This window comes from Ruditapes philippinarum, unplaced genomic scaffold, assembly GCF_026571515.1.
Source record: "Ruditapes philippinarum isolate M1 unplaced genomic scaffold, ASM2657151v2 ctg1588_1_1_1_1, whole genome shotgun sequence".
NCBI classification, from domain to species: Eukaryota; Metazoa; Mollusca; class Bivalvia; order Venerida; family Veneridae; genus Ruditapes; species Ruditapes philippinarum.
This window is the reverse complement of record NW_026857741.1, coordinates 168,080-240,168: the sequence shown is the minus strand read 5'-3', so window position 1 is coordinate 240,168 and position 72,089 is coordinate 168,080. Positions and strand designations below refer to the sequence as shown.

Below are 72,089 nucleotides of genomic sequence, written 5' to 3'. Positions count from 1 at the left end.
ATTAATTTTTTATAAATGTGAATTGTATAACTGATAAAACAGCTTTTCTTTCTCTTAAATTTGACTTTGGTATGATAGTGTTTTCTATCTCTATTTCTATAGCAATATAGTGTGTCTGTTAAGTATGTCGTTTCGAATTAAACACACTGAGCCTGCAACTTTTTTAATTTTGCCGTTTTGCCTCTTCCTCATGAATTTCATTTTACCTTTTTGTCTATGAAATATTCTGAGTTAAGGAAAATGCTTTTTTACGCAGATATCGCATACAATTTAATTAGGTTTATGTCTGACCTATGCACATCGGGTAATATAGATGTTTTCCTAAAAATACCGAGACAAAAAACCCTGTTAATGTAACACGATCAACTTACTGTCTGGCAAATTCGTGTTTAGTGGTTAGCCAAAGCAATTTGAAGCCAGATGATATTATTACTGCAGTTTTGTGAGTGCCAATCATGTCATTTCTTTATGTTTCAGGTATTGTATTAGCTGTTATAATGTAATTTCCACTTACAATTCCATAAATCAAATAGAAATGTGATGAATGCCTTTAGCAAAATTTGCTAGAGACATTCATTTAACTAATACAGTAAGTAAAGTAAGCACTGTTTAAAAATACAATTAAATACTGGTTATTTTTCAGTACCATTGCCTTTTTGAGAATAAGATACAGATTACCACTGTGGGTTCGAATCCCGCCAGGAGGAAGCTATTCATCAGCTAACGGAACATCGGTGGTTTTATTCAGGTGCCCGTTCGTGCGTAAAACAATGCTATTGCTGATGAAATATTTTGATTAAATAATCTCAAATTTTAGGGGTTTCTTAAGTTATGCTTTAATTGACAGTATTGTAAATATTATTATTGCTTTATTTTTTATACACGAGAAAGAAATATTGTGTCATAAAGCAATTAATAAGGTTTCAACTAAGTTTTTTTTTGCATTAAGGTTCAGTTATCCTTTCATTTAACTTAATTACAGTTTGCTTCATTTATTCAATCAATTATTTAAACATTAATAACATCTTTCATATCTTAATTTAAGTTGTGGTGTTAGTGCATTTTGTCCAGTTCACACTAGTATTTTTTTCAATTAGAGACTAGCAGGTTTATGGGCCAACTGTTTCCGTTCTCTAATTCCCTAAAACGACTGTTTAATGCTAAGCACAAAGGTATGGTTATGAGTAATTGAATCACATATTCGTCATTTAAAGTAAATAAAAACAATATTATGTCCTTTATAGCAAAGTCACAGTTTAACGCCTCAGATAATTCTAATTTTTTATTACTATGTAACCATGACTGTGCTGAAAGAACAAACAACAAGGTCATGCATTGTTATTATGAAGATGCTGCTAAGTTTTATTTCACTTTATAATTGGCATCTCCACCAAATTAGCGTGATATCAAATTGTCCAAAGGAAAATATTTTACGCATATCGAATTTCATGTTTTTAGATATGAAACATGAAAACTTCTTCTGTAATCATTATCCCTCAATGTTTGATCAGTGCATATATAAAGACGAACTTTCATATTTGTCACGAAATATGAAAAACAAGATCAACAAGGAAGGGCGGGCGGCGTTCAATGAACGCAAATTACGCAATGCATTATTCCTTTAATAATCATTTACTTTCTTGAATTTATTGTAGAGTTATCATTCTTTTCATACATTTACATGTGTATATCACACTATTTATTTATCGGTAATATTGGCATGTTCAGACAGATATGACTGTCATATACATGTAATGTAATCCTTCATATAAACTATCCTAAAATAAAGATTCCTTATCCGATATAAAACATATGGTAGTAGAAAATGCCAAGAGCAATAGAAATTGTTATCTGAGCAAATCTACATCTAGTTTGTTACTTGTATTACTTTCAATTTGTAACAAACATAACATGTCTTCCAAAGCTTTTACGGTTTTAAGTACCAAAAGTTAAAAATGATTATCATTTGTTTTCATCTGATATCTAAATGCATGTTGGCGGTTCGATTTTAAGCAATTCAATGTGCAATTTATATTGCTAAAATACAGAAAACAAGCATGTAGTTTCTTGGAATGGTTGCCAGCAAAATTCACTCACCTTCATTCTTTAAACGAAAACGTGCACACCGTCATCTATGGAAAGCCATGGCTGTCTGATATTGTTCTTTTTCAATTTATTTAACCATTTGGATAATATATAAGTTCACTTCGACTATATATGACTTGAAAACACCTTCTTATTTAACCGGAATCCATTATATTAATCCACAGTTACAATATATTAAAACCATACCGTCAGTGTATAACACCGAGTTAGCAATATATGTTGATTTTCTCTGTTTTAAAAGCCCACTCGATGAAATAAAATTTCATCTTACACACAAACAAACAAATATCCTCTATATAATGTAATAACCAACTTATATATATATCTACTTTGGTTTCATTAATTGATACATTGGTTTCATATATTGAAAAATGAATTAATATATTGATAATTCGGTTTCATATAAGGACATCTGGTTCCATACTTGGCTACTTTGGTACCATATATTGAAGAATTGGAATCATATATTGAGAAAATCAACTTATATATTGCTAACTCGGTTTCATACACTGACGGTATGGTTTCATATATTGTAACTGTGGATTAATATAATGGATTCCGGTTAAATAAGAAGGTGTTTTCAAGTCATATATAGTCGAAGTGAACTTATATATTATCCAAATGGTTACATAAATTGAAAAAGACAATATCAGACAGCCATGGCTTTTCATAGTCATCCATTAAACGTGCAATTCACTATGTTTGAATAAAGCTTTGAGAAAACCATTTACCTTTTAAGAAGAAAAAATTTGAAGTCGCGCAAGTAATGGATGTGAAACAAATTTGAGATTTCTTTGATACACCTTTTTGTAAACACATCCCGATGATTGATTCAAATTGAACGAGCTTTATCATGATTAACATTTACTCCATTTATAAAATAAACTGTCGTGTGTTGCTTTCGAGACTTCAGTTTAGAAAACATATTAACAAACTCGGCTATGTCTAATGGCCAATTATAAATTTCTCTAAGAAATTTATTTCGAAATTTATAAAGAACTCTTTGTATACAGAACATTTGCACATAAATTTAACAGATATAATTTCTAATTAATGTATAAAAATACTATTGTCCATTATTTTAGTGTATGAAAGTATGCTAGTGATGCATATCACAAATATATAATTCATTGATGAATACTTACATGACGATACAAAACGCATATATGAAATTGTATTTCATTAATCATGATAAGAAACTACAGTTTTAGTAAGAAGTTATATGAAATCGTTGGTGTTTGGCATGGTCAAGTAAAGTTACCCTTCTATTTTATGATAAAACCTTGAACATATTTAAAATGGAATTGTTGTGAATTTAATATGGCAACCATATGTTTTCTGTTAAGCTGTGAAATCGTTTTTCAATTTTATAAAAGCTGTTTTTCATACTTTTGTATTTTACAATCTTTTAATCTCTTTCTTATTCCTTTTTAAAATGTAATTTCATAACTTCATCTTATCAGTAACGTACGTACTAAAATGCTCTTGACAATATTTGTGATATTCAAATACAAATACTGAAACTGGAAGCCAGCATTCATTAAATATTTTTAATTATTGTTATTTTACTAGGTTTATTATTTAGTACATGCACTTTTCGCTCTACAGAGAATATACAATATTTCGATCAAAAAGGTGATTTGGGAATATTCTGGCTTTTAAAATCAAACAATTATAATTTTGTAACTACAGACCTCGGCCAAATTGCTTTATGCACTTTTTGGCATTTTAGGTATTTTATTATAGTCAACTGATTTTCCATGATCGTGTCTGTGTCTATTAGTTGTCTGAGTTTAAGTGAAATCAAAACTATAAAGGTCATTTGGCGAATTGCAAGCTCTACTGGTGGAGAAGACCTCAAGTGCTCCTCAGATATAATTTTCGATACGAGCGAGCACCCGGTAGAAGTAATCTAGCTGGACAGCTTCTTCACATGATGAAAGCCAAGGTCAATGACGAGATTCAAATTTAAAGCGCTGAAGTTTGTATAATGTAAAACATACTGCTTAACCTATACTAAAATATATTCCAAATATGCTCAAATGTGATATTTTAATATAACCTTTTTTTAACACACATAGAAAATATGTTATGTTTTTAACTCCACACACAGTATGTATACAAAATGACATTAAAAATACTAACAGTTTTTTTTTTTTAAGAACCAGACTTGACCAGCTATCAACATTTCTTATTCAAATGAGACATATTCAGTTAGAATTTCTTAGACTTCAATAATTCGTTTGTAGTTTATGTAAAGATAGGCATAATATTACTTTGATTAATAAAATGTACTGATATATAAGGATATTTATCCTTTGGTCTAACAGAATATTGCAATATTATGTTTAATTTATATATCGAAATTTTGTACAAAACATTGTAGTTCCAGTCGTTTACAAATCAAATTATATCCGAACACATACATTCAATCATGTTACATGCTGCAGTGTTCCCTAAGGTACAAGTTTGCATGTTTAAACATAACTAGCTCATCTTCCAGCAAAGCTAGACAGAAACGAGTTTTTATGTTCACAGATGTTCCTTATCATTATTCAATGAATAAAGATTGGAACGCTCGCATTAATCTACTCACGTTTTTGTTTGGAGTCCTGTCGTGTTCCTGCCGGTGGTCCTACATTGCTTGGTTTTGTTTTGGGTTACGTTCAGTGAAAGTCTCCTTTTATTTTAGATTTTTTTATCTCATATTGTAACTAAATGTAACATGCTGAATAATCCATGTGTATTTATATAGTACCTTCTATGTAACCTAATTTACCACTTGTAACAGATTCAGGCAAATTTATTATAGTTTGAGAAAATGAATCGAAGTTTTTATTGACTTTATTTGTCATTTATACCAAGATAATATAATGTTGGCGTGAATTAATTTTGATATCGTCAAATACCTTTACATAAAGTTTGACCTGATCTGATACATAAAGTCAAAATTTTATATTTGGCATAATATAATCAAGTGATAAATATATTTCTTAGTATATTTATTGTAGACTCATCAAACTTGATATCATGCATAACGCACTCGTAATTACTCTGTTATTGACATGTACAGCACATAGGAATGTCAAACAATGCCAAACAAGTTGTAATGAATGTAAATAACATTTTGTAAAGTGCTTGGATGATTCTTGATGTAAATAATACAATTGCAGAAAAAATTATATGACAAGAGGAATAATCATCAGCTTATATTTTCTGGGAACATGCTTTGTTAATAATAATCATGTCATATGTCTTAGCCGGAAGGAAATGTTTACTGAGTTTAGAATTGACTAGTATGGCTTCTGTATAATTTTGCTACCCTCGTGATCAAAGATTTCTAGGTGTGTTTGTCTTGAAGCATCTGTATTTATTTTCAATGCTATTTATATGTACCAACCTTTGCTTTTTAAACGGTTTAAAACAGATATCATTTTTTACATGATTTAAGTACCACTTTATGCGTATGATATTATTTTAACATACTGTCTCTTTGAATGCAAATATCTTATGCTTGATCGCATTATGTAAATAAAAATATCGTGTTACACCACAAACACCACTAACCGTAGAGAAATTTTAAGTTCCATTTTAATTCAAATATCCCAATATATTTAATCTACAACGGACACTATGTTAAGTAAAATAGCGAATATAATATACGATTATCATGTTAATCTTGAAACAATTATTTTAAATGATTAATACGTTCATTTCAATTGTATTCTTTGTGAATATTTGTGTTTTTTGATCAGAAATAATTTCATGCGCATTTTTCTTCAGTCGTGACATAATATGTTAATGTCAACGGACATTTGAACAATCTGGTTTTCAGTTAGATGGATTATCGGGAAAAGCAAACGCCCACATTCATTACAAAACAATTTAGACATGAATTTACAATGGTTGTATTTAGACATTTTAGAAAGAACATTTAAAAGCTATATTGTTGATGTAGCACAGTTGATAGATGTGAAACGAGTATAAAGTTGCTTGAATATCTTGCTTTCATATTGATACCATTTCGTATAGTATAACGATGATTAATTCAAACTAAACCATCTATCTCTGCGTAAATAAAAAGACTTGTTTTGAAAGGTTTTTGACATACAATTTAGAAAAAGGAACAAAGCTTTGATTTTTTGATGGCACAATAATTAATTAATAAAAAAATGTTTTCCTTGTCTTAAACACTAGCTGTTAAGTAATGTGGGATTCAATACATTCTGTCACAAATAGATTTATAAAAATGTTTTCTTATTATAGTCAAATGCTGTTGTACATGTGCTAGTTCTGTTAGGATAAACTCGTGTATTAGGTGCACCGAATATTACTGTCATGCCATATGTTTTCTTTATTTGACATGTAAAGAATCGGATATTCACAAATACTGTGATCATGTTAATTATGACTTGAATTTACATAAAAAATACATTGTATTTTGTTGATTGTTATACATGTATTAGAATCAATTAAACCTGTATTGTAAAATGTCATAATATCTTATACGTTACATGCAATTTTTTCACAATTAGAATAATTATTCTGGTAAAAAGGAATGAGCGAATGATCTGAAATTATGCACACATGTTATTGGTCTAGACCTATATCAAATGGAAATTTCATTTCGAAAACATATTTCCTAGCCCGTCATGTTGATAAATCTCAGTGGAGTTCCTTTAAAGTGCAGTCGTAATCAGTATATGTAGGTAACTTTTAGTGGACTTTTTAAATTGTTCATTTAACTTTAAATTTTGTCTCTCCATGTTATCTGATGTAATCTCCTTTAAAGTGTTCTCATCAATTCTGAGAATAAGATATTGCAAAACTATTGCCGTAAGAGAAAAACCAAATCGAGACAATTAACGCAAACCGAAATGACCAAGCAGCACTAATAACTAAAAATGGTGTTCTTAATAACTTTAAGTGTCAAAGCTATATTACTTATAAAAATTAATAATATTTTTAATTCTTGTAATCGCTTTATTTATTCTGTCTTCTTCTTTCATAAGTTTAAGAATCTAAAGAAGTAAGACGAGCTATAATATTATTACATTTATCTAAAGCGGAGCAAAAACAACAATGAATCAGAGATTGTAGCAAAAGTAGGATACCAACAATAAAAGGTATTTGTATATTGTATTTATATCTGGAAACGGAGGCAGACAAATAACTGGGTGTCTTGTTAATGTCAAATGTTACAATAAATGGGAGGACAGCTATAAAACTCTAGACTATTATTATGCTAAAATAAAAATGTACAATTATATGAGAATTTGATTATAAAATGACGTTTGACAGAATAATATTACACGATGATCGTTAACAGTAACTTCTTACAAAATCCTTCATTGGCGGAATGAATAATACAAGATATCATCGGATACATGTGTCATAAATATAATTAGATTATGTTGCATACGCAAGTATGTGGGTGGTGTTATCAGAGTCAGGGAGTATAATAAGTGCTTGCACACTCACATATTTTCTGAATAATCAGTTTACTACAACAAAATAAATTTCAAACGTTTGTTGAATCAAAAAACACATATATCGAATTTCCTATTGTCATTAATACCAACATTATACTTTTTTCTTAGTACAATGTATCAGATTTGTATTGTAATTTAGATAAACATGTCTTAGAATAACAGGTAGTAAGGTCAACAACTTAATATATCTGTTTATAACTTTCAAATATTATTTATTCTAGACTGTCTCCAAACATTGTCCCTATTATTTATAGTCAACGTTGTAGAATAAAAAGAAACGTGACCACATCTTATCAGGAACACGCTTGTATCATTGAATCTGTGTTGTTTTATCTAAAATTGATTCTGAATCTTGTATAGAAAAGCTTATTTCCTGATAATGTAAGTAACAATAAATCATTGCATGGGAACTGCCTCTGTAGGTTAAGATCAGGCTAATATGATTCACTTGTATGTTTGTTAATTCATCTCCTTCTTAAATTGATTCCGCATATCTAGATTATTAAAAATACTGAAATCGTAAACAGAGACACGTATCTGTATCCGAAAAGAAATAAAAATGTTTGAATAAACATTGTAATTATTATCGGTCTTTCTCATTTTGCATTAAACACAACAAGTACGTGATCAATGCTTAACATTTGTAAAACAACAACAACATTTGGTCGCGTATCAAACGTGCTTAATAAATTGTCTAGTTTTGTATGATGTTTTTTTACATAACAAATTTCTGTCATGTGCAGTACCTCACGTAGACTGCCTTATTTGTCACGTACAGGACAACTAAATAATATCACGATTTCTTATGAACTTCATATCCTTAACATTTGATTTAAAATGTAGTTTAAATGTTAAAAATGTAAAACCATCCAAACATAACGAAAATTCCACAAAGAATTTTTATGGCAAAGAAAGTTTATTAAAAAAATATATCACATTTTGTTTTTCGGATCTAATTGCAAAATATGTCCTCAAATGATAGTTTTTAATTTAAAGACAAATTATATCAGTTTCAATAAAATGCTATATGTCATAACATATCGACTATCGTTTAATATAGTTGTATCTCAGAAAATAGTATTATTTTAAAAATAAAAGAAATAACGTATAGTTAATATATACTGATAACTTTTTACTTCTGCAACTTACAAGTAGAAATAGAGCGTCCCAATTGTTATACAAGAGATTCAAAGAAGACAAGTTTTCATACTAAAAAATGACACTTAATTATTTGGGGCTAAACATCAATTCAAACGACGGTGTTTGGTTAAAATATTCTATTATTTTATATCTATTTATGTTTTTTTGTTTTTAGATAATAAAATGAGTAAATTAATTTGATTATTTACGGTCTCTACAGATTATGTTATCTAATTTAAAATACAAACTTTCTGTTTGATCTTGTGGAATTTATAAATCATTTGAAAAATCATATCGATTTTCCATTTGCAACTTGTATCATCAACAACACAAGCAATTAGGAAGGTAATGTGCACGATTGAATTTAAAATTGATTTTTGATAACTTACTAAAAAATGTTTGATAGGAATATATCCCTGCTTGTATCGCTTGCAATGAATTTGAAAGTATGAAGCTAAATTAATAATAATTGTCACACTTTTATAAAATGTATATACATTTTGTTGTTTCAATATAATTATCATCTTACAGTTTATTCTCGATAGTGTTGTAACATAAAATTTCTCTGTCATTTAACACACATGAATATTGTACCTAACTTTAATGAAATAGTCAGAATAAAATATCTTTCTGCTATTTTAAGTAGGGTTTTGACCGTTAAGCAATATATTCATGCAAATGTTTTACAAAGGTATACAGATTTCCTTATTTTGGTATTTTAGAAAAATTATATTTCAACATTAAAACAATATTTTTGTTAAATTACTGTCAGCAGAATTGTAGCTTTACACACTTAAAATTTGCATTCAAGTAATTTTCAGTATCAATTATGTACTCATATTTACTCTAGCAGAAACATATTGTATGATAAGTTCCATTACGGCAAGTATGCTGGTTTTGGATACCATTTAATTTGAACAAATATTTTAAAAGTTGCACGCCTCAAGATGATCCAAAATATTTCAAGAAAATTCAATCTTTAACAAAAAATGTATTCAGGTCTTACGAAAAGTAAAAAGATTCAATATTTTAATTAATTATTTACATGGTATGTGCGATTAATGACTGGTTTTGCAGTATCAATCACCTTATAATAATCTACTGCGTTACTAACGCAGTAAGAGGTATCTATGTATATTTTGTTTTGGTATAATTTACGTGGATTTTGTAAGTGCCGTTTGCAATGTGTAAATTACTTTTTTAGTTCACTTCACAATATTTTACTTTTAAATACATTTCAAAATTTTCATGAGAATAAAGTATATATCTGGAGGCGAGCATGCCTCCAGAAACAGGAAAGCAATTCACAAAATTGTACACGGCAATACAATCTTGCGTAAAGGACTGCAAAAATGTCAAAATATGCAAAAAACTAGCCTTTATTTCGTTAAGTCACGCGGTACAAAACATGAAGAGGTGATTTATCACAAACCATCAATAAAAGGCATGATGTTATAGTTTTCACAAAAGATATATATTATGCCAGAATGGGAAAATTATACAGAAAGTAAATTTATTTAAAAGATATATATCACTGTAATTTCAAATTGAAATTTTTCAATATATTGATAATCAATTGCAGAAATTGAAAAATAAAACATGTTTCAAGGGCACAAATATTGCGTATATATGCGTTCAAACTATACAAACTATTGAATTTCAAAATTTCACCATTTTTGTGTTTGAATATTGAATTCTGCTTTAGCCGGGTGCAACGGCGCGTAGGACGGAACATGTACTTTCCAGTACCGTCCATGAACAGGTTTCATTCTAATCGAGCCTGCAAACATATTCAATACTGTCCTTTCAAAGCGTCCTTGAGGGATTCTGTTTTCTCTTTTTCTAAAACATTTAGACTGCTAGCGGTTATCACATTTTATACATACGACAAGTGCATACCAATCACAGCTGAGAACATCCGTGCCACCCGGTCATGGCTTGCACATTTGGCTATTCAGTTAGTACATATTTTTTGAATTTTTCCTTTTCAAAGATACTAATGGTTTGTTTGAGGCAAAAGAAAAACAAGTTTATATATTTAGCATGGAAAGGGTCAATATCGCTTAAATTATTACCTCACTACAAATTTTGTTAACTGATTAATAAATGTTATGAATGTCCGATCAGGCTTCCTGAACAGGCCCAATCAAACCGAGCATTGCAGCATTTTCAATTGTGTCGTTTTTTTGGCGTTCTTAGGGATTTCGCTTTTCTCTATTTACATCGATATCGCCATACATATCTTATATTTCCGAAGACGTTTCAATTTTGAATTGAGAAAAACATGTTGTCTAACCTTAATTTATTTTGATGAATAGATGTGTCACTAATTTTTCTAAGTTGCCTACGCAAATCTTCAAATGTTTATCATTATCAGGGGAAAGACATCAGTGCTTGTGAACTAACGTATTTTCTTGTAACATTCAGAAATCTGTAGCAAACTAAATGAATTTCAACCGTTTTACTAAGAAGAATAAGAATGCATTGATCAAATATCAATATTGCTTATTTGGTTTCGAGTCTGTGTGTTTTGTTGTGTGCCAATTAAATAGAACTTTGTTCGTTTAAAGTAGTGAATAAAGGAATCCCAAAAGAAATTCAAAAAATGACAAAATTGGGGAAAAAATGCAGGCTTGGTTTAAAAATTGAGCTTGTCTATTGAAGTTTCTGCAAAGTGCAAGCTACCATTCACACACCTTGCACTAGCAAAACGTTTTTTTATAATTTCATCATTTATTAATTAGCAATCAGCAATACATTTTGCCTTTGGTCAATTAAACAAACAAACAAAAAAAAACTTATGGCAAAGACTATTATACAATAAATAACATAGACAAATAATGAAGTACAATATAATGATCAGAAGACAGGTAAACTTTCAAGGGTATTTTGACGTAAACACAATGCTTCATTATATACTCTGCTACTTTAATTATAACCTTCCTCAATATATCAGAATCTCATCAAAGCTAAACATAGTATCGTTTGTTTAACTTGATTTTCCATAAACAAATGATTTCAAAAATTTCACATGTGAGTGCATGCGGGAAATACAATCAAATGAATAATAAATTATGTATCTCCTGGTATAATTGCAGATGATTGTGTACTGCCGTTGATTTATAAAATTTAATATAAAAACAGACACGTACATGATAAATGGTTAACAAGTAAACAAGAAAAGAAAGCAACGTTTGGTATCTGGTCACGTATCAGGCAAGTATTTTATGTCTTGCCTGAAGTAACATCTAGACACGTCACAAAAAATTCCGGTTAGGAATACTACCTCACGTACATTACCTGACCAAGTTCACGTACAAAGCGATTTCTTTTTTTAAAAATGAAGAAAAAGCAATTATAATTGAATAGAAGTGTCATTTCGCGTGTTCCTGTCGTTAAACTTTTAATACAAGAGAGAACCTTTTTAATGTTTTTCTATATGTTTGCCGCTAAGTTAATTACAAAGTATTCTAACGTATGTTCTTGATTGTTTATAAGAAATTTGCTGCGATATGCAGCTATCTAAAAAGTGTCGAAAACATATTCAATTTTGGGAAATAGTGTTTCAATTTATTGACAGTTAAAATGGCTGCCTTTAATTTATATGTTACTGTTTTTATCATATCTATTTATTCAGATATCTTTAACAATAATGGAATCAATAAGCCTGATATTGTTTGGTATTAGCAGATGAACCTAATGTATACGTATTTTCCCTTTCATATTAAATATAGAAATTAGAAAACAAATGGTTAAAAGGCTACAGAAGCAAAAGAAGGTTCAGGTTATTTGCTAATTAATAATCCTTCAGAAATTATACAGGATATCAAAAATAAAAAAGCTTTTCAAAAACAAAACAAAAGCAATTCGGTGGTGTATTGAACCTTTAAAAAACACTCATTATTATTGAACAACCATGACATACTAAACGTCGAATTTTTAAAACAACCCCACTTGGGTCTTTACAAGAAGTATATGATATTTTTTAAGATTCTCATGATTTGAGAAATAGATGCCTGTGTTTATCTCATGCAAATTTCTAGTTGTTTGGTATGAAAATGTATGTGAATATTCACTAATACATACGTAATAGCAAGTGTGCGTGCGTGCGTGTGTGTGTGGCAATAATATGTTTTTCTGTTCAGCTGTGAAAATCGTTTTGTAATTTTATAAAAGCTGTTTTTTTTCTTCATACTTTAGTTTTTTAAAATCTTTTAATCTGTTTCTAGTCTCCTTTAATTTGTAATTGTCATTACTTTATCTTATCAGTAACGTACCAATCAAAATACTCTTGACAATATTTGTGATATTGAAATACAAATACTGAAACGAAACTGGAAACCAGCATTAAATAAACCTTTTGATTATTGTTATTTTACATTACAAGGTTTTATTATTTAGTGGCATGTACTTTTCGCTCTACAGATAATATACAATATTCCGGTCAATAAAGGTAATTTGGGAATATTCTGTCTTTACAATTTTTCAAAACAGTTATAATTTTGTAACTACAGACCTCGGCCAAATTGCTTAATGCACTTTTTGCCATTTCAAGTACTTTATTATAGTCAACTGATTTTCCATGATCGTGTCTGTGTTTATTGGTTGTCTGAGTTTAAGTCAAATCATCACTATAAAGGTCATATGGCGACTTCTAAGCTCTACTGGTGGGGAAGACCTCAAGTGCCCCTCAGATATAATTTTTGGTACGAGCGAGCACCAAGGTGGAAGTTATCTAGCTTGAACAGCTTCTTCACATGTCATGATGAAAGCCAAAGTCCATGGCGAGGTTCAAATCCAAAGTGCTGAAGTTTGTATAATGTAAAATATACTGCTTAACCTTTACTAAAATATATTTCAAATATGCCCAAATGAGATATTTGAATATACTGCTTCTTGCTATGTAAATTTTTTAACACACATAGAAAATACCGTTATGTTTTGAACTCCACAGACAGTATGTATACAAAGTGACATTACAAAATACTAGTAGTTGTTGTTTAAAGAAAGAACCAGACCTGACCAGCTATCCAAATTTCTTATTCAAATAAGACATATTCAGTTAGAATTCCCTAGACTTCAATAATTCGTTTGTAGTTTATGTAAAGATAGGCATAATATTACTTTGATTAATAAAAAGTACTGATATTTAAGGATATTTATCATTTGATCTAACATAATATTGCAATATTATGTTTAACTTCACAACAAATATCAGAATTTTGTACAATACATTGTAGTTCCAGTCGTTTACATATCGAACTATATCCGAACACATACATTCAATCATGTTACATGTTACAGTGTTCCCTAAGGTACAAGTTTGCATGTTTAAACATAGCTAGCTCTTGTTCCAGCAAAGCTAGACAGAAAAGAGTTTTTATTTTCACAGATGTTCCTAATCATTATTCAATGAATAAAGATTGGAACGCTCGCATTAATCTACTCACGTTTTTGTTTGAAGTCCTGTCGTGTTCCTTACCGGTGGTCCTACATTGCTTGGTTTTGATTTGGGTTACGTTCAGTGAAAGTGTCCTTTTATTATAGATTTCTTAATCTCATATTGTAACTAAATGTAACATACTGAATAATCCATGTGTATTTATATAGTACCTTCTATGTAACCTAATTCACCATTTGTAACAGATTCAGGCAAATTTATTTTAGTTTTTTGAGAAAATGAATCAAGGTTTTTAATGACTTTATTTGTCATTTATACCAATATAATATAATGTTGGCGTGAATTAATTTTGATATCGTCCAATACCTTTACATAAAGTTTGACCTGATCTGATACATAAAGTCAAAATTTTATATTTGGTATAATATAATCAAGTGATAAATATTATTTCTTTGTATATTAATTGTAGACTCATCAAACTTGATATCATACATAACGCACTCGTAATTACTCTGTTATTTACATGTACAGCACATAGGAATGTCAAACAATGCCAAACAAGTTGTAATGAATGTAAATAACATTTTGTAAAGTGCTTGGTTGATTCTTGATGTAAATGATATGATTGCAGAAAAAGTAACTGACAAGAGGAATAATCATCAGCTTATATTTTCTGGGAACATGCTTTGTTGATAATAATTCATGTCATATGTCTTAGCCGGAAGGAAATGTTTACTGAGTTTAGAATTGACTAGTATGGCTTCTGTATAATTTTTGCTACCCTCGTGATCAAAGATTTCTAGGTGTGTTTGTCTTGAAGCATATGTATTTATTTTCAATGCTATTTATATGTACCAACCTTTGATTGTTTAGACGGTTTATAACAGATATCATTTTTAACATAATTAAAGTACCACTTTATGCGTATAATATTGTTTTAACATACTGTGTCTTTGCATGCAAATATCTTATGCTTGATCACATTATGTAAATAAAAAATCCTTCTAATTACTTCATAATACAATCACCATTAGCCGTAGAAAGTTGAAAGTAGTTTTAAATTTCAAGTTTAATACAAATTTCCCCGGGTATTTCATCTACAACGGACAATATGTTAGATAAAATAGCGGATATAATATTTAATGATCAACATTATTTTTTGTCCAATCACATTGTAGTATTTTTTAAATTTCTGCTTAGTCTAACTTTGGTTAATGTGTACTAACTAAATAAAATTCACTTAATCTGTCGTCTAACCGCAGTCTAACCAATTTCAATAATGCATTATATTAGGGAGGACTTAGAGGTGTGGTTTACACTCTGATTTGTAAAATGTCAAGGTTAGCAAAACAATGCCAACATAAAAAAAATTAGGCGAGGTCAGGTGTTTCTAAATGTGAGGATATCATCAATTGATTTATTACATAGATAATACATGTGAGGCACGCAGAGACAAATGATTACATAGTAACTTTTTTATATCCTTTTAACTCTATGAAAAATAAAATGTCTGTTATAAATTGCTGAGTGTTTTAAACTTTATATTTTCCAAAACATTTTTTTCACTTGATAGGAATGAACTGCATTAACAATCATTAATATTAAGAATACATTTTTTTTATGATTACATTTTTTGGCTGGAAAACTCATTGTTAATGGACCCCCTCCACCTGTAAACCTAAATTGATACAAAGAAAAATAAAAAAAAAGTTAACTGTTTTTCAAATAAGCAAATCAATAGTTATTTTAAATGTTAGTGAATAACTTGAAGCTAATAACGAATTTGTATCAATTAATAATCTTTAATGTATTTTTCTCACATTTTCCATTTATTTTAAAAGGATATACACATTTTCATTAACTCCATTGTTTTTACCTAATTGCATCGTTTTCCTCCCTTTCAGATATTTTAATAGAAACATTGATAGTCTTACTGTAGATAAAGGTATAAATTCTGTGACATTTCAATAAAAATGTGCCTGATTATATGTTGAAAGGGCAGTTTGTTTAGCTTATCTAAATGTGACATTGTTAGAAACTTGACAAGGTGTAGACATCTTGAAGAGCGAAAAGGGCGGAGCTATCAGTGGATTTTTAGAGAAATGCCTTGTTTTTGGTTGAAAAAAAATAATGTTGATCATTAAATAGGTTATGTTTAATAATACGCATTAACAAAAATAATTGGTCGCCCTGCCTGCGGCAGGCTTGACCAATTATTTTTGTTAATACATATTATTAAATACTAACCTATACACGATTATCATGTTAATCTTGAAACAATTATTTTAAATGATTAATACGTTCATTTCAATTGTATTCTTTGTGAATATTTGTGTGTTTTGATCAGAATTGATTTCATGCGCATTTTTCTTCAGTCGTGACATAATATGTTAATGTCAACGGACATTTGAACAATCTGGTTTTCAGTAAGATGGATTATCGGGAAAAGCAAACGCCCACATTCATTACAAAACAATTTAGACATGATTTGTTGCAATGGTTGTATTTAGACATTTTAGAAAGAACATTTAAAAGCTATATTGTTAATGTAGCACAGTTGATAGATGTGAAACGAGTATAAAGTTGCTTGAAGATCTTGCTTTCATATTGATACCATTTCGTATAGTATAACGATGATTTATTCAAACTAAACTATCTATCTCTGCGTAAATAAAAATACTTCTTTTGAATGGTTTTTGACATACAATTTAGAAAAAGGGACAAAGTTTTGATTTTTTGATGGCACAATAATGAATTAATAAAAAAATAGTTTTCTTTGTCTTAAACACTAGCTGTTAAGTAATGTGGGATTCAATACATTCTGTCACAAATAGATTTATAAAAATGTTTTTTGATTATAGTCAAATGCTGTTGTACATGTGCTAGTTCTGTTAGGATAAACTCGTGTATAAGGTGCACCGAATATTACTGTCATGCCATATGTTTTCTTTATTGGAAATGTTAAGAATCGGATATTCACAAATAGAGTGTTCATATTAATCATGCCTTGAATTTACATAAAAAATAATTGTAGCTAATTCTGTTGATTGTTATACATGTATTTAGAATCAATTAAACCTGTATTGTAAAATGTCTTAATATCTTATACTTTACATGCAATTTTTTCACAATTAGAATAATCATTCTGGTAAAAAGGAATGAGCGAATGATCTGAAATTATGCATACATGTTATTGGTCTAGACCTATATCAAATGGAAATTTCATTTCGAAAAAAAATCTTGTCCCGTCATGTTTATAAATCTCAGTGAAGTTCCTTTAAAGTGCAGTCGTAGGTACCTTTCAGTGGACTTTTTAAATTGTTCATTTAATTTAAAATGTTGTCTCTCCATTTTATCTTATGTAATCTCCTTTAAAGTGTTCTCATCAATTCTCAGAATAAGATATTGCGAAACTATTGCCATAAGAGAAAACCCAAATCGAGAAAATTAAAGCCAACCGAAATGACCAAGTAGCACTAATAATTAATAATGGTGTTCTAAATAACTTTAAGTGTCAAAGCTATATTACTTATAAAAATTAATAATAATATTTTTAATTCTTGTAATCGACTTATTTATTCTGTCTTCTTCTTTTATAAGTTTAAGAATCTAAAGAAGTAAGACGAGTTTTAATATTATTACATTGATCTAAAGCAGGGCAAAAAAGCAATAAATCAGAGATTGTAGCAAAAGTAGAATACCAACAATAAAAGGTATTTGTATATGTATTTATATCTGGAAACGGAGGCAGACAAATAACTGGCTGTCTTGTTAATGTCAAATGTTACAATAAATGGGAGGACAGCTATAAAACTCTAGATTATTATTATGCTGAAATAAAAATATACAATTATATGAGAATTTGATTATAAAATGAGGTTTGACAGAATAATATTGCATGATGATCGTTAACAGTGACTTCTTACAAAATAATTCATCGACGGAAAGAATAATACAAAATATTATCGGATGCATGTGTCATAAATATAATTTAATTTAGATAATTTTGCATACGCAAGTATGTTGGTGGTCTTATTGGTGTCAGGGAGTATGATAAGTGCTTGCACACTCACATATTTTCTGAATAATCAGTTTACTACAACAAAATAAATTTCAAACCTTTGTTGAATAAAAAAACACATAAATCGATATCCAATTGTCATTAATACAAACATTATACTTTTTTCTTAGTACAATGTATCAGATTTGTATTGTAATTTAGATAAACATGTCTTATAATAACAGGTAGTAAGGTTAACAACTTAATATATCTGTTTATAACTTTCAAATATTAACCATTCTAGACACATAAATAAGCGTCTCTAAACATTTACCCGTTATTTATAGTCAACGTTGTAGAATAAAAAGAAACGTGACCACATCTTATCAGAAACACGTCTGTATCATTTTTCTTGCATATCAACCACGTTTATCTACAGTTCACACCGGTGCTACAAAAACCTGTTTCACACCCCATGTAAGACAAGTCGCGTGCTTTTAATGACGTCATTGCCGCGCGCCTTTAATGAATGAATTGCGTTTTTAGGATGACGTCATTTAACCGTTATGAAGTTGTAAGTTCATACGCTACTATAAAAAGAGTGCGTAATAAGAATATCAGTTTTCGTTATTTCTCTTCTGAAATAATTGACATCTAATATGCAAGAAAAAGAATCAAACACCGGCTGTTACCACCCTAAACAGTTACCCTCGAGCTAGATATTCCGGTCTGTACCGACAGCAAGTGTAAGATTCCTATATAATCTGTGTTATTTTATCCATAATTGATTTTGAATCTTGTAACGATCTTTTCATAGAAAAGCTTATTTCCTAATAAAGTAAGAAACAATAAATTCATTGGACGGAAACTGCTTATGTAGGCTAAGGTCATGCCAAAATGATTCACTTGAATGTTTCTTGCATATCAGACAGGATTATCTACCGTTTACATCGGTGCTGGAAAACTCTGTCTTACGCCCCCCCCCCCCCTAACATCATATAAGACAAGTCGCGTGCCTTTAATGACGTCAATTCCGCGCGCGTTTTATGAACGAATTGCGTTCTCAGAATGACGTCATTTTTACCGTTATGAATGAAGTTGTAATTTCATACGCTACTATAAGAAAAAAGTGCGTAATGAGAATATCAGTTTTCATAATTTCTGTTCTGGAAATAATTGATATGGAATATGCAAGAAAAAGAATCAAACACTGGCTGTCGGTACAGACGGGAATATCTAGCTCTCGGGAAACTTGGCAGAGCCTCGTTACCGCCGTAAACAGTTATCCTCGAGCTACATATTCCGGTCTGTACCGGCAGCCAGTGTAAGATTCTTATTTTATTCATCTCCTTCTTAATTTGATTCCGCATGTCTAGATTATCAAATATACAAAAAAACTTAAAAAGCGACACGTATCTGTATCCGAAAAGGAAAAAAATGTTTAAAAAAAAATTGTAATTATTATCGGTCTATATGATCAATGCTTAACATTTGTATAACAACAATCACATTTGGTCGCGTATGGAACGTGCTTAATAAATTGTCTAGTTTGTATGATGTTACATAACAAAATTCTGTCACGTGCAGTACCTCGCGTTTACTGCCTTACTTGTCACGTACATAGCAAACTAAATAATATCACGATTTCTTATGAACTTCGTGTCCTTAACATATGATTTAAAATGTACTTTAAATGTTAATAAATGTAAAACCATCCAAAAATAGCGTTAGATGCCATAAAGAAATTTTAGACAAATAATATTCATTAAAAAATACATCACATTTTGTTTTTCGGGTCTAATTGCAAAATATGGCCGCAAAGTTTTTAATTAAAAGGCAAATAATATCTGTTACAATAATATGCTATAATTCATAACATATCGAATATCGTTTAATATAGTTGTCTCACAGAAAATAGTATTATTCTAAATAATAAAAGAAGTAACGTATAATTACTATGTACTCTGCAACTTAGAAGTAGGAATAAAGTGTTCCATGGCCAATAGTTATACAAGAGATTCAAAGAAGACAAAATTCCATAATCAAATTATATTTATTTACTTGGAGCTATACATCAATTCAAACGACGGTGTTTGGTTAAAAATATTCTATTATTTTATATATATTTATGGTTTTGTTTAGATAATAAAATGAGTAAATTAATTTGATTATTTACGGTCTCTACAGATCATGTTATCTAATTTAAAATACAAAACTTTCTGTTTGATCTTGTGGAATTTATAAATCATTTGAAAAATCATATCGATTTTCCATTTGCAACTTGTATCTTCACCAATATTTTTTTTAATTACTGTCAGCAGAATTATAGCTTTACACACATAAAATTTGTATTCAGGTTGTTTTCAGTTTAAATCATTTACTCATATTTACTCTAGCAGAAACATATTTTCTGATAATTTCCATTCTGGTTTTGTTACTATTTAATTTGAACTAATATTTAAAGCAGCATGCCTCCAGGAACAAGGAAAGTAATTCAAACATTGCAAACGGCATTTACAATACGCGTAAACTACTGCAATGAGGTCAAAATATGCAAAAATAGCCTTTATATCTCTAGTCATGCAGTAACAGTATGAGAAGTCATCAAATTAAGGCAAATGCTATAGTTTCATATAGACATATATGCAGGGTGAAAATTGCACAATGTATTCATTTAAAGATATATAAGACTCAAATCTGATATTTCAAAATACTTATAATTGTCACCCAGTCTCTATGATATTGTAAAATAAACATTTTTAAGCGCACACTAAGAGGACATGTAATTGTTAAAACTTAACGCTTTAAAGGTTCACAGTTGAATATAATCGTGGACGGTAACTTGTACTTTACAGTACCGTCCATGAACAGGTTCATTCAAACCGAGCCTCCAACATTTTCAATATTGTCGCTCGAGGAATTCCGTTTTTCTCTATTCCACAACTTAGCCTGCTAGCGGACTCTATGCATACGACAAGTGCAGACCAGTAACAGCTGGCACATTTGTGTCGTCTGCTCATGGCTTGCACAGTTGGCTATTCAGTCAGCACATATTTTTTAATTTTCCTTCTCCATAATTAATGGTTTGTCTGAGGCATAGGATAAACAAGTCATATCAATAAATCTAGCATGGAAAGGGTCGATACAGTTTGAATTATTACCTAACTACCAATTTTGTACTGATAATAAATGCTATAAATGACCAATCTGGTTTTCATGAACAGGCTCAATCATACCAAGCATACAAAATTTTCAATTTTGTCGTTTTTGGCGTTCTTTAGGGATTCCGTTTTCCTCAATTTTACAAAAAGTGATATCGATATCGCCTTACAAGCTATTGATAAAATATCTTCTATTTCCGTAGATGTTTTAATTTGAATTGAGAAAAACATGTTGTCTAACCTTACTTTGTTTTGATGAATAGATGTGTCACTAATTTTTCTAAGTTGCCTACGCAAATCTTCAGATAATGTTCATCATTATCAGGGAAAGACATCAGTGCTTGTGCACTTTCGTATTTTCTCGTAACATTTAGTAATCTGTAGCAAAATAAATGAATTTCAACCGTTTATAAGAAGAATAAGAATGCAGTTATCAAATATCAATATTGCTTATTGTGTCTCAACTATGTGTGTTATTTTGTTGCGTTTCAATTAAAAAAGAACTTTGTTTGTATAAAGAAGCGAATAAAGGAAGTGCAAAAGGACTAAACTGAAAAAATATTTAAGACTTTGTTTAATAATTGAGCTTGTCTATTGACGATTCTGCAAAGTACAAGCTACGGTTCATACATATGGCACCGGCAAAACGTTTCACAACATTAACCATCATAAATACGATTCGTGTGTATTCATTTGTTATTAATTCTGTGGCCGAACAAAAGCTCATATACGGAAAATAAAATCTATGGATAATGAATGATGTATCTCTTGGAATAATTGCAGATGACTTTGTACGACCGTTTATAAAATGTAATAAAAATAACAAACACAATAATTAATGATAAATGGCAAACATACAAAACAACGACCGGCATCTGGTCACGTATCAAAGAAGTATTTCCATGTCTTTTACATCAAGACACGCCACAACAAATTCCGGTCACGTATACTACCTAACATACGAGTACATTACCCGACCAAGTCACGTACAAAGCAATTTCTTTTAAAAATGAAGAAAAAGCAGTGATAATTAAATAAATGTGTCGTTTGCGTGTTCCTGACAAAGTTTCTATCTTAACCGGAATATTTAATACAAGGAGATTCCTTTTAAATCTTTACTATATGTTTGCCAGTAAGTGAATAACAAATTCCTTTGCAGATAATAGATCGAGAAAAAAATATGATAAACAAGATCAACAAGGAAATGCGGCGTTCAATGAACGCAGCCCCCATACGATCCAGCAACAAGAGCCAGTGGTAAGGAGTCCAGGAGGACCCCAAACAAAAACAGGACAGGGCACAAGGATGAGCATGGGCAGGTAAATCACTAAAAGATCTAATTGAAGATTCATTCGCCTTACATAACAATTTTCTAAAATGAAGTCATATTCTCACTTTCAGTCCTTTTGTGTTTCACAAAAAAATACGGTAAGAAATTTAATGCGATATGCAGCTATCTAAAAAGTGTTTAAAATATCCAATTAAGGAAATGGTTTTCAATTTGTACGACAGTTTAAATGCGCAGTGACAGTATATAAAAAAACACATGGGTTTGTGGGTAACTGTAAAAATATCATCCCGAAGAAAATACTGTTGATGATCTGAATTTGTAACTGTAACAAAAATAAACCAAGAGTGACAATGACTAAACTGTCCTTACCTTGCAAGTTCTAAGTGAGTGTACCGTAGGCCTTTTTCTTTTATTCTTTAAGCAAATGATGATATCTACCAATCATAAACATACAATAAGCTGTGTTTTATTTAGAAAACAAAACACTAACCCATTTATAAGGTTATGATTTGTGAAATCTGATCCTTCTGTATTCAGAATATTCTTCGCATGTTTTTTGACAAAGTGCATTTACAAAATAACGATGATATCTCCACCAACTCTATCTGTAACGTTTTTCTGGTTAAATTTGGTTTAAATTGTTTAATAATCCTTTGTTACATGCTTTAATTGTCTGCATGTTCCAGTTTGACAGAAAATTATTCACATTACAATTACTTCCGTTTACTTTTTGAATATTCAACAAAAAGATATTTTTTACGCGAAAAGAACTCTAGGGTGCAAAGAACTAAATTTTATAAGAGTCATAGTTACTTTGGTGATGCCCTAGACCCTATCGTCGAAAATAAGAATGAATCGAGAGAAAAATTGCGGCCATTTTATTTCATTTTATTTAGAAAATAAACCACAGACACTTGGGGTTTGGAGCTCAAAACGCCTTTAAAATCCAAATAAAATGCATATTTGTCAATCCCAGCACATGTACTGATCATATATATAAAAAGACTTAATATAAGCCGTTTTGAAAAAATTTCATATTTCAACATCTATAATAATACAGATAAGATATAAGATAAAAATGTTCGCCGGAAAAAAATCCGCACCCCTACCGTCATAATCACCATGTATTTTATTCCATTTCCAATATTTTCACATAATCCTTTGGTCCATCGACACAGAAGATATAATTCTTCACGATGATGGTCAATTTTAAACTTCAACGGTAATATAAATAATGCAACAGCCGAAATAAACATCAAGATTATCGCCGGTTTTCTCCATTAACAAAATCTTTCGATAAATTCAAACGTGACAGTCGGCTATGAACGAAGCCATCCGATTATTTGGTTCCCAAACTTAATAGCGCTGCGCATTTTGCACACGGCAAAGCTGGGGCCACGTTTGAATTTATCGAAAGATTTTGTCAATGGAGAAAACCGGCGATAATCTTGATGTTTATTTCGGCTGTTGCATTGTTTATATTACCGTATTTTATTTGGATTTTAAAGGCGTTTTGAGCTCCAAACACCAAGTGTCTGTGAAATAGACCACATGACCAGATTTTATACTGTTAAAAATACTGTTACCTATGTAACAGTACAACATTCTTAGTCACGTGGTACACTTGTATTAACAGTAAGAATAACTACCAGAGGCCTATGGGAAATTAACATTACGAAAAAAGTGAGGGGTAATAAAATAAAATATGTTTAATTACAAGACGTCTGAATGACCTGTCATGCTAACGTAATTGTACTATAAAGCAAAACAAATGTTATATCATACTTCAATTCTAACATGCTATATGAAACGGTTTTGATAAAGATGCGCTGAACTGCATTTTGTGGAAAAGCAATTTTTCGTTTTAAGTTTATTAACGTAACATATGACGTCATATGTCGTGTATTCATAAATTTTCTTATTCCTTGCATATACATGTATCGGCTTCTAAGTCTTTGTACTAGATAAATAATGTTAAGTCTGTTTGAATGTTATATTCGCCATCCTTAAATACTGCAATCAAACGGATGGTAGATTAATATTTCCTGCAAAAAGTGAAATTTTAATAAAAAAATGTAATAGAACATTTCTAAGATAAATTAATATATCATGAAAATATATTATAATATACTTTCAAACGTTCATTTACACTTCTTGATGATATCAAAGAAAGTACTTATTTGGTATGCACAAGGAATTGTCACATTTTCATAAAGTATCGCATATTTTAATTTTATAAACAGACTGCGGATGTTTTAAACTTCAAGAATAAACATTGTTTCAATTTGAATGCTTTATTTTGTACTGAAGAATAATTATGTTAATAACACCACTTACATCTAGAAACAAGTTTAATCTGTGTTATTCTGAGTGATATCTAAGGTCAAATATGACACTTATTTTTAATCTATGGTCTTTAATGTAACTGACAATATTGCAAATTAAAATTGTAAAAGTATTAAATCTTACAGTATAGTAGATGATATGATATGATAGGCCATAATTGTTTTATATCGATCGAATATCTGTTAGAATAATTTTCTGTCAGTTTTAACTGTTTTATGCTATAATAAATAAACATTTTAGTATAATTTTATATGTATATCTTCTCATTTCTCCAGAGCGTATCCAGAGTATCAAATAACGTAATCCAAATTACAAATTGAAATAATCATATACTGATACACAATATATTAAAATGAAATATATATCTATACATGATATTTGAATACCAAATGCAATTATTTTATAATACTAATTATTTTAGACTGACAATCAATAAGAATGGCTGCCTTCAATTTATATGTTACTGTTTTTATCATATTCATTTATTTCAGATATCTTTAACAATAATGGAATCAATAAGTGTGATATTGTTGGTATCAGCAGATGAACCTAATGTATACGTATTTTCCCTTTGATATTACCGTAGAAATTAGAAAACATGTGCATAACGATCCGCACTGATACAATTAATTGTAATGCGTTTCGACGTTCCCTGAGGTTAGAGTGTGCACGATCAAACAATCAGTTTGTAATTACTGGTAGATGTACCAGGAACGTTTTGACAGGATCATAATTATCAACGTATGCAAAATCTGCTTTTATATTATTTCTGATTTATATCTGCCAGTTGTGAAGTAAACCAGCATTTTCAAATCGCATTCATTCAAATACTTTAAAAACATTTTGTACAGTTTTATGAAAATTTAATCCTTTCATAGAATTTTCTAAATTTTTTGTATGTTATGTAAAATTTAATGGCGAATTCAAAAGTAAAAAGAAAATATATGTTGACGTATTGGATTTCTTGAAAAATGGCAGTTTCCATGGTAACCGTATATCTCAAAACTGTCAAAATAGTCAAACTGTGTTAAAACAAATAGAAAATGTATAAGATAGCTTAATACACACAACAAGCATTGTTTTATGCAACAATAACCTTGTCTAATGATTCTGTATGAAACAAATGATAATCTGAACATATTTCTTTAAAAAATGAATTTTCCATGTGCCTTAACCGAACAAAAAATGAGAAAAATAAACATGAATTCTGTGAATTATTAAAGATATTGAAGAATTTCTTTCATAGGATTTTCTATTTTTTTGTATGTTGTGTAAAATTTAATGACGAATTCAAAAAGAAAAAGAAAAATATATGTTGACGTGTTGGATTTTTTGAAATATGGCAGTTTCCATGGTAACCGTATATCTCAAAACTGTCAAAATAGTCAAACTGTGTTCAAACAAATAGAAAATGTATAAGATAGCTTAATACACACAACAAGCATTGTTTTATGCAACAATAACCTTGTCTAATGATTCTGTATGAAACAAATGATTATCTGAACATATTTCTTTAAAAAATGAATTTTCCATGTGCCTTAACCGAACAAAAAATGAGAAAAATAAACATGAATTCTGTGAATTATTAAAGATATTGAAGAATTTCTTTCATAGGATTTTCTATTTTTTTGTATGTTGTGTAAAATTTAATGACGAATTCAAAAAGAAAAAGAAAAATATATGTTGACGTGTTGGATTTTTTGAAATATGGCAGTTTCCATGGTAACCGTACATCTTAAAATTGTCAAAATAGCCAAACTGTGTTATAAAAATGTATAAGACAGCTTATTACACACACAATAAACATAATTTTATACAAAGCTTGCTTTATTTTAGGGTTCTGTATAAAACAAACGATAATTGGAACATATTTCTTTAAAAAAGAGTTTTTCATGCTTTTTAACTAAACAAAAAATGAAAAAAAATAAACATGAATTCTGTAAAAAATTAAAGCTATCAAGAAATCGCTTTCATAGAATTTTCTACATTTTTGATATATCAAGTAAAATTTATGGTGGATTTAAAAATAGAACTAAAAATATATGTTGACGTGTTAGTTTCCATGGTTTCCGCATATGCCAACTGTCAAAATTACCACGCTTTCTTAAGAAATATCAGTGTTATACTAAAGTATTGTCATATATACAACAAAAACATGTTGTAATAAAAATTTATTTTTCTTTTGTTGTTATATTAAGTAAATGATACTGAATTTGTTTTTGAAACAGGTTATATAGGGCCATATTATTTTTTCACTCGACTAACATACCCGAACAGTAAGAAAGTATTTAGAAATTTACAAAGAAAATAATGAAATTCGGAACATTTCTTAGATATTATTTTTGTTTTTTATTCAACACTTTTAAAATATATCATTTTAAACTTCTTTGCCCAGTTGTCTGCCAGTAATCAAGTGGCGACGCATTTTCGTCACTATACCACAAGTGGGTGGGGTAACGCGCGCCGAATCATCATCAAAGCTGTCGTACTAATGCTAGGAGAAATCTTTTATCTGCTGTTGTCTAAACGACCTTTTATTCTTTTGAACCGATCTCCTCCTGAACATTTAGAATATCTATTCTGTATTATTTACTCATTATTTGCTTATAGCCGAAATTTAAACACTTATCCGAGTACTATTCAACTTGACCTTCTTTTTGGATTATCTTTCGATGCGCAAAAAAAAAATTTACCGAAAACGTTTTTAAAAAATTTTTGCGCAAAATTTCCCCTTTAAAAAAAGAAGCCCTTTTTTTTTAAAAAAAAGAAAGGTGATAGTAAAAAAAATTTAAAAAGGGGAAAAATTTTGTTATATTTTTTTAGGAAAGGTATATTTTTTCTTACTTTTATTTTTTTGGGGGGGAAATTTTAAAAAATTTGAGTGAAACCCAATACATTTTTCACACATTTCATAAGTTCACACCCTATTTTACAATAAAAAACCCCCATCAAAAAAATTTTCAAACGTTTTCAGCATCGTTTAAATTTTAAAAACGACTAGTTTATTTTTTTAAAAAAAAATGTATAAAATCATCATTAGTCATAATTTGTAAACTGTGCAATTCGCAGTCTTAAAACTCAAAACCGTTAGTAGGCACACAATCAATCATGTTTCCGAAAATCAATGCACAAGTCACTTACATATCTGAAGCCGGATGCTTTTTAACCTCACGTTAAACCCTATTCTCCAAGAAACTTCTCTTAATGTTTTTGTAATATTCCATTTTTTTAATGTCCTGAAAGAATAAAAACACGTAAAATTTTTTCTTTTTTTTTCTTATTGATTTTTAAAAAAGTTTTTTTTTTTTCTTTAGGTCGGGTGGCAAAAAAATGAAAAAAAATTGTTTTTAAAGCTGGTAAAATTATGTTGAAAAGCTAATATCGTCGTCTTTAAAATGCCGTTATTACAGGTGTTTTGTCATCACTTTAAACCTTTTCCGTATTTTGTGTTTAAGTTCCCTATTAAAATCCTATTGCATTTCCGTAGTATTTAAAGCAGAAAAAATTCAGTCGTCTTTTTTACTCACTGACTTAATCAATTGCTATACTAATTAAGTGCAAGGAGCATAGAAAATGTGGCACATTTATCAAAACTTTATTTGAATATTTCAAAAAGTCTAATAGTAAAACTTATTACCTCGAAATGACAGTTTATGAATATTACGTTTACATTGCTACTGCTATCAAGAAAAGCCTTATTGTGAAAATGATATACAATTCCTCTTCTTATACCATTTCAAAAGAGAAACACAAATTTTAATCTGCATTTGAATTCACGAAGCTTTATATGTTTATTTGTCTGTTGAAGAGCAAATGCAAACATATTATTTCCTATAAGAATCATTTATTGCACAGTAATGAATTGGCTGTAATTAATATAATAAGATTAAAAAATGAATTCATATAGAGGTAAAAAAAAGTCTAAAGATGAGATTACTAGATTATATCTGCAAACGGGAATTTCAGAATTATTCAGTATTTTCAATACTTATTTTCATGGTATTATCGTGTAAATATTTCGGATCAGCAATTTTAAATATGCTCAAATGTGATATTTTAATATAACTTTTTTTAACACACATAGAAAATATGTAATGTTTTGAACTCCACACACAGTATGTATACAAAGTGACATTAAAAATACAAGCAGTTGTTTTTAAAAGAAAGAACCATATTTGACCAACTATCCAAATTTCTTATTCAAATAAGACATATTCAGTTAGAATTTCCTAGACTTCAATAATTCGTTTGTAGTTTATGTAAAGATAGGCATAATATTACTTTGATAAATAAAAAGTACTGATATATAAGGATATGTATCCTTTGATCTAACAGAATATTGCAATATTATGTTTAACTTCACAACAACTATCGGAATTTTGTACAAAACATTGTAGTTCCAGTCGTTTACAAATCAAATTATATCCGAACACATACATTCAATCATGTTACATGCTGCAGTGATCCCTAAGGTACAAGTTTGCATGTTTAAACATTGCTAGCTCATCTTCCAGCAAAGCTAGACAGCAACGAGGCTTTATGTTCACAGATGTTCCTTATCATTATTCAATGAATAAGGAACGCTCGCATTAATCCACCCACGTTTTTGTTTGGAGTCCTGTTGTGGTCGTAACCGGTAGTCCTACATTGCTTGGTTTTGTTTTGGGTTACGTTCAGTGAAAGTCTCCTTTTATTTTAGATTTTTATATCTCATATTGTAACTAAATGTAACATGCTGAACAATCCATGTGTATTTATATAGTACCTTCTATGTAACCTAATTTACCTCTTGTAACAGATTCAGGCAAATTTATAATAGTTTGAGAAAATGAATTGAAGTTTTTATTGGCTTTATTTGTCATTTATACCAAGAGGATATAATGTTGGCGTGAATTAATTTTGATGTCGTCAAATACCTTTACATAAAGTTTGACCTGATGTGATACATAAAGTCAAAATTTTATATTTGGCATAATATAATCAAGTGATAAATATAGTTCTTTGTATATTTATTGTAGACTCATCAAACTTGATATCATGCATAACGCACTCGTAATTACTCTGTTATTGACATGTACAGCACATAGGAATGTCAAACAATGCCAAACATATTGTAATGAATGTAAATTATATTTTGTAAAGTGCTTGGATGATTCTTGATGTAAATCATATGATTACAGAAAAAGTATCTGACAAGAGGAATAGTCATCGGCTTATATCTTCTGGAAAAATGTTTTGTTAATAATAATCATGTCATATGTCTTAGCCGGAAGGAAATGTTTACTGAGTGTAGAATTGAATAGTATGGCTTCTGTATAATTTTACTACCCTCGTGATCAAAGATTACTAGGTGTGTGTGTCTTGAAGCATCTGTATTTATTTTCAATGCTATTTACGAGTATATGTACCAGCCTTTGCTTTTTAAACGGTTTTAAAACAACAGATATCATTTTGAACATAATTTAAGTACCACTTTAATGCGTATTTAATATTGTTTTAACATACTTAGGGTTCTTTGCATGCAAATATCTTATGCTTGATCACCATTATGTAAATAAAAAAAATTCTTCGTTTTACTCCATAATACAAACACCATTAACCGTTTAGAAAAATTTTTTTAAGTTTCCCATTTTTAAATTACAAATTTCCTCGGATATTTCATCTACAACGGACAATATGTTTAAATAAAATAGCGAATAAAAATATACGATTTATCATGGGTTAATTCTTGAAACAAATTATTTTTAAAGGATTAATTTACGTTCATTTCAAAATTGTATTCGTTGTGAATATTGGTGTTTTTTTTTCTGAAATAATTTCATGCACATTTTTCTTCAGTCGTGACATAATATGTTTTAATGTCAACAGACATTTGAACAATCTGGTTTTCACTAAAAGATGGATTATCGGAAAAAGCAAACGCCCACATAGATTACAAGACAATTTAGACATGAATTTACAATGGTTGTATTTAGACATTTTTAGAAAGAACATTTAAAAGCTATATTAATGATGTGGCAAAGTTTATAGATGTGAAAACGATTATTTAGTTGCTAAAATATGTTGCTTTGATATTGACACCATTTTTGTTAAAAGTAAAGCGAATGATTAATTCCAACTAAACCATCTATCTCTGCGTAAATAAAAAGACTTTGTTTTTGAAAAAGGTTTTTGACATACAATTAAGAAAAAGGAACAAAGCTTTGATTTTTTGATGGCACAATAATGAATTAATAAAAAATTTGATTTCCTTGTCTGAAAACCCTAGTTGTTAAGTAAAAATGTGGTATTCAATACATTCTGTCACAAAATAGATTTATAAAAATGTTTTTTTATTATAGTCAAATTCTGTTGTACATGTCTTAGCTCTGTTAATATTAGGTGCACCGAATATTACTGTCATGCCATATGTTTTCTTTATTTGACATGTAAAGAATCGGATATTCACAAATACAGTGATCATGTTAATAATGACTTGAATTTACATAAAAAATACATTGTATTTTGTTGATTGTTATACATGCATTAGAATCAATTAAACCTGTATTGTAAAATGTCTTAATATCTTATACGTTACATGCAATTTTTTCACAATTAGAATAATTATTCTGGTAAAAAGGAATGAGCAAATGGAAAAGTCATGTCGAAAAACAATATCCTGTCCAGTCTTGTTTAAAAATCTCAGTGGAGTTCCTTTAAAGTGCAGTCATAATCAGTATATGTAGGTATCTTTCAGTGGACTTTTTAAATTGTTCATTTAACTTTAAATGTTGTCTCTCCATTTTATCTGATGTAATTTCCTTTAAAGTGTTCTCATCAATTCTGAGAATAAGATATTACGAAACTATTGCCGTAAGAGAAAACCCAAATCGAGACAATTAACGCAAAACAAAATGACCAAGCAGCACTAATAACTAAAATGGTGTTCTTAATAACTTTTAGTGTCAGAGCTATATTACTTATAAAAATTAATAATATTTTTAATTCTTGTAATCGACTTATTTATTATGTCTTCTTCTTTTATAAGTTTAATAATCTAAAGAAGTAATACCAGCTATAATATTATTACATTTATCTTAAGCGGAACAAAACAGCAATGAATCAGAGATTGTAGCAAAAGTAGGATACCAACAAAGAAGGTTTTTATTTGTTTGGGTCGTCAGATCAAACAAATAATGGTAGCGAAATTTCAGACTCTAATGCTGTTAATTGCAAGTGCCGAAAGTAGTCCGCGTTTTTGAAACGGTTACTTCCCTTTATATGTAAACTAACGCCGAAAAATTCAGGGGAGATCACTGCGTCAAGATGGTCAAATGACAGGCGCATTAATTTTCAAGCAAACTAATTCCCGAATGGTCAAAGATTTCTAATATTGTTTTATTCTTTATAGATATACATGCTTATAGTAAGCTCCATGCTTATTTACATTTGTGCTAAAGAACAGTTAGCGTCGTTACAAACCCTAATATAGAAGACTATAAATTTCTTCAGGCAGTTATCAAATAAATTTACCGTGGCCGAGGGGTTTGCGCGCTCGCTTAGGAAGCGAGAGGTCTGGAGTTCAAATCTCAGTTAAGGCAAGTTATTGTTTTTTTTTTTCAAATTGTTTAAGTCAAATAAACATTGGATTGAATATCAGTGTTAAAATTAGTCTTATAGCCAATTTACAACAATTAAAACGCTGGAAAGCATTGATGGCACTTTACAAGAACAAATTGATTTATAATCTCACAACCTTCACCTTTCTGACATTCTGAGAGCCAAACAAATGCAGCGCCTTCTGTGCTTTGATTGTATATGTATTTATATCTGAAAATGGAGGCAGACAAATAACTGGCTGTCTTGTTAAGGGGGCAGGGGACATATTCGTATGATGGCCCCGGTCAAATTTTTTAATAACTCAGACATGGTGTTTTGAAGGTACTGATAACTTCTGATATTTCTCTGTCATTGTAATTCTTTCTTGTTTGTGTGTAGGAAATGAGATATATTTTTGGGTTTTTACCCGAAACTAAGCATTTTGGTAGCTTTGTATGTATTTCTGACTCTCCGTGTGGAGGTGAAAAAGTTAAAAATCAAGCTTTGACAGTTGGCGCCAAACAAGTAAAAATTTCAGATAAATTTTGTGAAAAATCTAAACGTATGACAGACACTTTATTTGTCATTTCTGAAAATGCTATAGCTTGCACTGCGTGTTACTGATATTTTTAAAGTAATCGGGCGGATTCTGGAGTATGCTGCACCTTCATGAAGATTGCCCATATTGGTATATTTTAGGTGTGATTTTGGCTGGGTGGGGGTAAATATAAATTGCTGTCAGTCCTTTTTTGAAGGAGCAATGCATGCAAACTATTATTTTCTTCAATGTATGTCATATATCATTGAATAATGCTGTGCAACTGGTTATCTGCCTGTGAAACAGATTTTGAAATATTTGGAATTGTGTTTCTGGTCACACTGAAATACAAAATTTTTCATTTTTAGGTCCCCTGCCCCCTTAAGGAATTTTTCAAATTTATAAAATGTGTTGGAATTGACCCAAATGTGCCCATAAACATTCCTTCTACATTTGTTAGTCAAACTTTGAAGTGACTGGTAGGATTTATCAAGTTATGTAGAGTAAGTAGACTGTAAAGTCAAGGGAGGTAATAAAAATTTGGAATTTTGGCAAACACTGTACTTCACAGAATGTGCACATTTATCCAAATTTAACAGTTTTATATTGTGCAAATTGACATAATAATGCATAATTGAGCACTTTTAATTGTTACAAATGTATATAATGTCATATAAGTCAACAGTGGTATCTTTACTGCACTTTCAGGTGTATGCCAGAATAAATGGGGTCTGGTTTCCTGTAAAATTCATTTTGGGACATTAAATGTGGCTGTAATATTGTTTTTCTTGCTATAATCTCCTTCCAAAAGACTTTAAATACTCTGAAAATACTTTATGGTATTTAAATGAAGGTGGAATACAGAAAAATAACCATCTCACAGGTTCCTGGCACTTGATATTAAGTAAATCATATAACAGGCATGGTCATTGTACTAGTTACTTCCCCTGAAATAGGGTCTTTTTTTAAATATTTGATTAAATACAAAGTAACCGCAGTATTCACTTTTCGAAGTTAACGTTTAATGCGAAATACTCCATATTTTAAGAAAATAAAAGGAAACGCTTTAATGCGGATCACATAAAAAATCTTAAGGGGCAGGGGACATATTCGTATGATGGCCCCGGTCAAATTTTTTAATAACTCAGACATGGTGTTTTGAAGGTACTGATAACTTCTGATATTTCTCTGTCATTGTAATTCTTTCTTGTTTGTGTGTAGGAAATGAGATATATTTTTGGGTTTTTACCCGAAACTAAGCATTTTGGTAGCTTTGTATGTATTTCTGACTCTCCGTGTGGAGGTGAAAAAGTTAAAAATCAAGCTTTGACAGTTGGCGCCAAACAAGTAAGAAATTTCAGATAAATTTTGTGAAAAATCTAAACGTATGACAGACACTTTATTTGTCATTTCTGAAAATGCTATAGCTTGCACTGCGTGTTACTGATATTTTTAAAGTAATCGGGCGGATTCTGGAGTATGCTGCACCTTCATGAAGATTGCCCATATTGGTATATTTTAGGTGTGATTTTGGCTGGGTGGGGGTAAATATAAATTGCTGTCAGTCCTTTTTTGAAGGAGCAATGCATGCAAACTATTATTTTCTTCAATGTATGTCATATATCATTGAATAATGCTGTGCAACTGGTTATCTGCCTGTGAAACAGATTTTGAAATATTTGGAATTGTGTTTCTGGTCACACTGAAATACAAAATTTTTCATTTTTAGGTCCCCTGCCCCCTTAATGTCAAGCGTTGCAATAAATGGGAGGACAGCTATAAAACTCTAGACTATTATTATGCTGAAATAAAAATGTACAATAATATGAGAATTTAATTATAAAATGAGGTTTGACAGAATAATATTGCATGATGATCGTTAACAGTGACTTCTGCAAAGTAATTTATTGACGACATGAATAACACAAAATAATATCGGATACATGTGTCATAAATATAATTAGATTATGTTGCATACGCAAGTACGTATGTGGGAGGTCTTATCGATGTCAGGGAGTATGATAAGTGCTTGCGCACTAACATATTTTCTGTATAATCAGTTTACAACAACAAAATAAATTTCAAACGTTTGTTGAATCAGAACACATATATCGAATTTCCAATTGTCATTAATACCAATATAATACTTTTGTTCTTAGTACAATGTATCAGATTTGAATTGTAATTTAGATAAACATGTCTTGTAATAACAGGTAGTAAGGTCAACAACTTAATATATATGTTTATAACTTTCAAAAAATTAATCATTCTAGACACATAAATAAGCGTCTCTAAACATTGTACCTGTTATTTATAGTCAATGTTGTAGAATAAAACGAAACGTGACCACATCTTATCAGAAACACGTTTGTATCATTTTATCTGTGTTGTTTTATCTAAAATTGATTCTGAATCTTGTATAGAAAATATAATTTCTTAATAATGTAAGTAACAGTAAATTCATTGTATGGGAACTGCTTCTGTAGGTCAAGGTCAGGCTAATATGATTAACTCGTATGTTTGTTAATTCATCTCCTTCTTAAATTGATTCCGCATATCTAGATTATTAAAAATACAGAAATCTTAAACAGAGACACGTATCTGTATCCGAAAAGAAATAAAAATGTTTGAATAAACATTGTAATTATTATCGGTCTTCCTCATTTTGCATTAAACACAGAACAGAACAGAACATTATTTTATTTCGACTTGTACATAGTACATAATCATAATCATACATAGTGTGATAATACATTGCAATACATTACAATACATTTTCAATACTAATTTCCAATGCATTAACACAAACTTTAAAGACAATGTCACGTTACTTTAGTTATTATTCTAGAATGTTATTTCAAATAAACAAAAATTGGTATTATAGTGTTGAGGATAAACTGTTTTAAACATAATTAAATATACATGTTTACATAGCAGATATATCTTCAGAAAAAATCTATAAATAAAAATGTTGAAATGGAATTTCTTTAATAAGACATATATATTCATAAATCAAATTTATCTGACAGAATTAACAATAGTATTTCTGTAATTTAATGACTCTTTTATATATTTTGCCAGATTAAATAATATATTCTTTTTATTGCTACATAGTAGTTCAATAAACTTTATCATGGAAGGCCTTTTATAGTAGTATTTTTTAATAAACTTTTTTCTAATTTCTAAAAAACATGGGCATATCAATATGAAATGGTATTTGTCCTCTATATCAACATTGTTACAGCAAAGACAATATCGTTCATTACGTGGCAATCTATTTTGACCATACCTTCCAGTTTGAATTCTCAGTGAATGAGCTGACATTCTCATTCTTGTAATAAAAAATCTATAGTGTTTTGGTAAAATATCTAAATAATTTTCATATAATAGTGTTGTTTTACAACTTTTATAAAGATCCAATACTAAACTGTTTTCAATCGCTGTATTCCATTCTTGTCTATAATTATCCAACAGTCTTTGTTTAAACAATTTTGGAAAAAATTTACAATCAACTTTATTAATATTAACAAAATAATCGGAAAACCCATACATATCAAGCATATTCTTAACATCAGTAACCCAATTATTACAACCTTTATGACAATCGTATAAACTTTGTTCATACACCTTCTGTAAGATAATATTATCTGTAACTAACAATCTACACCAAAATTTTATAATTCCAACATATCTATTTATGAAAAGAGGATATCTACCTAAATCTCCGTATACGCTTGCGTTACATGTATTTTGTCTAACATTTAAAATTCTTTTACAAAATTTCATGTGTATACGTTCTATGTCTTTGGACTTATTATAGCCCCAAATCTCCGAAGAGTATGATAAAATTGATCCAACAAATGCATCAAAAAGCTGACACAATAATGTAGGCTTAAAATCAAAATCTTTACAATTATACAATAACATATTTAAAGCTTTTAAAGATTTACCAATCAAATGTTCCCTGTGCAACGAAAAATTACCAGTGTAGCTGAAAACTGTGCCAAGATAATTAAAATGGTTTACAATTTCTATTTCTTGTCCGTTATAAAACCATTTTTCATTGTTAAAAATATTTCCCCTTTTTCTAAATATCATTATCTTGGTTTTTTCAATATTAACTTCTAATCCCCATTCTATACAATAAGTATACAACAAATCAAGGCTATTTTGTAAATCATCCGGACTTTTGCCTATAATAGCCATATCATCTGCAAAAAGTAACAAGATTAATATAATGTCGTCAATTAACAAACCAGAAATTGTGTTGCTTCGTAAATGTAACTCTAAATCCTCTACAAAAATGGAGAAAAGTATCGGTGAAATTACCTCCCCTTGTCTTAATCCTACGGCATACTTAAAGAAATCAGAATAACAATTACAACATCTTACACATGACTTAACTTTATTATACATATCTCTAATGATTCACAATATTTTACCTTGAATGCCACACTTATACATTTTCAACCAAAGCGAGTTTCTACATATGCTATCAAAACAAGATTTTAAATCAATAAACCCTACATATAACCTTTTATTATTATTAAGATAGTGTTGAATTACATTTTGTAAAATAAATATGGCATCTATAGTTGATTTTCCTTTCCTGAAACCAAATTGACAGTCTGATATAATGCAATTCTTTGAACAAAAATGTTCAATTCTAGTATTTAATACAGTAGTAATAAAGTTTCCTTTTAAAAGGAAAGGCTTGCACAGTTGTGCCTTCATCCCAACCCTTTAAAATTGTGTGTTTTTTTGGTCTCAATTTATTATCACATTTTTTTTGAATTACGGTATTTGTATATCATAAAGGGTTTATTTAGTTGGATTTTTTTTTTTGGAAAACCGAATATTTTTTGTCAAAACGATTTGAAATCTATTCTCTATTGTATAAAACTAATAAAGAAAATGAATAATCGTAAAAATACTAACGTGATACTGAAGGAAAACAAGTGTGCACATTTCATTTCCCCTTTTTCGCAGCGAAATCATTCCTTTGCTTTATAGACAAGTAAATGCACTAAAATACTTCGTTACGTGGTACCAATCAATAAGCATGTATCAACTATGTTAATTTACACGATCACAAATAGACGATATCAGCACCAAACTCGTCACGCTTTGCTACTTTAACTGTACAGATCAGGGGAAGTAACCGCTGCGGGGAGTGGGAAGGTTAATGATATGCATGGGCTATTTTTAGATTACCTCACCATTACGGTCTAAACCGATAAATCAAGTAAAAATAGAAATCCTATTTATATAAACAAACTGGGATTACTGAAGTAACTAAAATAGCTTAGATTTCCGTAATATTACTTCGTCTGATTCCGCAGTATGACGGAATCGCCCGAATTGTCACGATTGCAATCGGAACTACATCGGCTATTATCATTAATCCGAAGAGTGACGGAAAAGGCCGAAAAGTTGCGATTGGCACGATTGGAGCTGGTTTCCCGTTCAATCATGCACCAACAGATGTAAGCAGGAAACCACCTAACCGGAACAAGTTTTCCATATGAAATGGCTTGCAGCCGTGGCTGCAAGCCAAAAAGTTTAGATAAACAACTTAGGAGAGTAATTCCCCTGTAATTTTTTACGTCAACTGAGTCACCCTTTTTGAACACAGGCACAATAACACCCTCTGTCCATTTATCTGGGAAAAAACCTGACTCTAAAATAATATTAAATAAATCACATATATGTCCACATTAAACACAACAAGTACATGATCAATGCTTAACATTTGTATCTCAGACAATAGTATTATTTTAAAAATAAAAGAAATAACGTTTAGTTACTATATACTGATAACTTTTTACTTCTGCAACTTACAAGTGGAAATAGAGCGTCCCAATTGTTATACAAGAGATTCAAAGAAGACAATTTTTCATAATAAAATGACACTTAATTATTTGGGACTAAACATCAATTCAAACGACGGTGTTTGGTTAAAAATATTCTATTATTTTATATCTATTTATGTTTTTTTGTTTTTAGATAATAAAATGAGAGTAAATTAATTTGATTATTTACGGTCTCTACAGATTATGTTATCCAAATTAAAATACTTTCTTTTGATCTTGTGGAATTTATTAATCATTTGAAAAATCATATCGATTTTCCATTTGCAACTTGTATTTTTACCAACACAAGCAATTAGGAATGTATTTTACTAAAGGTTATGTGCACGATTGAATTTTAGAATTGATTTTAGATAATTTACAAAATAATAGTTGATAGAAATATATCCCTGCTTGTATTAGAAAGTATAATGCTAAATTAATAATAATTGTCAAACTTTTATCAAATTTATATAGGGTAAGATTTTGTTGTTTCTATTTACAGTTTATTCTCGATAGTGTTGTAACATAGAATTTCTCTGTCATTTAACACATATGAATATTGTATCTAACTTTAATAAAATATTCGGAATAAAATATCTTATTGCTGTTTCAAGTAGGGTTTTGACCGTTAGGCGATATATTCATGCAATTGTTTTACAAAGATATATATATTTCCTTTATTTGTGTATTTTAGAATTGTTATATTTCAACATTAAAACATTAATCTTTTAGATTACTGTCAGCAGAATTGTAGCTTTACACACTTAAAATTTGCATTCAAGTAATTTTCAGTATCAATTATGTACTCATATTTACTCTAGCAGAAACATATTGTATGATAATTTCCATTACGGCAAGTATGCTGGTTTTGGATACCAAATATTTAATTTGAACAAATATTTAAAGTTGCACGCCTCAAGATGATCCAAAATATTTCAAGAAATTCAATCTTTACAAAAATGTATTCAGGTCTTACGAAAAGTAAAAAGATTCAATATTTAATTAATTATTTACATGGTATGTGCGATTAATGACTGGTTTTGCAGTATCAATCACTATAATTCTACTGCGTTACTAACGCAGTAAGAGGTATCTATGTATATTTTGTTTTTTTGTTTTGGTAATTTACGTGGATTGTAAGTGCCGTTTGCAATGTGTAAATTACTTTTTAGTTCACTTCACAATATTTTACTTTTAAATACATTTTAAAATTTTCATGAGAATAAGTATATATCTGGAGGCGAGCATGCCTCCAGAAACAAGGAAAGCAATTCACAAATTGTACACGGCAAAGGACTGCAAACATGTCAAAATATGAAAAACTAGCCTTTATTTCGTTAGTCACGCGGTACAAACATGAGAGGTGATTTATCACAAACCATCAATAAAAGGCATATGTTATAGTTTCACAAAGATATATATTATGCAGAATGAAAATTATACAGAGTAATTTATTTAAAGATATATATCACTGTATTCAAATTTGAAATTTCAATATATTGATAATCAATTGCAGAAATTGAAAAATAAACATGTTTCAAGCACATATTGCGTAGATATGCGTTCAAACTATACAAACTATTTAATTCAAAATTTCACCATTTTTGTGTTTGAATATTGAATTCTGCTTTAGCCGGTGCAACGGCGCGTAGACGGAACATGTACTTTCCAGTACCGTCCATGAACAGGTTCATTCTAATCGAGCCTGCAACATATTCAATACTGTCGTTTTAAGCGTCCTTGAGGGATTCTGTTTTCTCTTTTCTAAAACATTTAGACTGCTAGCGGTATCACATTTTATACATACGACAAGTGCATACCAATCACTGCTGAGACATCCGTGCCACCCGGTCATGGCTTGCACATTTGGCTATTCAGTTAGTACATATTTTTGAATTTTCCTTTTCAAAGACTAATGGTTTGTTTGAGGCAAAAGATAAACAAGTTTATATATTTAGCGTGGAAAGGGTCAATATCGCTTAAATTATTACCTCACTACAAATTTTGTACTGATAATAAATGTTATGAATGTCCGATCAGGCTTCCATGAACAGGCCCAATCAAACCGAGCATGCAGCATTTTCAATTGTGTCGTTTTTTGGCGTTCTTTAGGGATTTCGCTTTTCTCTATTTACATCGATATCGCCATACATATCTTATATTTCCGAAGACGTTTCAATTTGAATTGAGAAAAACATGTTGTCTAACCGTAATTTATTTTGATGAATAGATGTGTCACTAATTTTTCTAAGTTGCCTACGCAAATCTTCAATGTTTATCATTATCAGAGAAAGACATCAGTGCTTGTGAACTAACGTATTTTCTTGTAACATTCAGAAATCTGTAGCAAACTAAATGAATTTCAACCGTTTATAAGAAGAATAAGAATGCATTGATCAAATATCAATATTGCTTATTTGGTTTCGAGTCTGTGTGTTTTGTTGTGTGCCAATTAAAATAGAACTTTGTTCGTTTAAAGTAGTGAATAAAGGAATCCCAAAAGAAAGTTCAAAAATGACAAAATTGGGGAAAAAATGCAGGCTTGGTTTAAAAATTGAGCTTGTCTATTGAAGTTTCTGCAAAGTGCAAGCTACCATTCACACACCTTGCACTAGCAAAACGTTTTTTATAATTTCATCATTTATTAATTAGCAATCAGCAATACATTTGCCTTTGGTCATTAACAAACAAACAAAAAAAAACTTATGGCAAAGACTATTATACATAAATAACATAGACAAATAATGAAGTACAATATATGATCAGAAGACAGGTAAACTTTCAAGGGTATTTTGACGTAAACACAATGCTTCATTATATACTCTGCTACTTTAATTATAACCTTCCTCAATATATCAGAATCTCATCAAAGCTAAACATAGTATCGTTTGTTTAACTTGATTTTCCATATACAAATGATTTCAATAAATTTCACATGTGAGTGCATGCGGGGAAATACAATCAAATGAATAATGAATGATGTATCTCCTGGTATAATTGCAGATGATTGTGTACTGTCGTTGTTTTATAAAATTTAATATAAAAACAGATACGTAGATGATTAATGGTTAACAAGTAAACAAGAAAAGAAAGCAACGTTTGGTATCTGGTCACGTATCAGGCAAGTATTTTATGTCTTGCCTGAAGTAACATCTAGACACGTCACAAAAAATTCCGGTTAGGAATACTACCTCACGTACATTACCTGACCAAGTCACGTACAAAGCGATTTCTTTTAAAAATGAAGGAAAAGCAATTATAATTGAATAGAAGTGTCATTCGCGTGTTCCTGTCGTTAAACTTTTAATACAAGAGAGAACCTTTTTAATGTTTTTCTATATGTTTGCCGCTAAGTTAATTACAAAGTATTCTAACGTATGTTCTTGATTGTTTATAAGAAATTTGCTGCGATATGCAGCTATCTAAAAAGTGTCGAAAACATATTCAATTTGGGAAATAGTGTTCAATTTATTGACAGTTAAAATGGCTGCCTTTAATTTATATGTTACTGTTTTTATCATATCTATTTATTTCAGATATCTTTAACAATAATGGAATCAATAAGCCTGATATTGTTGGTATTAGCAGATGAACCTAATGTATACGTATTTTCCCTTTCATATTAAATATAGAAATTAGAAAACAAATGGTTAAAAGGCTACAGAAGCAAAAGAAGGTTCAGGTTATTTGCTAATTAATAATCCTTCAGAAATTATACAGGATATCAAAAATAAAAGCTTTTCAAAAACAAAACAAAAGCAATTCGGTGGTGTATTGAACCTTTAAAAAACACTCATTATTATTGAACAACCATGACATACTAAACGTCGAATTTTTAAAACAACCCCACTTGGGTCTTTACAAGAATGTATATGATATTTTTAAGATTCTCATGATTTGAGAAATAGATGCCTGTGTTTATCTCATGCAAATTTCTAGTTGTTTGTATGAATGTATGTGAATATTCACTAATACATACGTAATAGCAAGTGTGCGTGCGTGCGTGTGTGTGTGGCAATAATATGTTTTCTGTTCAGCTGTGAAATCGTTTTGTAATTTTATAAAAGCTGTTTTTTTTCTTCATACTTTAGTTTTTTAAAATCTTTTAATCTGTTTCTAGTCTCCTTTAATTTGTAATTGTCATTACTTTATCTTATCAGTAACGTACCAATCAAAATACTCTTGACAATATTTGTGATATTGAAATACAAATACTGAAACGAAACTGGAAACCAGCATTAAATAAACTTTTTTGATTATTGTTATTTTACAAGGTTTATTAGTGCATGTACTTTTCGCTCTACAGATAATATACAATATTCCGGTCATAAAGGTGATTTGGGAATATTCTGTCTTTTAAAATCAAACAGTTATAATTTTGTAACTACAGACCTCGGCCAAATTGCTTAATGCACTTTTTGGCATTTCAAGTACTTTATTATAGTCAAATGATTTTCCATGATCGTGTTTGTGTTTATTGATTGTCTGGGTTTAAGTCAAATCATCACTAAAAAGGTCATATGGCGTCTTCTAAGCTCTACTGGTGGGGAAGACCTCAAGTGCCCCTCAGATATAATTTTTGGTACGAGCGAGCACCAAGGTGGAAGTTATCTAGCTTGACAGCTTCTTCACATGTCATGATGAAAGCCAAAGTCCATGGCGAGGTTCAAATCCAAAGTGCTGAAGTTTGTATAATGTAAAATATACTGCTTAACCTTTACTAAAATATATTTCAAATATGCTCAAATGAGATATTTGAATATACTGCTTCTTGCTATGTAACATTTTTTAACACACATAGAAAATACGTTATGTTTTGAACTCCACAGACAGTATGTATACAAAGTGACATTACAAAATACTAGTAGTTGTTGTTTAAAGAAAGAACCAGACCTGACCAGCTATCCAAATTTCTTATTCAAATAAGACATATTCAGTTAGAATTCCCTAGACTTCAATAATTCGTTTGTAGTTTATGTAAAGATAGGCATAATATCACCTTAATAAAGTACTGATATATAAGGATATTTATCATTTGATCTAACAGAATATTGCAATATAATGTTTAACTTCACAACAAATATCAGAATTTTGTACAATACATTGTAGTTCCAGTCGTTTACATATCGAATTATATCCGAACACATACATTCAATCATGTTACATGTTACAGTGTTCCCTAAAGTACAAGTTTGCATGTTTAAACATAGCTACTCTGTTATTTACATGTATAGCACATAGAAATGTCAAACAATGCCAAACAAGTTGTAATGAATGTAAATAACATTTTGTAAAGTGCTTGGTTGATTCTTGATGTAAATGATATGATTGCAGAAAAAGTAACTGACAAGGGGAATAATCATCAGCTTATATTTTCTGGGAACATGCTTTGTTAATAATAATCATGTCATATGTCTTAGCCGGAAGGAAATGTTTACTGAGTGTAGAATTGACTAGTATGGCTTCTGTATAATTTTGCTACCCTCGTGATCAAAGATTTCTAGGTGTGTTTGTCTTGAAGCATCTGTATTTATTTTCAATGCTATTTATATGTACCAACCTTTGCTGTTTAAACGGTTTAAAACAGATATCATTTTTAACATAATTTAAGTACCACTTTATGCGTATAATATTGTTTTAACATACTAGTCTTTGCATGCAAATATCTTATGCTTGATCACATTATGTAAATAAAAAAATCTTCGTGTTACTTCATAATACAAACACCATTAGCCGTAGAAAACTTTTAAGTTTCATTTTTAATACAAATTTCCTCGGATATTTCATCTACAACGGACAATATGTTAAATAAAATAGCGAATATAATATACGATTATCATGTTAATCTTGAAACAATTATTTTAAATGATTAATACGTTCATTTCAATTGTATTCTTTGTGAATATTTGTGTTTTGATCAGAAATGATTTCATGCGCATTTTACTTCAGTCGTGACATAATGTGTTATTGTCAACGGACATTTGAACAATCTGGTTTTCAGTTAGATGGATTATCGGGAAAAGCAAACGCCCACATTCATTACAAAACAATTTAGACATGATTTGTTGCAATGGTTGTATTTAGACATTTTAGAAAGAACATTTAAAAGCTATATTGTTAATGTAGCACAGTTGATAGATGTGAAACGAGTATAAAGTTGCTTGAAGATCTTGCTTTCATATTGATACCATTTCGTATAGTATAACGATGATTAATTCAAACTAAACCATCTATCTTTGCGTAAATAAAAAGACTTGTTTTGAAAGGTTTTTTGACATACAATTTTGAAAAAGGAACAAAGCTTTAATTTTTTGATGGCACAATAATGAATTAATAAAAAATTGTTTTCCTTGTCTTAAACCCTAGCTATTAAGTAATGTGGGATTTAATACATTCTGTCACAGATAGATTTATAAAAATGTTTTTTGATTATAGTCAAATGCTGTTGTACATGTGCTAGTTCTGTTATGATAAACTCGTGTATAAGGTGCACCGAATATTACTGTCATGTCATATGTTTTCTTTATTGGAAATGTTAAGAATCGGATATTCACAAATAGAGTGTTCATATTAATTATGCCTTGAATTTACATAAAAAATCAGTGTAGCTAATTCTGTTGATTGTTATACATGTACTAGAAGCAATTAAACATGTATTGTAATATGTCTTAATAACTAATACTTTACATTCATTCATTATCCCTCATGTACAGACTCAATCAAACCGAGTCTGCAATTCTTATGTTATTTTGTTGTGATTAATGCTTCCGAGGGATCACTTTGTTTCCAGAATTTTGTACTTCACAACAGCAGGTGTCAAGTGCCGTGTTGAAGCCGTAAAAAGTTGCCCCGTACTTCACTTCAGTGTTGTTATATTTTCTGGTCCTTCGGGATCATTGATGCCAACACTGTAAAGTGTTGAGAATTGAGTACCGCTAAAGCCGGTGCTAGGGGGCGTGAGGGATGTTGCACTTATTCATTATCCCTCATGTACAGACTCAATCAAACCGAGTCTGCAATTCCTATGTTATTTTGTTGTGATTAATGCTTCCGAGGGATCACTTTGTTTCCAGAATGTTGTACTTCACAACAGCAGGTGTCAAGTGCCGTGTGGCAGCCGTAAAAAGTTGCCCCGTACTTCACTTCAGTGTTGTTATATTTTCTGGTCCTTCGGGATCATTGATGCCAACACTGTAAAATGTTGAGAATTGAGTACCGCTCAAGCCGGTGCTAGGGGGCGTGAGGGATGTTGCACTTATTCAGTATCCCTCATGTACAGACTCAATCAAACCGAGTCTGCAATTCTTATGTTATTTTGTTGTGATTAATGCTTCCGAGGGATCACTTTGTTTCCAGAATTTTGTACTTCACAACAGCAGGTGTCAAGTGCCGTGTGGCAGCCGTAAAAAGTTGCCCCGTACTTCACTTCAGTGTTGTTATATTTTCTGGTCCTTCGGGATCATTGATGCCAACACTGTAAAGTGTTGAGAATTGAGTACCGCTCAAGCCGGTGCTAGGAGGGATCACTTTGTTTCCAGAATTTTTTACATGCAATTTTTTCACAATTAGAATAATTATTCTGGTAAAAAGGAATGAGCGAATGATCTGAAATTATGCACACATGTTATTGGTCTAGACCTATATCAAATGGAAATTTCATTTCGAAAACATATTTCCTAGCCCGTCATGTTAATAAATCTTAGTGGAGTTCCTTTAAAGTGCAGTCGTAATCAGTATATGTAGGTACCTTTCAGTGGACTTTTTAAATTATTCATTTAACTTGAAATGTTGTCTCTCCATTTTATCTGAAGTAACCTCCTTTAAAGTGTTCTCATAAATTCTGAGAATAAGATATTGCGAAACTATTGCCGTAAGAGAAAAACCAAATCGGTAAAATTAACGCAAACCGAAATGACCAAGTAGCACTAATAATTAATAATGGTGTTCTTAATAAATTTTGGTGTCAAAGCTATATTACTTATAAAAATTAATAATATTTTTAATTCTTGTAATCGACTTATTTATTCTGTCTTCTTCTTTTATAAGTTTAAGAATCTAAAGAAGTAAGACGAGCTTTAATATTATTACATTGATCTAAAGCGGAGCAAAAAAGCAATGAATCAGAGATTGTAGCAAAAGTAGAATACCAACAATAAAAGGTTTTTGTATATGTATTTATATCTGGAAACGGAGGCAGACAAATAACTGGCTGTCTTGTTAATGTCAAATGTTACAATAAATGGGAGGACAGCTATAAAACTCTAGACTATTATTATGCTGAAATAAAAATATACAATTATATGAGAATTTGATTATAAAATGAGGTTTGACAGAATAATATTGCATGGTGATCGTTAACAGTGACTTTTTGCAAAGTAATTCATTGACGGTATGAATAGTACAAAATATTATTGGATGCATGTGTCATAAATATAATTAGAATATGTTGCATTAGCAAGTACGTATGTGTGTGGTCTTATCGGAGTCAGGGAGTATGATAAGTGCTTGTACACTTACATATTTTCTGAATAATCAGTTTACTACAACAAAATAAATTTCAAACGTTTGTTGAATCAAAACAAATATATCGAATTTCCAATAGTCATTAATACCAGTATCCTATTTTTTCTTTGTATCAGATTTGTATTGTAATTTAGATAAAAACAGGTATTAATGCCACCAATACTTAATATATCTGTTTATAACTTTAAGATATTATTTATTCTAGACACATAATGTTAAGCGTCTCCAAACATAGTACCTATTATTGTAGAATAAAAAAACGTGACCACATCTTATCAGAAACACGTCTGTATCATTTTTCTTGCATATCAACCACGTTTATCTACAGTTTACACCGGTGCTACAAAACCTGTCTCACACCCCATGTAAGACAAGTCGCGTATTTTAAATGACGCCATTGCCGCGCGCCTTTAATGAATGAATTGCGTTTTTAGGATGACGTCATTTAACCGTTATGAAGTTGTAAGTTCATACGCTACTATAAAAAAAGTGCGTAATGAGAATAACAGTTTTCGTTATTTCTCTTCTGAAATAATTGACATCTAATATGCAAGAAAAAGAATCAAACACCGGCTGTTACCACCCTAAACAGTCACCCTCGAGCTAGATATTCCGGTCTGTACCGGCAGCCAGTGTAAGATTCCTATAATCTGTGTTATTTTATCCATAATTGATTTTGAATCTTGTAACGATCTTTTCATAGAAAAGCTTATTTCCTAATAAAGTAAGAAACAATAAATTCATTGGACGGAAACTGCTTATGTAGGCTAAGGTCATGCCAAAATGATTCACTTGAATGTTTCTTGCATATCAGACTCAAATACCCTCTAGCTACATATTCCGGTCTGTACCGGCAGCCAGTGTAAGATTCTTATATTTTTCATCTCCTTCTTAATTTGATTCCGCATATCTAGATTATCAAATATACAGAAAACTTAAAAAGCGACAAGTATCTGTATCCGAAAAGGAAAAAAAAATGTTTGAAAAAAAAAGCATTGTAATTATTATCGGTCTATATGATCAATGCTTAACATTTGTAAAACGGTCGCGTATGGAACGTGCTTAATAAATTGTCTAGTTTGTATGATGTTACATAACAAAATTCTGTCACGTGCAGTACCTCGCGTTTACTGCCTTACTTGTCACGTACATAGCAAACTAAATAATATCACGATTTCTTATGAACTTCGTGTCCTTAACATATGATTTAAAATGTACTTTAAATGTTAATAAATGTAAAACCATCCAAAAATAACGCAGATGCCATAAAGAAATTTTAGACAAATAGTATTCATTAAAAAATACATCACGTTTTGTTTTTCGGGTCTAATTGCAAAATATGGCCGCAAAGTTTTTAATTAAAAGGCAAATAATATCTGTTACAATAATATGCTGTAATTCATAACATATCGAATATCATTTAATATAGTTGTCTCACAGAAAATATTATAATTTAAAAAAATAAAAGAAATAATGGATGATTACTATGTACTGATAACTTCTTACTTCTGCAATTTACACGTAGAAATTAAGTGTCCCAATAGTTATACAAAAGATTCAAAGAAGACAAAATTCCATAATCAAATAATACTTATTTACTTGGGGCTAAACATCATTGTTTGGTAATAACATTCTAGTATATTATATCTATTTATGTTTTTGTTTAGATAATAAAATGAGTAACATATTTTCCTTCTCCATAATTAATGGTTTGTCTGGGGCATAGGATAAACAAGTCAATTCAATATATCTAGCATGGAAAGGTACAGTTTGAATTATTACCTCACTACCAATTTTGTACTGATAATAAATGCTATAAATGACCAATCAGGTTTTCATGAACAGGCTCAATCATACCAAGCATACAACATTTTCAGTTTTGTCGTTTTTGGCGTTCTTTAGGGATTCCGTTTTCCTCAATTTTACAAAAAGTGATATCAATGTCGCCTTACAAGCTACTGATGAATATATCTTCTATTTCCGAAGACGTTTAAATTCGAATTGCAAGATAGAAACATGCTGTCTAACCTTACTTTGGTTTGATGAATAGATGTGTCACAAATTTTTCTAAGTTGCCTACGCAAATCTTCAGATGATATTCATCATTATCAGGGAATGACATCAGTGCTTGTGCACTAACGTATTTTCTCGTAACATTAAGTAATCTGTAGCAAAATATATGAATTTTAACCGTTTATAAGAAGAATAAGAATGCATTCATCAAATATCAATATTGCTTGTTTTGTCTCAAGTCTGCGTGCTTTTTTTTTGCATGCCAATTAAACTTGAACTTTGTTCGTATAAAGTAGTGAATAAAGGAACCAAAACGACAAAAAAATTTAAAAATGTTGCTTTGTACGACCGTTGTTTAATAAAATGTAATAAAAATAACATACACAATAATTAATGATAAAAAAAAATGGTAAACATACAAAACAACGACCGGCATCTGGTCACGTATCAAAGAAGTATTTCCATGTCTTTAACATCTAGACACGCCACAACAAATTCCGGTCAGGTATACTACCTAACATACGAGTACATTACCCGACCAAGTCACGTACAAAGCGATTTCTTTTAAAAATGAAGAAAAAGCAGTGATAATTAAATAAAAGTGTCGTTTGCGTGTTCCTGACAAAGTTTCTATCTTAACCGGAATATTTAATACAAGTAGATCCCTTTTAAATCTTTACTATATGTTTGCCAGTAAGTGAATAACAAATTCCTTTGCAGATAATAGATCGAGAAAAAAATATGATAAACGAGATCAACAAGGAAATGCGGCGTTCAATGAACGCAGCCCCCATACGATCCAGCAACAAAAGCCAGTGGTAAGGAGTCCAGGAGGACCCCAAACAAAAACAGGACAGGGCACAAGGATGAGCATGGGCAGGTAAATCACTAAAAGATCTAATTGAAGATTCATTCGCCTTACATAACAACTTTCTAAAATGACGTCATATTCTCACTTTCAGTCCTTTTGTGTTCCACAAAAAAGTTCTGTAAGAAATTTACTGCGATATGCAGCTATCTAAAAAGTGTCGAAAATATTCAATTTAGGAAATAGTGTTCAATTTGTGCGACAGTTCAAATGCGCAGTGACATAATTAATTATGTTCAATTACAAGGCGTTTGAACGACCTGCCATGCAAACGTAGTTGTACTACAAAGCAAAACAAATGATATTGTATACTTCCATTTTAACATGTTTTAAGAAAGGGTTTGATAGATATGCGCTGAAAAGGCAATTTTCGTTTGGTTTATTGACGTCACATATAACTTCATGTGTCGTGTATACATTCATTTTTGTATACATTGCTTGCAATGTATACAGAGTTAAAGATGTATTTCAGATTTAGTACACATAACGTGTTTTGCTGAACAACATCCACCTTTGGATGAAAACTCGATAAAAGTAGATCCTCATTTTGCAGGATTGTCACATTAAAATCACTTTTATTAATATACTGTTTGCATAGTGGTCAATAAGCTTTGAAAGTTCAAAACTATGCACTTTCAGTTCAAATAAACATTTTCTAAACATGAAAGCAAAAAATATAAAAATTTCTATTTCATTCATAAAAGCATTGTGTAAACCTACGCTTCAAACTTCGTATCCACGCATGCGCGTGCAAGAATGAATGAATTACATGTACGACAGACTCTGTATAAAAATAAGTCCAACACCCAAAATTAATATTAAATCAAACAAATAAACCTTATTTACTTTTAAATATAGACTTGCATACTTTTTCTATTTCAAGCTGTTTTAGAAAACGAGCATATACAGATATATATGTCTTATTTAGTGTTATGTAACATTGTAAGCGTCTGTATGAATGGATTAAAGTTTACGTTCTGACGGATTGTCATATAATTGCATATAATAGAACCCTATCAACGTGGTGGCATCGGAGGAGTATGCAATTATTTGTTTCACACCTGCAGTGTGTAGTATTTCTGCCACTTTAGTGAAATATATCGTCCAAAAGCCATTTTCGGGAAGGGGAAGATTCGTACTCAATATTATTCGAACTAAGGATTTGTACTCAATATTATTCGAATTTAGCCTTCGTAATCGGTATTATTCGAACTGACAATCATGGCAGATATGTTTAGACCCCCTGGACATTTAGATGTTGAAAATGGTAACATATCACATAACTTTATCAAATGGAAGCGCCAATGGAAATTTACTTTACCAGTGTTGACTGCCAGTGGAAATGCTGAGAAAGATGAAAAGATACAAGTAAATATCCTATTACACTGTGCTGGACCTAAAGTTATCAATTTACATGGGCAAATGCAGAACATAAACTGAAAGTGAAAAAATTATTTGACAAAATAGAAAGCTATTGCAATCCTAGAAAAAATGAAGTGCTAGAATCACACAGATTTTGGGTAACAAATCCAGATAATTATTCATCATTTGACAGTTTTCTTACAGAGTTTTGAAAGCATGTTGAGTCCAGAAATATATTTTGAAATATGTTATTTACAATCAAATCACTCAGTCAGGCTGAGCCACCCTTAACATTTTTTTTACGTAACTCCTTAGACTATTGATATATATATATATATATATATATATATATATATATATATATATATATATAAGGTAAAATTATAAGCCATATATGAGCTTATGATTGCATGGGCAGTTAAATTAAAGCCATTAGTAAAAAAAGGGTTGACCTGGGATAACCAAAGTGAAGAGTGAAATATGACACTCAACACAGCTAGTACGTACATTCTAAATATTTAGATTGATGTTTATGATCAGATTTAGCACAAATAGTAATTTAATTTCCCCTGATACCACAAATATGAATTTATTTAGAGTCCTGAAGATCTTTTTATGATGAAATCTTAACTGAAAAACCAGGTTTAACTGAATAATTATAAAATTCCTTGCCACAATGATAACTAGAAGGTACATAAAGCCAGTCAAAAAAAATATTTCTATCCATATTCATCATTCCTGGACCTCCATCCATTTGATGAATTTCTCCAACTGGTAAATTTTTCATCTTATTATGTTTTGTTTGTTAATATAAAAGATTTTTTATGTTTATATACAGCTAGAATAGTCTGTAATGGCTAAGATAGACAGATAAGAACAAACTATTTAGTAAACATGAGTCACCTCCCTTCAAATGGAGATAAAGATGAAACCCATAAGAAATTGCCATGTCTGACCGACAGCAAAATTATAAAATTCTGCAGGCTCAGTTTACTTAGGCCCATTAGGAGGTAGTGGTAATAACTGTGGGTCAAAAATGAAATGATATCATTTTCAAGGGATGTTTCTGATATGATTTACTTTAAATAATGGGTCATTATCAATGAATGTTTCTTTGACTTCTATATTCTATACCCATGTGTAATAGATTATTGACATTGCCAGCTAGATAGCTCAGCTGAGTGAGTCAGTACAGCCCACATACATGTATAATATTCTGATTCAGGTTTGATTCAGGTCAAACTGCACATTTTTCTCACCCTGTGATATTTTCACCCTGTTACTTTTAGGGTCCAATATATGTTTATGACGGTACATAACTGAGTCATAAGTCAATTCACTTTGTTACTTACGTGTGCCAATGAAAAAGGAAAAATTTCAATATGCTGTGGATTATGTCAATGCATAGAACTATGAGACTGAAAATATTTAAGCTGTAGAGCTGCTGTATGGTATTTCAAGGGTTCTGCGTTTTTTTGAGTGCTGAGGTATGGTATTCTGAGTGTCTCTGGTTTGAGTTTTAGTCAGGCTGCATTTCATTTTCTCACTCTTTGATATTGATAAATATTTTCAGCTCATTATTGGCTGGACTGCATATATTAATGATTTATTTGTATTAAATCAATATTGTTAAATATTTAGTTATTGTCTATATATGCATGTGACTTTATTTTTGATAAGGCATTGTAACAGTACTACTTCTTAATTTGACCTTTTTTGTATTGGGGGAGAAGCCCTTAATTAACTCCTTTCCAGTAAGTTTTATTGTACACGATGATGATAGCTTGAAAGGATTTAGCTAAAAAAGATACTACATGAATCTTTTTTTTCCTATTGGATTGTAAAATATTTATTGATTGTCAAAAAACTATATGGAGTTCTCCTCGGTGACATTAAACAGTCCCAGCTGGCCATACATGCAGGACCTTGCAGACCATGAGACAGGGTGGTCTGTACCAAGACAAATCCGATATCGAGACATGGTGGACAGGATAGACAGTGATGTTCAGATCCCCCACTCAGAAAGGAAGTTACTACACTCAAGGTCCTGGTCTTTAATTACTTCATTTGCTTACTTGGAGTAAAGGTGCCGGAAACAATAGTATGGTATCACAAAAAGCACAGACTGTGATAAAAGTCAAACCAAAAACGATACTATAAACTGAATTCATAGATTATATAAAAGAAGTTTATTAATTCTTTAACTTTATAGTTAACAAAAAAAAGATACTGAGTATTTAATTTTGATATATACCATATTAACACACATTAAGTGCATTATGCCATATAAATTTCAACTTAGTGCTTAAATACTTTCTGATCAACTCAGTAAGCAAACATGATTTACTAATCTTTGGATTCCCACACTCCTCTCCACCTAGCTCCAATGAGATCCACTTGGTTGACCATAACATGTACCATACCTCATATTGTTTGTTTACAGTTTGGAATGAAAAAATGAAAGTTTATTCTAGATATAATAAAGCTTAATTTTATTAAATTTCACAAGGCTTTCAACACATCAACAATGTAATTGTCATTTTATTTTTTGAAAATGTGTTGGACTGCTGGTCTGATGCATGTAGATGCTGTGTTGGCATATAGCGATTCCCCTCTTTTATGTGTGTGTGTGCATGCATGCGTGCATGTGTGTGTGTTTAATACATTATATAGTTAACATCTTTTGAAAACATCTTGTCCAATTTCAACCAAACTTGACAGGGTTGTTCCATGAGTAAAGGGCTTCCAAAGTTGTTCAAAGACTTAAATGAGGCGTAGAGCATAGATATTTTGCAAAAGGCATTGTCTGGTAGACATTCACAAGATTTTCACATTATACCCTGGGTGTCAAATTAGCCCTGCACTAGGGTTCATAGATTTTTCTGATATGTATGTAGTTAAAACTTAAAATCTTCTCCTCTGAATTGACAAAGACTCTCTTTTGTCATAACTCTGACAAAAATCATTGAACCGGAAAATGCTGCTAATATGCACAACTAGACTTGGTACTGATCATTCCTGTAAATTTTGGATGAAATTGCACCAGTAGTTTATGAGGAGTAGTCCGGACAAGTTTTGTGACGGACGGACAGACAGACAACGGAGAAGTGATCCCTATATGTCGCCTATATGGCGACACAAAAATCAATTATGTACAATCATGTATTAAGTTATAGTAAAAAAATAACATTTGTTAACATAAATTCAAAGATCAAGGGGAATAATTCTAGAAATAGTCACGCTAGAGTTATGAACCTTGTCACACAATATGTGTGTAATGATAAGAAATATATATTTGAAGTAGATACCTTAAAAAGTAAAGAAGTTATAATATTTCTTAACGAAAATTCTAAGTTCAAAGAGAGATAAATCTGTAAATATTGCTTCAAGTGTTATGAGCATAATGTCACATAAAATGTAATTGATGATAAGGAATAAATAATTTGAATGTTGAGGTAGATACCTTTAAAACTAAAAAAGTCATAGTAAAAAATAACATTTTTCTAGTAAAAAAATCTAAGTTTATAACGAGATAATTCTTGCAATATTGGTGCTAGAGTTATGAACCTTGTCACATAAGATGTGGATGATGATAAGGTACATATATTTGAAGTATGAAGTTGATCCCTTTAGCAATAAATAAGTATCAGTAAAAATAATATTTTTAAGGAAAATTCTAAGTTCAAGGGGATATAAATCTGAAAATATTGGTGCAAGAGATATGAACCTTGCCACATAAGATGGGGATGATGATAAGGTACATATATTTGAAGTATGAGGTTGATCCCTTTAGAAACAAGCATTTGATAGTATTGCGGGCAATACAGTAGTCCCCTACCGGTCCCTCAAAAAGTTCTTTAATTGTCATACACTCCTGTGTATTGCCATTTATAATAATATTATAAATTATGTTTATACAACCTTGTCATATTATTACGATGTGGGATTTTAAAGTAAATCCTATAAGGAATGAAGAAGTTGAAGTGAAAATACCAGTTTCTCTCGAAAAAAATCTAAGTTCAAGGGGACATAATTCTGGAAATAGTCTTGCTGGAGTATTTAACGCTTCCTCAAAAAATGTCGAGTGATAATAAGAAACATATATGTGAAGTTTGAAGTAGATACATTAGGAAATAAAGAAGTTATTTAAAAAAGACAACATTTTTTCCCCTAAAAAATCTAAGTTCAAGGGAGGTAATACTGATATTTTTTGTGCTAGAGTTATAAACCTTGTCACATATGATGTGGTTGATGACCAGAAACTTATATTTAAAGTTTGAAGTAAACACCTTAAGAAATAAAAGAACATATAGTGAAAAAGCTGAAAAATTTAAAATCAGAAATCTTGAAATTCAGGCTATTTGTTGCCATAGCAACCAGAATTTTCAACATAGGAAGAAAAGAAAAAGATGTGCATAATCTCCAGGCTGCCATCTACCCATATTTCAAGTTTCATAAAAAATATTTTCAATACTTTTTGAGTTATCACTGGATCCAGTTTATGTGTTAAATTTTGCCATATTTTCAGACTATTTGTTGCCATAGCAACCAGAATTTTCAACATAGGAAGAAAAAAAAAAGACGTGCATAATCTCCATACTGCCATCTATCCATATATCAAGTTTCATAAAAATATTTTCAGTACTTTTTGCGTTATCACGGGATCCAGTTTTGTGGACGGACTGACGGACTGACTGACAGACAGACAGACAGACGGACAGACAGACGGACGGAGGGTAAACCTAAAGTCCCCTCCGGTTAAACCGGTAGGGGACTAATAAATAAGTAACAGTAAAAAATAGTATTTTTTAAGGAAAAATTGTAAGATCAAGGGAAAATAAATCTAAAAATATTGGTGCTAGAGGTATAAAGCTTGTCACATAAGATGAAGTTGATGATAAGGAACATATATTTGAAGTTGATACCTTAAGAAATGACAAAGTTATAGTGAAATATATTTTACTGCACATAAACTTTAATCTGAAATCTGGACGCAGACGCCGGGGCGAGTAGGACAGCTCTCCATATACTTTGTATAGTCGAGCTAAAAAGTTGACAATGCAATAGATAAGGTCCTATAATTATTGTTTTATTTCAATATTATGGAATAGATATTAACAAAATAGGAAAAAAAATAATGAAGCTATAGTCTATCACTGAATTATCTGCCTGGATCCCCTCATGATAAATCATGAAGATAAAGGACTGAAGGTTAACCAAGTTAAATAGAAGATTACCTACTAAGGTGTTACATGTCAATACTTGAGCGTTTCTAACAATTGATAATATGAATGTAAATGTCAAATACACTTTTCCCCATGATGGGTGTTTCTCAGCTTTCTTTCAGTTATAACATGTTATAATCTTATGATTCCTATTCAGATCTGACTATAATCCTTTCACAGAGTCTATGAAATAATATAGATGTAATTTATTGTTAGTACATTCATTTACACTTTTGGTATCTCCTTGTTAACTCCATAATGTCTTCTTTACCACATTTAGTTCACTTTAATTGGTCTGTTTATTATCAAAATTCTCTTAATTTACTTTCACTGACAGTTTTATTGTCATTTCATCCAAAGTATCATACAATTCAATATTGACAAAATAAGGAAAAGATACATTTTCCTGTCATTTTGGCACTCTTAAACATTAATTGCCAAATTAACTATATTTTCCATACTTTTTGATAACTCTTAATTTAATCCAACATAATTCAAGTGGAAAAAGTGAAATGTGCCTTTTTTACTTGCACTTGTGTCTTCTGGAAAAAAATACTTTTTAAGCCTGACCACTGACTAAAGATGAGGACTGATCCTGTGGGCTACAATTCTTTTTCATTTGAAATGAAAATCTGGTAATTTTACTTATACTGAATTCTTGCATCACATATTTGCATTTGTCAAGTCTTTCTTCAATGTTTTCATATTACACATTTTGTATCACCAACAATATGCAGATATACCAACAGATCTACACCACTTCCTTTTTGTCAGGTTGATGTTTCTTGCAGAATATTTGTACATCATGTATTTTGCGAAAGATCCAGAAATAGCTTTCCTTTGCCTATAATCTGCTGTTTCTGTAAAATTAGAGAGAAAATAAATTTAACAACAGTCATCTGTATAGGGCATCACTTTTAATAACAATTTTTTATAAAACAACTTTATAAGGAGCATAACATTTTTAAGTATATATATTGCTTTTAGGATAATAGCATCCATTGCTTTATAACTAAGCCTTGGCAAGATAATCAATAATTCAAGTTGATAGCTTTAATTGTTTTGAAATCATCCTTCAAATAATAAGCAATGTTGACAAAGTGCCTGTCATCATACAAACAAGTATTTCAAGATTAATTATGAATGATATCTTTTATACTTTTAAAAAGATAATTTTAAGAAGAAAAAAAGTTAAACATATCTGTAATGATTGACAATACATATAGATTGTATTATATTGTGTTCCAAGTTTCACATTGATACCTTTCAGTTTTGAAATAATTCAACTTAATAAGCAATTTTAAATCAAAGTCCCATAACTCCAAATATGTTGCTTTTCAAATACCCCTTTTCTAACAAATGTGCTTTATCAAAAATATGCATTAAGTTAAAATATTAATCAATCAGGAATCAGCATTAGATGACAAGCACAATCATATTAAAACAAAACAAAAAATAATGATAGTTATTAAGTGTTTAAAGTTTTAAAGATGGACATTTTTTATGATAATCTTACAGCTACACTTTGATGGTTTCAAAGGCAATATTCAAAGAATACATGTAATATCTCAAAAAAAATTCTCAAGCATACACATGTCCTATTCAGTTGTGATTTTGCTTGTTTTCATTATATTTAAAGTATTCACCAACAAAAAATTCTCAACATTTCAGAAAATGTACAAAAACAGAAAAGTCTTACATTTCTCACGGGTCAAAAAACTGGTATTTCTTCAATAATTTGTCTGTTATTTGAAAAAAAAAATCTGCATTAAGGTAAATATTCATCAGTCAGGAATTGGCAATTAAGATAACAACCCATATTTAAGAGAAAAAAAATAATAAGAGGCAAACTGCCTATTTAAAACTTTCTAAGATGGGCATTTTTTGATAGTCTTACATTTCTCACGGCTAGATTTCACTAGTTTCAAGGGGAATATCAAAGAATACATATAAAATCTCAAAAATATTTCTCAATAGCAGACACATATCCTATTCAGTTGTGATTTTGGTTGTTTTCATCAAATTTAATGTATTCAGTAAAAAAAAAATCATCAACATTTCAGAAAATGTACAAAAACAGAAAAGTCTTACATTTCTCACAGGCAAAAAAACTGGTATTTCTTCAATAATTTGTCTGTTTTTGAAAAAAAACACCTGCATTCAGGTAAATATTCATCAGTCAGGAATTGGCAATTATGATAACAATCCATATTTAACAGAAGTAAGTATATAGAGGCAAACTACCCATTCAAAACTTTCTAAGATGGGCATTTTTTGATAGTCTTACATTTCTCACGGCTAGATTTCATTAATTTCAAGGGGAATATCAAAGAATACATATAAAATCTCAAAAATATTTCTTAATAGCAGACACATATCCTATTCAGTTGTGATTTTGGTTGTTTTCATCAAATTTAATGTATTTAGCAAGAAAAAATTCTCAACATTTCAGAAAATGTACAAAAATATAAAAGTCTTCTTTCTCACTGGTCAAAAAACTGGTATTTCTTCAATAATTTGTCTGTTATTTGAAAAAAAAAATCTGCATTAAGGTAAATATTCATCAGTCAGGAATTGGCAATTAAGATAACAACCCATATTTAAGAGAAAAAAAAATAATAAGAGGCAAACTGCCTATTTAAAACTTTCTAAGATGGGCATTTTTTGATAGTCTTACATTTCTCACGGCTAGATTTCACTAGTTTCAAGGGGAATATCAAAGAATACATATAAAATCTCAAAAATATTTCTCAATAGCAGACACATATCCTATTCAGTTGTGATTTTGGTTGTTTTCATCAAATTTAATGTATTCAGTAAAAAAAAATCATCAACATTTCAGAAAATGTACAAAAACAGAAAAGTCTTACATTTCTCACGGGCCAAAAAACTGGTATTTCTTCAATAATTTGTCTGTTTTTGAAAAAAAAAACCTGCATTAAGGTAAATATTCATCAGTCAGGAATTGGCAATTAAGATAACAATCCATATTTAACAGAAGTAAGTATATAGAGGCAAACTACCCATTCAAAACTTTCTAAGATGGGCATTTTTTGATAGTCTTACATTTCTCACGGCTAGATTTCATTAATTTCAAGGGGAATATCAAAGAATACATATAAAATCTCAAAAATATTTCTTAATAGCAGACACATATCCTATTCAGTTGTGATTTTGGTTGTTTTCATCAAATTTAATGTATTTAGCAAGAAAAAATTCTCAACATTTCAGAAAATGTACAAAAATATAAAAGTCTTACATTTCTCACGGGTCAAAAAACTGGTATTTCTTCAATAATTTGTCTGTTATTTGAAAAAAAAAATCTGCATTAAGGTAAATATTCATCAGTCAGGAATTGGCAATTAAGATAACAACCCATATTTAAGAGAAAAAATATAATAAGAGGCAAACTGCCTATTTAAAACTTTCTAAGATGGGCATTTTTTGATAGTCTTACATTTCTCACGGCTAGATTTCACTAGTTTCAAGGGGAATATCAAAGAATACATATAAAATCTCAAAAATATTTCTCAATAGCAGACACATATCCTATTCAGTTGTGATTTTGGTTGTTTTCATCAAATTTAATGTATTTAGCAAGAAAAAATTCTCAACATTTCAGAAAATGTACAAAAATATAAAAGTCTTACATTTCTCACGGGTCAAAAAACTGGTATTTCTTCAATAATTTGTCTGTTATTTGAAAAAAAAAATCTGCATTAAGGTAAATATTCATCAGTCAGGAATTGGCAATTAAGATAACAATCCATATTTAACAGAAGTAAGTATATAGAGGCAAACTACCCATTCAAAACTTTCTAAGATGGGCATTTTTTGATAGTCTTACATTTCTCACGGCTAGATTTCATTAATTTCAAGGGGAATATCAAAGAATACATATAAAATCTCAAAAATATTTCTTAATAGCAGACACATATCCTATTCAGTTGTGATTTTGGTTGTTTTCATCAAATTTAATGTATTTAGCAAGAAAAAAATTCTCAACATTTCAGAAAATGTACAAAAATAGAAAAGTCTTACATTTCTCACGGGTCAAAAAACTGGTATTTCTTCAATAATTTGTCTGTTTTTGAAAAAAAAAACCTGCATTAAGGTAAATATTCATCAGTCAGGAATTGGCAATTAAGATAACAATCCATATTTAACAGAAGTAAGTATATAGAGGCAAACTACCCATTCAAAACTTTCTAAGATGGGCATTTTTTGATAGTCTTACATTTCTCACGGCTAGATTTCATATCAGACACATCAGACACATATCCTATTCAGTTGTGATTTTGGTTGTTTTCATCAAATTTAATGTATTTAGCAAGAAAAAAATTCTCAACATTTCAGAAAATGTACAAAAATAGAAAAGTCTTACATTTCTCATGGGTCAAAAAACAGGTTAGATTTTTTTATAATGCTACCAGAGTTTTATTTTTAAAAGAAATATCCTGAGGATAACCATAATTTGAATGACCTACCATTCATTAATTTGGCAAATTTCATGATCAAACAATTTTTATAGAAGATAGTTACACATGATATTATAGAATATACACAGGATATAACATATTTCAAAGTCACTAGTATTAGACATTATTTCCTGTCATAATGACACTTCCTGTGTTTGGTATGTATTGCTTCCCCCCAATTATGCTCTAGAGAGAGGTTCATAAATAACATGTATATTACCTGTATTGATGTCACTACATTTATCCAGAAGTGAAATATTTGTTAATTGTAATCTCAGCTATCCGAAAATGACACCTTTTTGTAACACTGGATTGTTCTCACTGAAATTAATAAATATTTTTATGATATACTTATAAATGAAATATTGAGAAATATTGATGAAATAAAAAGCATATCCATTTTCCCTATTTTCACTGTAAAAGAATATTTTTCACTGCAGTGAAACATATTTTCCGTATTTTAACTGGTATTTTGCTGGATTTTACTTTTTTCTAAATTATGCCAGTACACAAATCAAAAAAGAGAAAAAGCATATAATAAAGAGAAAAATTTTCTATAAGTAAAGAATTTATTTTCATCTTGTGGTATGAAAATTATCATATTTCACACGTGGCTACCTCCACTCAGGAATTTTCTTTTGATACCACTTGATGAAAATTAATACTGTATTTATCATGTTTATAGAAAAACCTGGAATATCCCCTATTTAAAGTAAAATAAAAATGCATTTCTTTTATATTCAGAAATAATTGTGAACAACTAAATTTTTATATTTTCTTACTGGACGCAGTAAGGAAGACAAAACTATGAAAGAAAAATCAATTATGTATAATTATGTATGAAGTTATAGTAAAAAAATAACATTTGTTAACATAAATTCCAAGTTCAAGGGGAATAATTCAGGAAATAGTCACGCTAGAGTTATGAACCTTGTCACATAACATGATTGTGTGTAATGATTAGAAATATATATTTGAAGTTTGAAGTAGATACCTTAAAATAAAAGAAGTTATAATATTTCTTAAATAAAATCCTAAGTTCAAAGACAGATAAATCTGTAAATATTGCTTCAAGAGTTATATACCTTGTCACATAAGATGTAATAGATGATAAGGAATAAGTATTTGAAGTTTGAGGTAGATACCTTTAAAACTAAAAAAGTTATATAAAAAAATAACATATTTCAAGTAAAAAAATCTAAGTTTATGGGGAGATAATTCTTGCAATATTGGTGCTAGAGATATCCGTTTCCCGAAAAAGTTATAGTGAAAAACTTTTTATTGCACCAAGACTTCGTATAGTGGAGCTAAAAAACATTAACCCGGTACAATATGTGAAAGTACTTGCCTTAAGTTCAATCTTGTTATCTTGCAAAGTTTCATACTGGTTTAAAAGGAGTAATGTGCACAAATTTTATAAATAAACAAGAGGGCCATGATGGCCCTGAGGTTGCTCACCTGTATATAGGCCCCCGGAGCGGGGCCAGTTTAAACCCCAGGGCTTTTGTTTTCACAAACTTGGAAGACACACATTAGAAGCTGTTTCATGTTAAGTTTTTACTACACACATATAATGAAAAACAATGATCTCTCTCCCCCCCCCCCCAGGGCCAATTTTAACCCAAGGGCTTTTATTTGAACAAACTTGGTAGACACCCATAAGAAGATGTTTCATGCTAAACATCTAAGCTAAAGGTCATTGGTTTTTTTAAAAGAAGATTTTTACTATACACATATAGTTAAAAACAATGACATCCCTGTGGCCGGACAAGTTTTGACCCCAGGGGTTTTATTTGAACAAATTTTGCAGACACTTACTAGAAGGTGTTTCATGCTTAATATCTAAACTCTAGCTATTTCGGTTTTTTCAAAGAAGATTTTTTCAGTTTTTGCTACATACATATAAGGAAAATCAATGACCCCCGGGGCGGGGCCAATTTTGACCCCAGGGCTTTTGTTTGAACAAACTTGGTAGACACTCATTAGAACATGTTTCATGCTAAATATCTTAGCTCTAGCTCTTTGGGTTCTTTAAAAGAAGATTTTTTAAGTTTTTTTTGGGAAAATCAATGACCCCTTTTGGCACAACACAAAAGGTATTTCACAGGGCCAATGATAAAAAATAAAACATTATCACTTATTCAAATGCGAGCAATTGACACAGTGCTAGAACAGGCAGCATTTAGTAGATCCCTGGGTGTAATATGCCTTTAATAAAATTGCCTTTTTTTAGGATATAAACCACATTTATGTGATATTAAATGGACGTGAAAATGTATAATCGAATCATCCTTAAATGTCTAAATCCATAGAGCTTTTGGGAGCTGCACCCCTTTACCCCATCCAGGGCCCTGCCCTGGACCTGCAAGGGGGCCCTATTGACCTCCTGTGTAAACATTTGTGCGTATATTTAAAATGACCCAGCTACGCCCCTGACAGTGAGTGTCAATAAGAAAATTCATAATATTTGTGAACACATTAACAAATGACAACAATCATTTTAATTATTCAAAGTCAAATTAAATGGAACTAAATCTATAAGTATTAAACCCCTTTACCTGATGTTTTATTTAATCTAACTGTTATACGACTTAACAATTAGCATGGTCAATGAGGATCATTTATCAAAGGGGAGTAACTATGTATAATTATTACAACAATAATGAAGTCATATATTAAGGTTTCTTTCTCCAGACTGCATAACTTCCAAATATTTGTTGATGTGACTCACTGTCTGATACAAAAGTCTTCATAACAAATATCTTAGATTTTGGCATTATAATTTTACACAAAGCTTAATTGATTGTTTTACTGAAGTATTTTAGTCTATAGAAACTTAGTGAGCCCAGGGTGGTCCAGGGGGTATGTCAGACTTACAGAACGTTTGTAGAGACCCACAAGGAGATGCTTCATGCAAAATACAAAATACCTTGAAATTTTAGAGAAGAAGATTTTTTTTGAAATTTTTACTTTATTTGAGGACCATCTAAGAATCATTCCTGTAAAAATTGGTCAAAATCCATCATGTGGTCTATAGTAGCGTTTTTTTAATAAATTGAGGACAACAACAAACGACAGATGACAAAAGATAGACATACTGCTAACCAAAAGATCTGACACCTCTGAGCACTTTGTGCTCATGTGAGCTAGAAAGGGGGTATAACTCTGCAAATATGCTTAGCAGACAAAAAGTACCCATATACATGTAGCATGAAACAACCTAAATTATCTAAGGAAAATCACAAAATGTAATAATTGTGCAAAAATCATATACATGTAACATAATAATAAAATAATAATGAGACATTTTTATTTATTGTGTTCAATTGCGCCAATAAGACCTTCATATCCAGACATCTGCTTACTTGTAGATTCTTGCTTGGAATTAATTGAGATCTAACAGAACTTTATTATGCCTTACATGAGCCTCATATAGACACAGACCTTACTCTTTGCCTACATCATACCATTTGCTTAAACTATTAATTTGGCTAAAGAAATCTATAACAATTTGGCTTCATGATTATTTGCACAGGTTAACAACTACCACAGCTATACCGACTCAGCTATCTAACCCCTTACACATTTATCTCACAGCTGTCTGTACTAACTGAGTGAATGTGACATTCAGCCAAACTATACAGTATTGAAATTTGTTCAACAGAACAGGATTTAAATTGACTCTGAGCTATAAACCATGATATCATGTTGCCTGAAAGGGAACCATAATTATGTCACAGGTACTGCAAAATGATAGGACTCAAACCCAGGACCCTTAGAAATATTGTACCTCAGCTATTCGACCACTTTTTCCGAAAAGTTCTCACCACGTATCAAAATCACATGTCATTTGTTTAATTAGGATTGATCCTTTGTTATGTCCTAATATTTAAAAATCATAATTATTATCTGTTATAATTAATGCACTATCAAACTTCACATGTGAAAATATTTACAGTGTTCACTATACTGTGAGGGCTATATGCACCTTTCTTTTAGGGAATCAAATTCAAATTAAGGCTAATAAATTCTATCCTTTTTAGCTTGTTAAGCTTATAATTGCTAACTGGTTAGGTCAGGTTTCACAAAATCTAAAGTAACATATAATCTTGTACTATTCTTGAGAATATTTAATATGTGGATTTATAACAAATTAATAAGCTGATCTTTAAAGCAGATCAAGCATTGTTATTTGTGTGCACAATTTATATTAGCTGAATGAACATACAGAAGATCCAAAAAAAGATCAAGGAATCCACTATTCAAGCAATATTAAGAAATAATTAATGACATTTTTGTTTCCTTGCATAATTCATATATGCAAATGAAAAACCAGGATCAGCTCTTTCATGTACAATGTACAAATTCTACATGGTTAACCGGTCCCATGTAAGCTGTATAGCTTCCTCAAATATCCCTCATATGACTGTGAGGGGTCAGCAAGCTAAACCACTTTTTAAATGTGAAATGTTGTGAAGTGAACAATTTTTTTTTTTTACAAAATTTGCTTGCAATCCACATAAATTACCAACAAGAGCTGTCCGTAAGACAGCGCGCTCGACTTTTTTATTGCTTGCCAATAAAAAAAGTTTTTGCAGTAAAAGGCAATACAAGAATCTCTGTATTTTTAAAGTGAACAATGGCCATGAGCATTAAGATATTTAGTGAAGAATTATTTTATTATGACATAATTTATGGTAAAGTGAACAAGTGGATAGGAATGAATTTTTTTAGATTTTTTAAGTTTTTTAGTGCTTGCCTATAATACAAAACATTGACAGTTAAGGGCCATAATTCAAATAAAATCTTTGACAGAATTACCTTCTCCTGGACATGTTTGGGAATCATGATTGTAAACAAGTATTCCAACTTTCAAATTAATATCTCAAACAGTTCAGTCAAAAAGTGGACTGGTACTAAAAACTTAACCAAGATTCTAAGTCGATAAAAGGCCTTAATTTTTAAAAACAAATCCTTGACAGAGTTACCTTCTCTTGCGTACAGATGGGGGTAATGATGTGAAATAGCATTAAAAGTTTCAAAGCAATATCTCAAAGGGTTAAGGCAATAAGTGGATTTTACCCATATTCAATGTATTTTCTAAGTCAAAAAGGGGCATAATTCTGTCAAAAACCTTGACAGAGTTATGTCCTCTTGTCTGTTGATGAAGGTCGTGATGGTAAACAAGTATGGTCAGTTTCAAAGCAATACCTCCAATGGTTTTGAAATAAAGTGAGGTGGTACAAAAAACTTAACCAAGCTCAATACACTTTCTAAGTCAAAAAAGGGCCATAATTCTGTCAAAAACCTTGACAGAGTTATGTACTCTTGTCTGTAGATGGAGGTTATGATGGTGAACAAGTATGGTAAGTTTCAAAGCCATACTTGTAATACTTCTGAAATAAAGTGGGGTGGTACGAAAAACTTAACCAAGGTGTGACGCCGACGCCGACGCGAGTAGGATAGCTCCCCTTTTCATAGAAAAGTCGAGCTAAAAAGGAGATCAATATAAGCAAAAATAGCCCTAGGACCTTGCACTGTGTTAGTAAGACAGTAAGAGATATGGTGGTAAACACTGACATTAATTACTGCAAAATCCAGTCCTTAATCATAACATGAAAATTATCATTTGTATATGTACTTGAATTTAAAACATTTTTTCTTTTCTACATTTTTATCAAGTTTTATTTTCTTGAATATTTTGGCTCATCTGGAGGCATGCGGCTTTAAGAGCCAAAAGTATACTTTTATTAAAAAATAGTGGGCCTAATATTTATCTGGCTCGACTAAACCGACATAACAAGGGCTGCATGCTGGTGAATTCAAAATTTATTTTTAGCTTGAGTATATGTAGAGCAGTGCTACTCACTCATACATTGGCATCTGTACTATTCAGTTTTAGTGCAGCAATATAGTTTGATATTTCATTTTTTTAACTTTTAACTTCAAATATTATATATGTTCCTTATCATCACTCACATAATATGGGACTCCAGTTATTTTTCTCACTTAATAGAAAGGGACCTTAGATTTAGGTAAAAATTATTGCTAAAATTTCCACTTTGGGTAGAAAATCAGCTGGTGTACATAAGGAAAACTGCATTATTTCAAAGAAAAATTCAATTGGACTCTAGCATCAATATTTCTAGAATTAGCTCCCCTAAAGCCTAGTATAAGTTACTCTATACATGTTTTTACTCTAAACATAACTTGAATTTACTTCTTTTTTCAGGGATACACTTCAATATAATCAAAGTCCCTTAGCCTTGGTGCTACAGAAATAAGTGCTGATTAATGAAAAAAATAAATATTTAAGCGAAACCTGATTCAAACTTTGTTGCTTTAATTTAATAAATATTAGACTGCTGCATTATCTTACTACCTGAACCATACTAGGGATAGTGGTTCACAAAATGTGTGTTTGATAATAACTTACTAATAAATATAAAGGGGGGGGGGGGGAATTTCGACCCTCTACCAACTTGGCTCGGGTCAAATGGGCACAGGCCAACTCGGCCCACTTTTGAAAAAAAACATACTTTTTCTGATAACTGCAAGCTGTTTCAAACTTTTTCCTTGACATGTCAAAGTCAAACATTCAGTATCAGGCATAATTTCAGTTTCAAAGTCAAACCGGCAATCAAAAATAAACATGCATGAAACAATTTGCTGATCACTTATAAATTCAATATAACCATCTGGCACATAGTAAATATTTACAAGTTCTCCAAGAAAATCGCCTGGCCTGTTTGTTATGTTTATCGAAATAATATGACGTGAATATCGATGATGTCATTTTGGAAATTACTTATAAACTGTGACGTCACTTCATTAAGTTGGTGCTTAAAACTTAACTATTCGCTATCTAATCTGTTCGTAATTGAAAATGAATAAAATAACAAATAGACTTGTCAGGATATTAGATAAAATTGTTGAATTAAAGACTAATAAGCTATTGAAACAAGTCTGTTAAAATGGGGGGAGCTTATTTTTGATATCAGGTTACTAACCTGATATCAAAAATAATTATCAGTCAAGTGTTATCGAGCAGTTATCATCGCAGTTGCATGATAAAAATTAATATAATACAAATGTGTTCCCTTCAAAATGATGCTTTTTGTTTGTAAAGTGATCTTCAATAAAAAAAGAAATATAAACTTGTTTACTTATTATATAAAATATAAATGTTTGTTATTTATCTTGTATACATTAAACAACATGTAATGCATTTATCAACAGGCAATGTATTTTGCAATGTCACAAGGATGGAGTGTAATGAATTCATATATCCCAAATCATTGAAAACTCTATTACCAAAAATGTAATAATAATTTAAGAAAACGTCTTTCAACGTTTGTGAATAAGTCCATTTATCCTGCTACTGTCTATATCATCAGCTGGATAAAGCTTTGCCGGATAAACTTATCTATCTCCAGTCATTACGTCATATGATTACGTCACGTGTTTAGCAGCAAAACAAAACTACATATAGATGCTATTTTATCGGGGAAAAAGAAGAATGAAACCATCTAATTATTATAAAAACATGATTAGAGCAGGATAAATCAAATACATGGTTGATGTCGGGATGGAGAAGGTTTATCCGGTTCGCTGCAAAAGTGAATCTTGGTTCGCTAAAGCTCGCCAAGATACACTTTCTCGCTCACCGGATAAACCTACTCCATCCCGACATCAACCATGTATTTTCTATATATCAAAAATATGGTTCCAACAACAGAGAGTGATAAAACAAACCAATATATTAACACTGATAATCAGATTAATAAATTTTTTTTTAAGTGGGCCGAGTTGACTACTGGTCAGGGACCATCAACCGGACACTTTTTGAACATTTTTCTATACAAATTTCATAATTTTAAAGCTAGAGGTACGAAAATTTGACACAGTACAGCTAGGTTCTTCTCCTAACTAACAAACTAGTTTGTTTTTTCTGATTATGTTGACACTTATATCCGAGGCCCGTCGAGGAGGGTATCAAAATTACCTAAATTGTACATACTACAGTACCATGTGTCCGGACAGATATGTAATAACGTTGATTTAATTCAGATAAAAGCTTTGGTGTTCTTTTTTTAATTTTTAACATGACACACAATATTTCAGCAGCAAATGCTGAAGTTTTGGATATTCTATTGTTTTCTTTGCAAATAATTATTGCTGTTATATGAGGTCAGGCATTGCTTTCTTGACCCCCAAATTTCAACGTCAACATTCTTGAAATAGACATTAAAATATTACCATTTACGGAGGTTGAAATAAATTTATTTACTTAATTATAGAAGAAACGTGCATTTATTGTTGATTAAAAAGTGACTGACAACCACTGAACAAAGAAAATTCTAAATCAAGCATTTTCGGGGCCGTCCGGGTTTGGTGGTTGTCCGGTTTTGGTGGTCCCCAACCAGTATGGAGTTGATCTGTGCCAAGTTGGAATAGGGCCGAGCTGACTCGAGGCCGAGTATGTTAGGGCCGAGCCGACACTTATTCAAATCAAATACATATAATTAGACAATATATCAGTAAACTTAAGTGTGCCATACCCCTAGATCTACAAATGTCGGCTGGTTGGTCGGCTAAAACAAAATTAAGAAACGAAAGGTTGAGCTACATACCGCCCATTTCTTAAAACAGACTGACATGGCCTACAGTACCTGTAAGCATTAATAAAAACTAACATACTTTCATCGATGCTTGAAATAACCACATTCTAATAGCGAGCTCGACGAGCTGGCCCGAAGGGCCTGCTCGCAAAGCGAGCTTTACGGTAACGCGAGTACCTGCTAAGTGATGGTTTTGAAAACTTTCGTCCAAAGTAACGAATTTGACACATCGCAACCTTTCGAATTTAAAGATAACGATAAAAACTGAGGAATTCTGACTGAAAACGGATGTGTAGACTGGTCACCCGCGCACGTCTATGGGAACCAGAATAACGGAAGCTGTGTATAAAAAATGAAAATCGAAGGCGCCATTTTGTTTGAAAAATCTGATAAATAAAAACATTTTTTTTGTCAAATTTTGTTGTGAAAACTATCTAGAATGAAAGAAAATGGTCTAACTAAGAAAATGAATCCGAACACCAATATCTTTTATTCAGTCGTTAACGCTGTACAGACGTTTAAAGTATCGTTTACGTGACGTCACAACGTAGCGCCAAACAGCACGTGCAAAACAAACAAATCAAGTACACTATTTTAATGTCGCAAACGTGTTAAGTTTTACATTTATTTCACTTGAAATAATCTTTATTTCGCTTGAAAAATTATAGAATGAAATAAAATAAACAAAGTTTTATCAACGTTTTCAAAACTTGTTATTCATTTCACGACAGGGGCGGGGCCATATCTAACACAGTACGTGTGACGTCTCACGCACTCGTCGCTGCATTTGAAATAAAAATGAGCTTTCATACAAGTACATCGAGCTCGCTTTGAGGCTTTGCCTTTTTCATATTATAAAATATCAAAACAAGCTTACCTCGATCAAAGCTCTTCGATTTTCCAGGATTTTCCATCAACTCGACATCGGGAACGAACGATGTCGAAAGACTGCCACTGATTTGGACAATATTTCATCCACACGATACGTTGTCACAGAAAAATAAAAGTTGGTATCGTAGAAAATATCTCTATGCTCATGAATAAAAGGAAGAACTGCACTTAGATTAATTGATGAGCTTCTAAACGAGGTTAACACACAATTGTACCAGAAAGTCTTACATTTCTCACGGCCCGGTCCGACAACTACCTGCGCATGCGCAGAACGTAAAGTCTTACGTTTCTCACGGGTCTGACAAAATTCACGCCACACCGGTGTAAACAAACGCCGATTAACTATGAATAAATTAATTTGTTATTATTACGCACAAAAATAATACTTAAAGTTTTGCGATTCTTTATGATAATGTTGCATTTTAAATATATTAATTTTCGCAATTCATATCAGCTCTGGAGAATCTTTTAGTTGATCAAAAATATCGTTCATTTTCATAGAAAACAGAAAAGCTACGGCAAATAAAGTACGAGTGAGTAGTAATCGAATGTTTAAGTAAAGGCTTAAAAACAAAAAGTTGGGTTTGTTGTTAATATTATCAACAAAATAAATTGTACATGAAATCATATGTACTGTATATTTTTGTATTTTGATATATCTTTGTTTTGGTCATAACGTTGTGATATTTAGTTTACGATTGTATAAATATTTTAATACAACTTTATTCTTAGAGACAAGTAAACTAAAGATTACGAATTTGTCCTTAAATTTCATAACAGCCAGTCTTTCCACCAATGAAAAACACCCTCTTTTAGCTGAAGATTTTGTAACCAACAATTTCATTTGTTACAAATCTAGGTCAAAATCCATTTTAATACAGCTACGCCGAAAAATCTTTTTATCAGAAGGTTTAAGGCTTAGAGCTTAGATACTTGGTAAATAATATCATAAGTACGTCCTTTACCAAAGTTGTTCAAATGTTGCCCCTAGTGAAATAGCACCAGGGTGTCATAGGTTTTCATTAAATGTATAAACATGTATAGAAAAAAAAATAAAAAATTTCCTCTGGATTGACAAAGGCTAGATGTTTGATATTTGGCATGAAACCTTTACGTGTGTAATAAACCTCTATCACTATTGTTCAAATTATAGCCCTGGGGTCAAAATGGCTCTGCCAAGGAGTCTTTTTGGGTTTTCACTAT

At 30.6% G+C, this 72,089-nt stretch overlaps 1 long non-coding RNA gene across 1 annotated transcript; it reads right to left on the bottom strand.

The window, feature by feature from the left end:
* Positions 1–56,739: 56,739 nt before the first annotated feature.
* LOC132750807 (uncharacterized) lies at positions 56,740–71,205 on the bottom strand. The gene is made up of 3 exons (XR_009628601.1): positions 70,873–71,205; positions 61,595–61,695; positions 56,740–57,756 (listed from the first exon to the last, which is right to left on the bottom strand). It is a non-coding gene; the product is annotated as an uncharacterized LOC132750807 (long non-coding RNA).
* Between the last annotated feature and the right edge of the window lie 884 nt (positions 71,206–72,089).